This window comes from Microcebus murinus, chromosome 17 (assembly GCF_040939455.1).
Source record: "Microcebus murinus isolate Inina chromosome 17, M.murinus_Inina_mat1.0, whole genome shotgun sequence".
NCBI lineage: Eukaryota > Metazoa > Chordata > Mammalia > Primates > Cheirogaleidae > Microcebus > Microcebus murinus.
Genome location: NC_134120.1, coordinates 38,013,533 through 38,085,621, shown reverse-complemented (window position 1 = coordinate 38,085,621; position 72,089 = coordinate 38,013,533). Strand labels below are relative to the sequence as shown.

Genomic DNA, 72,089 nt, shown 5'->3' with positions numbered 1-72,089 from the left:
AAGCAGACACTCTCCATGTAGTCTCAACACTGAGCCAGGAAGAGGGGTAGTGCCACTCAGACTACATGCACAATGAATGCAGAACTAGCAGTTCTCCTAGAACATTCTGGAAAGAAAAAAATAGTATTCAATAGTCTAATTGCCTACACCATTGAATAATAATCCTTTTTAAATACACTTGATAAGATTCAAAGTAAAACATTAACTCAAGACAATCATGCCCTATTTTCCAAAGTGGTAAATGTATTCTTTTAGAAAAGAATATGTAATTTTCATTTGGGCATTTGGCCAATAATCTATTTTCAATAGCCTATTCCCCAAGGGCTTAGAATTATAAGGAGGAAATGAAATCTTATTTTTAATCATCTTTATTTGAAATAAAAACAGAGAGCAGAGATCCCTATCAAATTATTTTAATCCCAAGATGAAATATTATAAATGCAAAAACAACACAAAAACTTAGGCAGGAATTACAGAATACAGACCTTTGAGTTACTTCTTATATTTCCTATTTCAAACAGCCAATCAGGCATTGAATATTCATGAACCCTTACTGTGGGCCCTAGCCTGGCCCTTTGCTAGGCACCGGGAAAACATATGACTAGAATGCCATCTATTCTGGAAGCAGACAGATTAACAGATAATCATATAACAGAATGTGCTCGATGTTATAATAAAAATGAGTATTGGAACACTAGTTCCTCCTGGGGAGTCAGGAAAAGCTACAAAGAGAAGCCATTCGAGGTGTATCTTAAAGAATAAGAAAGAATTCATCGGGCTGAGAAAAAAGATGGGGGTCTGAAGTAAGACATTTCAAGAAGAGGAAACTCCATGAGTAAAGTCAGAGAGGAGTGAAAGGGCTTAGCCTTTGAGGATAAGAATAAGTACGTGCTAGATAGAATGAAAGCTGGAAGCTGGAAATGATGAGGCTAGGGAGGAAGCTTCAGATTCTGAAGACTAGATACCATGTTGAAGAACAATACTCTTCTAGCTAGTGATCTTCCCCTCTTCACTACTTTATAGAAATGCAACCTCATTGGGTACCACACTAATAATCAAGATCCACAGTTCTCATTTTCAATTTATTTTTGCTCAAGATGAAATGGGAGGATGACACAAAAAGGATGTTTTGGTGCAACTTCCAGCACTAGCTCTGAGTTCCATAGAGACCCTATAGATATTTGCATAGAGTTGTCTTTCTCAGCCATCCTATATATTCCTTCTTCTAAGAGAGGCGTGTGTGGTATTTTGTGACATACAGAACACATTTGAATCTCATTCAACTAATTTATAATTTTAAATGTCCGATTTACTAGAGTAAAAGGTCTGAGCATCCCTGCACATGAACCTCTATTGGCTCTTATTTCTGACCTGTTACAAGAGAACCACCTACCCTTGTAGATACCTATCCTGCACCCCAGCTGAGTCTGAGAATCCCCAGGATGTCTCATGTGTGCTCATGAACTTGTCAACTCAAGCACCTATCATCTTCTTTCTTGCCTCTATCCTTCCCCAACCACCACCATAATGTTTGCTGCTGTAGGATATGGTGCTCAGAGATGAGCCACTTTAGCAGAGGTATTAGTATCTTCTGCCATGCACCACCATCTCCTCCTGGAATCCTAGAGGTGCCTACAATCTTCAAAATGTAGACGCTACAATGGGTTCTGCAAAGAGTTCTCAGACTTTTTTCCAATTGGGAACCATGTATCAGAATTGCCAGTAATCAATGTTTATAGGTCTTAGTGAAAATAAAAATCATCTCAATTTTACAATCAGCACCTCAGCACACACTGAGGTCAAAAGATGACTCTACCATTGGACAACATGGTATATTGATGATTATTTCTTCCTCTCTGGCAATCAATCTTTTGTTTTCTGGACCAAATTATTCTTCCTAATTCTTTTTCCAGGTGGGATTCTTTCCTAAGTAGCTTGTCAGTCCCTCATGCACACCTGAATTTCTAATGGCCCCATCCCACACATACTGAACCCAAAGGCACACAACTGGGGCAGAGAAGGGCAGCCTTCCCTACATTTAAATTCACACTTCCTACAAGTTGGCAGCCCTTGCATTTTAGGAGAAGCCACAAAAGGAGAGGATACAGTTTATGTCATTGTATATGTATTCACTGCAATTACTAAATACTAAAAGAGCTCTCTATGAGAAAATGTGCTTTAGAAGCTCTAAAATCAAAGAGTGTATATCATGTTATTTATTTCCCTCTAGCATCATCTGAAAAAAATTTTTTTACAATCAAGTGATGTTATTTTTTAAAAGGTTGCATTGATAATCAATATGTGGTTGCAAAAGGAGGCGGAGACTTCATCCTAAAAAGAGAGACAGGCAGACATAGCTCAGCCCAGGAACAAAGCCTTTGTTCTGGGAGAGTAAAGCACATTTGAGGACAGTTTGGTGTGTGTCATTCGCGGTTCTTCCCGGCCCGCCCATGCCTGAGATTTAGTAAGACTATGGCACAAAAATCTTCACCTCTGAAAGGTATTATAGTGCATCATTAATTTGATATTCCTCCATAGCAAAAGAGGACAACATTCTCTTTTCTTCACCCTAGATGGCCTGCATCTTGGGACCTAGTTCCGATCACGAACCCTTGGATGAAATCCCCCAAGAAATCTCAGAAATGCTTGGGGGTTGAGAAGATGATTTTCTTTGTGATTCAGGGCTGTGAATTAGCAGATGGGAGCCCTACCTGGTAAAAGATCAATCACAATTTTAAAAACCAGAACCACTTATTCACCCCTTTCCCCAAAGACTATCCTTCATGGCTTACCTACAGTTTGCTTATCAGTTTTAGTGGGTAACTATCTCCTTTGACTAGCTTCTTGGGTGGTTCAATATGTCCTAAGAACAATCCCTAAACAGTTCACCCTGAAAATCACACTCAAGTCCATTATGAACAATACATTTGGGCAAAAGGTCATCATTAGCAATAGAAACTAAACTTTGGACCTTCCTAATGCAGCAACAGCTTTTTGTTCCTCTACACCAGGAACAGTACAAACCATGAATATAGCAACATCACTTTGTTTTGTCATTGTTCAATTTAGCTCTTAATTGGCCTGAGGAGCACTAACGCATCATTTGTCAGACGGGGTCTAATGGGTCCAGATTTTGATTTCAAAGTTATGCCCTTGATCACAATCCCATGCGGCCTCCTTTGGGTCCAGATTTTATTCAATCGACTCCAATCTTTTTTTTATATATCGACGCCCCAATCTCTTTCACCATTTCCCCTGCTTCACCCCTACCATGTGTTGCAGTGTTATTCTCAGAACTGCATCCTGTGCCCTGCTAGTGCTAGTTCACACTTTAACATTTTCTCCCCCTTCTCCCAAAACTGCATCTCCTCCTTTCAAGGACCAAACAGGTCTAATCTGGGGGAAGCCTCCCCACCCCTGAGGACAGCCCAGCCCAGAGTCTAAGCACAGGTTGCTGCTTGTTCTGGGACTTCTCCACCCTGTTCTACCTCTCCGCCCGCCGCCTCTGCCCCTCGCCCAGGCGACACCCCGGGGCCATCGCCTGCTCACCCAAGCTACTTATACCATTATCTTCACTCCCCAACCCTAGAGCCAGTTCTACTGCTCATTGTTCACTAGAGAGGGAAAAAAGACTGAGGCAGCACTCAAGTAACTTGCAGGAGGCACCTGGGGAGGAATTCAGATGCTCTAGGGCAAGTCACTTTCAATCCTTTTTACCACAATTGTCACCAGGAATACCTTTTACATTCTGACCCAGTGCATGCGCGCGGGGGCACACACACACACACACACACACACACTGAAGAAAATACAATTAATGCAACACAACAGAGCAAGGAACAAAATAATGCCAACTGCATCATGTGCAAAATTAATTCACGTGAATTCAGCCTCACATTTAAAAAGTAATGGCAATTTTGATAGGATATGTGTACTCTTTATTATGTTATGCACATTTGTGTGTTATAATTATAGCAGCTAACATTTATTCAGCACTTGCTCTGTGCCTGGCACATATATTAAATCATATAATTCTCCTAACACAATGATGTGGGTGCTGGTGTTAGCCCTATTTTTAGGAATAATAAGGAAACTAAGGTGCAGAAAGGTTAAATAACTTTCCCAGGGCACATAGGTTGGAAATGATTGGACCAGGGTTTGAATCCACACTCCATGGCTACTGCCCTGCCCCTACTAACTACATCAAACACGTGCAACCTATATCACAACATAGGGTTATGTTCACGAAACAAAGTAAATTGCTATTTATGGGTAAATTAATGGTTTTCATAGGTTTTTATGATCAAGGTGATTCTGATTCCATCCATTTTATTATCTTACTTTCTGCAAGATGAAATTCACAGGAAACATTCATATTTGACAGACACATTTTTTTTAGATTTTGAAGATGGCCTGAGCTATCTTAATGCAATAAATTGATGTTAATAATTAGCATATTATTTCTAGTTGAACATAAAACACTGGAATTACACAATACAAGAAGAACCAACTGTTCAGCTTTTCTTAATGCAATTCCAAAGTTTTCTTTCTCTTAAGTTTGTATGAAAATGTACTTATTTATTTCCTTTTTTTTTTTTTTTTGGGAGGACAGAGTCTCACTTTGATCAGGCTAGATTGAGTGCTGTGGCGTTAGCCTAGCTCACAGCAACCTCAATCTCCTGGGCTCAAGGGATCCGATTGCCTCAGCCTCCCGAGTAGCTGGGACTACAGGCATGGGCCACCATGCCCAGCTAATTTTTTCTATATGTATTAGTTGGCCAATTAATTTCTTTCTATTTATAGTAAAGACAGGGTCTCCCTCTTGCTCAGGCTGGTCTCGAACTCCTGACCTCAAGCAATCCACCCACCTCAGCCTCCCAGAGTGTTAGGATTACAGGCGCGAGCCTCCACGCCCAGCCAAAAATATTTATTTCCTTGAATCGCAAACTATTAGAGCTAGAAACAATCTCATTTCATCTAACATACCATTTCTACTTTGTGGAAAAGAACTCTGAGATCCAGAGACATGGAAACTCTGCTAAAGGTACAATTTACTTAAGAACAAATGGAAGACTTTGTAAAAATTAACCACAACTTTCTTGAAAAAGTTTCAAGAAAAACTCATTTGTAATATCACAGATGCATTTCTCTTAAAGCTTTTGTGTCTTTGAAGTATTGAAAATGCTTTGTCTTCAGAACTAAGTTCTACTGGAAAAATTTAAGTTGGTCCAGGGAAATAACAAATACGAGATTGAAGTTAAACTAATTGGACACACCTACTCAGAAAAAAAAAAAAAACTAGTTTAACAAGTTCTTGGTGAGAACATACATTTATTGGACCTATTAATTTAGCAAAATTATAGTAATATTGACATAAAGCTACTGTGGCAGCTAGCAGGGTAATAACATAGCAGTGGACATAAGATAATGGTCAAATCCTTTCCAAGCTTCACAAGGTTTATTTCAATTCAACGTGTATGTGCATTGTAAGCTCAGAATGAGGTAGCTTTGTTGATTACATCCGGAAGGTATCTCTAAAGGAACAAATATACAGTTAGGCAGTAAAAGACAGTTCATTTAGCTTCTAGTAATATCTCTAATTTCAAAATCATTTGGAAATTAAGGGCTTACTGTTTAGAACAAATATCCATCCCAACTTAGAGGATTTGGCAACCACATATCACCATTTTGTCCTGATACTGCTTTCAGATGGAGGTCTGGAAAACTCCTGTGTGCATCACCTTCGCCATTCATCAACTGTCCCACCTTCAGGAAGGTCACTACCTGGCTAGAATCTGCAAATACAATCTTGATGTGTTAATAGCCCCCAGTAACCAACAGGTCCTTAAGTATATAAGCAGTTAGATTGAGAAGACAGATAAGACTGTCACCATCTACTCATTTATTCATTGCTATAAAGTATTGGCTGGTTTTCTATACATGACCCAGAACACCAAGGCATCCAGTTACATTTTTTTTCCATGTTCCAATAAAACTTTATTTATAAACACTGAAATTTGAAATTCATACAATTTTCATGTATAACAAAGTGATATTTTTTCAACCATGTGAAACTGTAAAATCCATTCTTTTCTTTTGGTTGTTGTAATCTTTAGTTTTAAGTGCCACAGCTTTCTGAAATTCAAGGACAATTATTAAATCAACCATATATTGCCATCCTTAAAAATAAAGATGTTTCAAAGTATGGTTTCATTTAAAAAGGAGTGCAAAAGAAGTGAATATTTCATATAAAATATACTTTAAATTTAGTTAAGGAGGTTTTCAACTACTTTCATTAAATTTGAAAATCTTTTAAACTGCTACCTCTATTGTAGTAAAATGCACATGGCAGATAATCACACCAACAGAATTTCTCACTTTATATCACATTTTCACTTTCAGTACTCATATTCCTTTACTTATTTAAATATAAATCAATATTATAAGGGATTATTTCAACACATTTACTTATTTTTAAACTTTAGAAAGTTTAATAACTTTTTCACAACTTCCCATCAAACATGATTAAAAAGAGCAATTTAAGCATTAAGTCATGGAGCAGATTAGAGGAAATCTAAGTCTTTTCCAATTTTTATAATTAAAAATCTTTGTGCTTTACCAATTTTTTCCCTGTATTCATACTTGAAGACCATATTATTTTGCAACATCAATAACTTTTTATTTGAAACATTAATAACTTATATACAAATTAATGAGAAAAGTAGACTCATTGCAGAGAAATTAATGTATCCATACATCTTGTTAAATTGTTAATTGAAAACATATTTATCAAGTTTACATTCAATATTCTGTGCTAGGTACAGCATCTAGTTGTAGACACTCAATACTAGTTGAATAAATGAAAGAATAGTATTAAATATTAAAAACTTTAAAAATTCTTTTTGGGTAAAAAACAATATTAATGATTTACTCATTATTTGTTTTAAAAACTGTGTCTTAGGCTCATTTATTTTAGAAGCTTAAATGGTCAGTGGTTCTTTGGTGGTTTCTACTTTCAGATTACGAGATTCTAATTCTTTTAAATTATTATATAGCTCATATTTATATAAAAGCTTTTTACTGGATTATAATATTACTGCTAATATACATTGAGAAAAATGACCAAAGTTACAATTAATTTAATTTATATTTTATATAAATATAATTTTGATTTTATTATATTTTACAAATGACATAATTTTTATAAATATTTGAAAATTTGTATAAGTATTTGGGCATATTACTAATTGTTTACTTGAAATAATGAATGGGAGATACATAAGTTTGGATCTATCAATTATTTAGTGTATAGAAAATGAAGAGTCAATATAAGATTTTAAAGGCTCCTTGCAGTAATTTCATCCCTCCAAGTTCCTGGCTTAACAGTTGGGCTCCTCTGACTTGACTTGAGAAAAATAAATAATGTGCATATAAATCTAAAATAATGATTGAATTTTCTCCATAAGGACATCATGCTCTCTGGACTGTGACCTCCTTATTGGTGTCCCTAGCACCCAGTATAGCACCTGACACAATAAGAACTCAATCCAAGTTTATTGCATGAATAAATAAATTACTAAATTTCACTAACTGACAGGTCTCTATAAATTTATTATCTATCACTTTCTCAAATTATTCCACTACAAGGATCTTTTTTCTGTTTTAATAATTGATGGATATTCTTTTACCAAGTGAGTGTTAATTGAATCTGAGTATAGGTGGAAGGCAGGGCATTTTGAGAAACGGGTGGAAATCCTGCTGGCACTTAGACCATACTATACCTTAGGGGTGTGACCCTATTTATACCACCTGCCTCGCAACAAAGAAGGCCTCTGGGAAATGCTCTCTTTAAAGAGGAAGTAACTCATGAAGGCCAAACTGCTTCTTATCAAGGATCCTGGCATGAAGGAACCCTGGCTCAAGCAGAGATTTATTGGGCCTTAGGCCTCATCCAATGCCAAAAAGTTTCTATTTCTAAAATTAGGGAGAAAGATGTGGATATTTCACAATAGGATATCTAACCCAATAAGACATTTTTCAAAATCCAAAAATCTTAGCAATAAACAAAAAGCAATCATAGAAGGAAAATTTCTAGTAAGTCATGAGGAGTTTGCAGCAACACACAAAAAATAACACACACATATGCACCAACACACACATACACAGTGAACACACACACATACACACACAAGCTGAAAACATCCTCTGAAAAAAGGATACATAATAGATAAGTAACAATAATAAATTGTTAAGCAAATGTTTGGAGAGGAATACCTAGCATTTAAAAGTGATGATTTGGATTCTGGTTGCATAAATTAAATGGATATGAAACTTTCTAATCAGGACTGTCATCCTCAATTTGTGCTGAGGAGAAAAAGCTTATCACAGGGCCTCCTAAGATACATCCCAGATGAGTAACATAAACCCAATTGTTAAACAAGCACCAGGAAAGTAGCACTTGGCCTTCAGAAAAGTCATTCTGTTGTGGGCTGATGTGAGCAAGCCAGAGATGATTGCAAAGCTACCTGCCAGGGTGTGCCCTGGTGCGGAAATGGTAGAAGGAAGAGGATGATAACCCACACGACATGCCATCCCTGTGAGGCCCCTTGCAACCCACTCCACAGCTGGAGAAGGAAGATCACCTGTGACTCTTACTGGAATAAAATAAGGCTGGGCTGGGTTACAGCAATGCTAACACCAAGAACAATCACTTGCCATGTCCAGTCTCTTTCAACTCTCCAGGCTTTGGCACAAATGGTTCTTCTAGGCTGATGCACTTTCCCATATCTTTCATCTGCACACATCCTCCCCATCTCATTGAAGTCCATCTCAAATGTTAGCACCTCTACAAAGATATCTCTCACTCTTTAAAACAAATTAGTTTTTTCTCTTTGTTTTCTCCTACAGAATTTTGCACAAACTTCCATTATAGAAGTCATCATGTAACATTCTAATTCATTTGTGCATGCACCTATTCCCCCAGCAGACTCTGTTAGGTAGTCCACATACCTCACTTTATATTCATATCCTCAAATCCCAGCACAGAGTGTGCTCAGTAAATAGCTGATGCATGCTGCTTCAGTGAGTATAACTCTCTCTCTCTCACTCCCACTGGGAGTGCTCGAGTTGTCACTGGCAACCCTTCTTGCTGGCAGGAAGATTAGCACAACCTTTTCTCCATCGTGTTTCCAAAGCAATGTTCCAATCATCTTCTTCAGGATTCTTAGGTAGTGAGGTTTGAGTTAAATGAGGCTGAGATTATTCAAGGAGACAGCAGAAAAACTCTTCAGATATCTCTAATAAAATAAATACCATGAGACAATGTTCTGGGATTTGGAAAACTGATCTCATCAGGCTCAGATGACTCCTGCTGATGATAAGAGCATTCATAACCATATCTCAGGGTCTATCGCTCACCACTTCCCTTCACATTTCGTTTCATCTTGATCAAACCACCTGGGGTTATACAAACACCAGGATTTCTCATTCCCCTCATTTAATTCCTATAAACCCTGGCTTGCCTAGTCAACATATTATCTTCATTTTTCAAATGAGTCTTTAATACCAAAGACTCATGGACATTAATGGATTTGGCCATGGTCACACAGTAGAAGACCCAGGATTTGATCTCAACTTTGTCTGACTCCAAAGCTTGTCTTCTTTCCCTCTTTGTCAAGCAATTTCCTCTCATTAAGAGCAACATTCAGATTGTTTTCCATTGCTGAGAATGTCATAAACTGGCAATAACAGCTTAAATAATAGAATACTCCCAGAATCACTGTTTCTCTACTCATTTATGTAACAGTTGTAATATATTCACCAGGACAACTTTGGGTATAAAATCTTATTAACCAAGTTTTTATGTCAGAGGTTCTCAAACTTTAAGATACATCCAATCCACCTTGGATATTTACTAAAAATATAGTTTCCTGGGCCCCACTTACTAGAAACATGGACTTAACAATGTAAAATATGGCCTATGAAGCAACATTTTAAGCCAACTTTGAGAAATAATTTTCTATGTACTCTATTATGCTAAGCATGTATTACCATCAAATTTAATACCTCTGGATGGAAGTAAATATTTTCAATGGTAAAAGACTTGTTAAGATCCTTCAGTTACTCCTTGATATGATTAGTATGAGTTAGAGTTGATGATATAACAGTGAATCAAGATTGCTGATAGAATTGGGCGTTGCTATTAGACTTACTTCTCCATCAATATCTCTGAATGTATGCAGATTTTCCTGGGTGTTCTCGCTGACTATTAACCCACAATTCTGTGACTCACAGAATACAAGTTTGACTGCTTGCATGTGCATTTCCAGAGGTTAGTCATCAGCATCTCACAGTACCTGGCTGATTAAATCATGGAATTTTGATGATGTTTGCAGTTGCTCCAGTTGAAAAACCCTCCCAAGAGCCAGAAACATGTTTTAAAAACCTGTTCCCAGATTTCTTGTTATAACTCTTGTCATAATTGCAAAAATATATATTCGCTGCTCACTGACTGCAAATGCAACTTAATTCTTGAAGTCTTCAAGAGTAGAAAAAATGCCATATATATCCTTAGATATATATGGCATTTCCTCATCCCTTGGTTCTACTGCTTGGGATCAAGGGATGAGGAAATGGTTGCATTAACAAATATTAATTATTCGCTCAAGAAGTCGTGATGAAGTAGAGTTTATATGGTGGTGATTGTGACACAGTCTGTAGAGAGATGCTATAAGAACTAAAGTGAGAGAATTTTTGAAAAATACGGCATTATTTCAATTTAACTTAAAATATTTATTGCACATATGCTGGGTCTCAGGCAATGCTAAGGAAGCAGACAGAAGGAGACATTATCCCCAACTTTGAGGACATTTTAACTTCTCTGGGAACAGGTACACCACTTCTGGAGTACAATTCTTACCATCATAAACACCAGTTCCCGTGACCATACCTAAACCTTATAAAACCATTCCACCGCTAAGCATTTAAACTCTCAAACGAAAGTTTTAGGACCACAATCTACTTATCCTTTTGGAAATCTCATTCCTTTGCTTCTAATATGTATGTCCTCCTTGAGACCCCAGACTCTGCATTTCTTCGGAATTAATTTCACAGGAGATCCATTCCTCACTTCCCTCCCTTTTTAAAACATACCCTAAAATCTATCTGCTTGGATATTCTTATCAATACTCACCTTCACATAATTCTAAGTGCTTCTGGAATTCTCTAAATATCAACTATTTTCAAATTTGTTGGCTTCTTTAGTATTTCCTGTCATCCTCTAAGATCTCTCAACAGAGTTTAAAACACACACCCTATCTTCTTGAAACTCCACTTTGCTTTCATTCATTTATCCATTCATTCAAAAATATTTATTGAACAATATCATATGCTCGATTCCAAGAATACGGTTTTGATCAAAACAACCTTGTTCCTATTCCCATGAACATAACAGTCCAGTGGTGTAAAGAGTGACAATCCCACACGTGCATGTAAATGTGCAACTGTGATGGCTGCAAAGGTGGAAGTGGACAAGAGCCCTGAGAGCTCCTTAGACACAGGATGTGGTACAAGGTGATGCCGGGGAGTAGGCAAGCGATAGAGAGTTCAGAACATTGCAGTTCAGATGAAGGACTTTTGGTCCCCTTTATTCTAAAAATGTCATTGAAAATTTTCTAAAGAAATTGCTACACTCAGATTTGCTCTTCGAAATACTTTTTCCACCACTAGCATAGTAAACATATTGGAGCTTGGCCACAATGGATGCAGACCTGCTGGAAAGTCACAGCAGCAATCCTGGGGACGAACAATAACCGGTTGGCTAAGGCAGTGGCAGTCAAGATGGAGAAAAGGGAATGAACTTGAGAGATATTTTGGATGTAAAATCAGTAGACTTTGGAAATAGGTTGGAAATGGAAGGGTAAGAAGAAAAAGGTGCTGATAATATCACTTGGGCTTCTGTCTTGCCCAACTAGATAGATGGTGGTCTTATTCCCTGGGAAGTGAATGCTGATAAAGGTGAGAACATGAGTTTTCAACACGTTGAGTTTGAATTGTGTTTGAAACTTCTAAGAGAAATGTCAAGTAAGCATTTGGGTGTGTAGGTTTGGAGTTCAGGGGAAAAAAAGGCCTGAACCAGATAGATCTATCTATAAGTTGTTATTGCATGAAATCCCTTATGGGAGAGACTATAGACAGGGAAGAAGGGCATAGAACCAAGTTTCATGGTACAACACCTGGACTGGGTGGTTAGGGAAGAATATGCAGGCAAAGAAACAGCAAAGTAACAGCCAGAGAGCTGAAAAGAACATCAAAGACTATTAGTGTTCTTCCTATTTTTCTTCTACTAGTGTTCTTCCTATTTTTCTTCCATCTTCAGAAGCCCTGCCTTTGATTTAAATTACATTGGACTGAACTGATTTTACCACTTCTTTGAAGCATCTTTTCTGTCTCCTTTGCTGACTCCTCTTCCCCTTTTACCAAAGCAAATGTAAACATGTCAGTTTGCTCTTCAGATGTTTTCATGTCTTTCTCTTCCTGTTCTCCCCTAAGTGATTTCACTACTTATGCGATTTCATGAACACCCTTAAACTGACAACTTTGATATATGAGCGCTGTCTGAAAAGTATCCAGCCACTGTTGGCATAACAATAAAACGCAACGTGGCTGGATACATTCCGGACAGCCCTCATATATATCTTTAATCGTTATCACTCTGCCTTCAGATGGACACTTACCATCATCTCGCCTAATTGCTACTGCACCAGTACTATATATATATATATATGTATATATATATATATATATACACACACACACACACCAGAAGGCAGAAGGTCAATTGCAAAGCTTAAAATATTTTCACTTTTTATTATAAGACAAAGGCCTGCTCATGCTAAACTATAGGAATGGATCAGAAGGATATAAAATTAAGCACACAATTCCTACTTCAGTAAACACATTTTCATAAATAATTTCAGAAAATTTTTATGCATATGTAGAAATATGTGCATGGGAAAGTGTTCATGTTGTGCACATGATCCTACATCTTGGATTTTACACTTATGGTAACTTGAACATCTTTCCACATCAGTAAATAGAGATCTGTCTCATTTTTTTATTCTACTATACAAACGTATGCTAATTTACTGAACAAATTTTATTCTGATAGATATTGGGGTTGTTGCCAAATTTTCATTATCACAACAATAACGGAATGAATATCCTTGTATGTAATTTTTAATCAGTTACACCAGTGTATTTAGGGCAAAATTCGGAGACTAGAAATTGTTGCATTAAAGTGTATTAAACTTTTGTCATCTGCTGTCAAATTGCTGTCCCAAAACATTATACCAACTTATACTATCACTTTCAGTCAAGGAGCTCATTTCCTGTCTCTCTACTTCCTCCTCAGCAATAGGTATTATCTAACGTTTGTGCTAAAAAATTCCAATCTGATCAGTAAAACATTTTTTGCTTATTTTGTTGTCTTTGTTGTTGTTATTTATAGATCTACTTTTGACTGAGGGTATTTTTTTTCTATTAACCATTTTATGCCCTTTTAAGCGAAAGATCTATTTGTGTTCATTTACTTGAAAGATCTATTTATGTTTTGCCTATTCTTCTTTTGAGTCATTAACTTCTTACAGTTTTGCAAGAGCTAGTTACATATATTTTAGAAACTGAATTTTTGTAAAAAAAAATCTTAGAGTACCTAGCTTGTTCAGTTGGTAGATCATGAGACTTTTAAAGATCTAGGCCATTTTTAAAATAGAATGTTCCAAAATTGAGATTTTTCTGATTATTTTCTCATCTGAAGATTCAGGTTAAACATTTCAGGCAAAAATACTACCTGTGTGACATTGTATGGTTTTCATTGCATCATTAAAGGAGGTGCATATTGTCAGTTGGTCTCAGTCTTGACAATGTTAAATTTTATTAATTGGTAAGATGGTGTGATACTTTGCAATCACATAAACTCTTGGGTTCCTGACAAACTTTCACTACATGGTATTAACACCCATTGATGATGATCTTTACCTGAATCAGTTATTTATATTGCTGGGTGCAATATTAAAGTTTTCTAATTCTATTAATTTTTTTCTATATTTTTTGGCTGTCAATCTTCTCTAAAGAAGAGCTTACTCTTCACCACCACCACACTTTTGGGAAACATTATGGGCTCATGTATTCTTTTTCATTCAGCCTGTCATAGCTCATTAGCATCCTTTATCTTTTTGATACTTTTTGCATCAGAGACACAAACTATGATTTACAGCATAAATGCAGTATATATCTTCTTTGTTATTAGAAGATATACACTGGAGTAATGAAATCACAGGATATCTGCAACTTACCTTCAAATTACTCAACAAAAAAAAAATATGTAGAGAGAGTGTGTGTGCTAATGTGGCAAAATGTTAATATATTGTAAATCTGAACAAAGATTTTTAATTTTTTAATTTAAAAAGGAGAACAAAACACAAATGAAATGTTAAAACTGATGAGTTTTTCCATGCAGACCTCAGATAGATTCCTATTTCCTTGTTAACAGAATCAATATCTTCCTCTTGCACCAAATTTCAGAAGAAGGGAAGTGAGGTATGATGATGCCACTGCACTCTAGCCCAGGCAACAGAGTCTCAAATAACTGAAATACATCTCTGAAAAATATTCTGGAATATTTTTCTGATACCAGGAGTCAGATTTGAATTATTCTTGTTGTTTAAATATATGTTAAAGCCACCAATTTTTTATTCAGGTCTCTCTTTTTTACTATTCCCATAGTTTTATAGAATATGTGCATAACATTTAATGACTTTAATGTTTTCTTCCCTTCCTCCAACCCTCCCTCCCCCAATTGGGGTCTTCCATCACCCTCTCCCACCAACCCCTTTGAATCTGTCATCTGCTACTGTCTATTTTAACTTCATCAAGCTTCTATCTCCCTTCCCAGTCCCACTGAAACCACACTATTTCAAGTTTGTTACCTAAACTATTATGGTAGCCTTCAAATTCATCTTTCTCCCTCCAGTGTCTCTTGCCTACCCATTCAGTACACAGTTTCCAGGACAAACTCCAAAAGCACAACTTTGATGAGGTCAATGCCTTGCTCAAACGCCCATAGGGGTTCTCTGTCTGCCATAGAATGTCATCCAAATTTCTCAGCAGGGCACTCAAAGCCCTTCATAGTCCGTCTTCATTCTATTCTCTTAACTCATCTGCCCTGCTACCTCAGGCCCAATATGACTCCTTCTGTACCTGAAAAATTTGCATTCCTTTCTGCCTTCTTTCCCATCTGCATCTTTATTAATAGTTGTTGCAAATGTAGTCCTCCTGAAAATTTCAAAATCTATTTCTTCCATGAAGTGATCTCCCATTTCTTTAATGGGAAAATTATTTCCCTTTTACAGGGGCTCATAAAACACCATAGGTCTTTCCCATAGCACATATATCAATGTGCCTTATGATAGAGACAAGCCTCATCAGATCCAGTCAAGATTGACCCTTGAGATCCAGTCAAGATTATAGCCTTCTTAAATTGGGGGATTTCTATTATCTGTTTTTTATTTCTCCTGGAGACTAGCACAGTCCCTTGCAGGCCTTAACAAAGTTGGTGGAATTGAATCTTAAAAACCAAAGGCAAAACAGTCTCTGTAAATGAAATAACTGTTTACTTGCTCATGGACTATACCTTGAGAATGGAAAGTATGCTGGACAAACATCAACCAGCACTGTTACCTTGAAACATATTGGTATCATCACCCCTAAAAAGAGGATCTTCAAAAATGAAAGACAATGGTAGAACATCTGAAGACTGTGGAAGCTGATGGCACTTTGTTCCCACGAGATACAGTAAATAACCTGGAGATATAAATTTGCCGCCAAGGGGTTACAATATAAAGACATCTTGATCTGGGAGGAAACATGGAACTCTTGCACTTTCTTGAGAAGAGGCATGACATAAAACAAGCAATGCTTCAGAAACACTATGCTGGAAGGTGAATACAAACCGGATTAAAAGGAAGAGTTTGGATGCAGAAGGAACAATTAGCAGAATGCACAGCAATGTAAGGCGAAGGGGATCCGGAAAGGATCTACAACAGAAATGAAGACAGAAAGACAAAGTTGAGACAAAAAGACATTAAAATTAAAATATAAAATGAAGGATTTAGGTAAGCTAGAAAGAAAGAAAGAAGAAAGAAAGAAGAAAGAAAGAAAGAAAGAAAGAAAGAAAGAAAGAAAGAAAGAAAGAAAGAAAGAAAGAAAGAAAGAAAGAAAGAAAGAAAGAAAGAAAGAAAGAAAGAGAGAGAGGCCGGGCGCGGTGGCTCACGCCTGTAATCCTAGCTCTCTGGGAGGCCGAGGCGGGCGGATTGCTCGAGGTCAGGAGTTCGAAACCAGCCTGAGCAAGAGCGAGACCCCGTCTCTACTATAAATAGAAAGAAATTAATTGGCCAACTAATATATATATACAAAAAATTAGCCGGGCATGGTGGCGAATGCCTGTAGTCCCAGCTACTTGGGAGGCTGAGGCAGGAGGATTGCTTGAGCCCAGGAGATTGAGGTTGCTGTGAGCTAGGCTGACGCCATGGCACTCACTCTAGCCTGGGCAACAAAGCGAGACTCTGTCTCAAAAAAAAAAATAAAAATAAAAAAAAAATAAGAAAGAAAGAAAGAAAGAAAGAAAGAAAGAAAGAAAGAAAGAAAGAAAGAAAGAAAGAAAGAAAGAAAGAAAGAAAGAAAGAAAGAGAGAGAAAGAAAGAATTTTACCAATCACTTCTATTACGTCACAAATGCGTAACCTTTAACAATATAAAATTTCTCTGATGTTACCTCCAACAAAACTGGGCTCAGAGTTCCCAAACCATCTTATGTATGTTTCTATTCAGCACATTGGAAAAAAATCTGTTCTTTTTCCCATTCCAGCTAGCCAGGAGCCCCTTGAGGGCAAGCACCATGCTGTATCTTTCTTTGTAATCCTAGTCCTTAGTATGGCACAATGCACATAGTAGGCCAAAGAAATAAAGGTTGTAGAACTAAACTGATGATAATTTATTATAAGTAAAACGATGGACTGAACTTGCACATGAAGTGCAAACACCGCACTGGGGTAGTAGCTAATACACAGGTGTGTGAGTAAGACAGTCTTCCAGAAGAGACTAGTAATACTTCTCAGTATGTGTGTAACTACAGTATAACCTCCTTAAGGGCAGAGTTCAAATTTATTTATTTATCTATTTAGAGACAGAGTCTCACTCTGATGCCCAGGCTAGAGTGCCATGACATCAGCCTAGTTCACAGCAACCTCAAACTCCTGGGCTCAAGCGATCCTCCTGCCTCAGCCTCCCAAGTAGCTGGGATTACAGGCATGCGCCCCCATGCCCGGCTAATTTTTTTTCTATATATTTTTAGTTGTCCAGCTCATTTCTTTCTATTTTTAATAGAGATGAGTCCTGCTCAGGCTGGTCTCGAACTCTTGAGCTCAAATGATCCTCCCACCTTGGCCTCCCAGAGTGCTAGGATTACAGGTGTGAGCCACCTCACCCAGCCCAAAATTGTTTTGAACACAGTGCCTAGCACAATGATGAACATGCACTGGAGGTTCAATTAGAATTATTGTTTTCAAATTTTCTTAAACACAAGCAATAATAGCTTAGTCTCTTTTACCACTCTTATTTTATTATAAAATAATTAAATATTAGATAGGGTCCAGGGTTCTCAAAATCATTTGAGATCTTCCCCTGTACATAAACCTTCCTTCTATATGGAGAAAATATGTAAAGATGTGATGCTGTCGAATTCTCTTTCTAGCATTTTAACTAGAAAAAAAGAAAATCAAGGTATTCCTTAGATCTGGTTTAAAAGAAAGGAAGAAGAGTTATGCTGTAGATTACTCTAGTGAATTACAAAAAGTCTTTCTAAAAGTATAAAACTAAAAATACTATTTTATTATAAAGATATATCATTTCTTCAGTGATATCTACTCATTAGATCAATTTTGTGGATTCTTCTAAAATCAACTAATTTACTAATAAATCATATTTTGTACTTCAAGCTATTCATGCGGTCCAGGCATCAGCAAAGTTTTTTTTGTAAAGGGCCAGATAAGTAATTATTTTAGGCTGTCCAAGTCACATGGTCTCTGGCATAACTTCTTAGCTCTGATGTTTCGGAGTGAAAGTAGCCACAGACAATATATAAGCAAATGACTGGCTGTGTTCAATGAAAAAAAAAATTACTCAGTGGGCTCGATTTGGCCAATGGCTATAATTGGCTAATGCCTACTGGCCTACTTTAGTTCATTATTTTTACTTTTATTATGAAAGCTTTCAAATAACACAAAACAGAGAGGATGCCATATATTATCACTTAGATTTAATGACTGTCAATATTTTGTCCTATTTATTTTTTCTATTTTATTGCTGAAACACAGTAAAGTAAATTTGTCATCATGAAATTTCACTCCTATGTAATTAACCACACATCGGTACAAACACATAATACTACATAACTTGATAAAATATATAACTCCCTAACAGTTCATATTTAAACTTCTCCAACTATCCCCAAAATTGCTTCTATAGCAGTTTTGTTCAAGCCAGGAATCCAGTTAAGTAACAGATTTTGCATTTGATTGTTATATAGGAAAAGAAAAGTCTCTTTTAATCAAAAACCACAGCCCCCATCCCTCAGACATTTTTATGTGTGTGACTCACTGAGGAATAGTCTAATTTAAAATAATGTGAACAAGATCTGGAACCAATGATCATGTAGGAATGTTAATACAGGATAGAAGCAAATACAAAAATTTTTGTTTATGTTATCCTTGACATATTTACCTCAATTTCTTCTCCATTTTTAAGATTTATTTTTATTGTTCACCTCTTTTTAAAATAATTTGTACAGCTGATTAGAGTAATTTAGACACACATATAAAATAAGATGTTCACGCATAACATAAAAGCATAATTAATAATAACTTATTGTATATTTCAAAATAACTAGAAGAGAAGAATTTTCATGTTTCCAAACAAAGAATAGATAAATGTTTGAAGTGATAGAGATATCCATGACCCTGATTTGAGGATTACACATTGTGTACAGGTAGCAAAATATCACAGGGACCAAAAAAAAATATGTACAGCTATTAAATTAAAGCTATCAATTAAAAATACTTTATTGCTAAAAGAGAAAAAAACATATCCCAAAGGATTTCTCTGAAATAGGAGTTCATGCTATGGAGGCTGTATAAAAGAAGGTGGGTAAAACAGTTACAAATTCCAGGTCAATAAGATTTATCCCTTAAGGATGCTGATTATTTTGCCTTTCAAGAAGGCACTACATTATCCCAAGCTGTGAACAAATAAAAAAATGCAGACATTTGGGATGATGTTCTGGAATTTACAATGCCTTACAAAAAAGAGGAAAATCTTCTTTGGTACATTTTTTTTGTACCAAAAAAAATCTTCTTTGGTACATTTTTTGTTCTTTGGTACAAATCTTCTTTGGTACATTTCTGTGTGGGAAACTTTGTCAGCTCACCAGGGAAATTCCAGACAGGAAAATCACCCCAAATTTCACAAAATTTCCATGAAATGATAACTGTTGGTATGTATGCGGAAGTACACATACCAACGTTCAGAGTAGAAACAGGGTGCATTGAGACCAGATAGAAGAAGCCAGTCTGGTATGAGGTTACAGATGAGGTTAATGGAAGAAAGAATTGAAAAAGTATAAATACTCAAGTAAGAGGGATTTGTATTGCCTTGTGATGATTTAAAGTATCTTAACTCATTGGCATTAGGAAAGAAGATCAGGAGTCAGGAGAAGAGACTGGACCAACTGAGATAATAGTACACAAAGGAAAGGATATTAAAAGATGCTCATTGGAAACTGAAACAAAGATAGAGTTCCCCCAGTTAAGAAAAGACATAAGGTAGATTTAATTAATGGGAGTTGAGTTGATAAAGATCAGAAGGAGTTAAGGCTTGGAGTAAGATAGAAGATAGACAATGAAAGCAATGATGTTCTAACCCCTGTGCACTGTCCAATATGGTAGCCACCAGCCACATATGGTTATTTAAATGTAATGTAACTTAAATTAAAAAGTTAAAAATTCAGTTCCTTAGTCATCATAGTCACATTTTAAATTCTCAATAGCCACCTGTAGTAAGTGGCTACAGTGTCGGATAGCACAGATAGAGAACATTTTTGCATTGCAGAAAGTTCCATTGGACAGTACTGGTATAAGGACATTAAAATGAGTAAGAAAGAGAAAAAGGCAGGAAGGAGGCAAAGGCACAGAGGGAGAGTGATTCATAAACTCCCCCTCCCACTACGCTTAACATCACTAGCTCTCATGGGAATGTCAAGACAGACGCTACTCTAAAACATGGGATTTCGACCACACCTCCTCTCCGGAAAGCTGCCCGAGAGAGGTTGCCGCCTTGCCAAGCCTCTAATTGGGATCGCTGGAGCAGGGCATTGAATTAGGGGTGGAGCCAGGGCTGGGCTTAGTGAAGGGCAATTCAATGGATGAAAGGGGCCTGTGCCCGCCAGAGCATCACGCCCAGAATCCAAGGTGGATTCAACATTGGCCTGCCAGTGGAAAGCTGAAAGAGTAGGTTCTTTCATCTCTGGTGCCCAGTGAGTTCTGTCATTCATGGTCAGACAATCCTACCACTAATATATTGCTCAGACTAAGTCATAGGTCGACACTCACACTCTTATTTTTCTGGACTAATGAGAAATTTGATCTGTCTGTCACCTTTGATTTTGTTGAGTCACAGTTCCAATCATAAACATTCTTATTCACTGTGAGTAAATACGGGCAGACCTATCTCCCTTCTGCATTCTATGATGAATAACATGAAACTTCAAGCCACTGTTGAGTAACCTTCTTTGCCACACATGTATAGTGAAATGATAGCATTCTCCAGACCCTCTGATCCTCAGAGATATTCCTCCTTTTAGGAACATTTCTTAGTATCACTTTGACCATAATCAATATCTTATCCGATGGGTCTCTTGTTCAAGACGGCCATTTCAAATTCTGAAGGGATTCAGCATCTATAGGCGTCCTTCCACTCACAATATTTATACTAGACATTGCCAGGTGGAGAGAAGATATCCCAAGAATATGTTCAGACACTGCCTTGTGAAGGTCACTGTTTATTTTCACAAACCTCAGGGCTGCATTCAGTTTCCCATTTGCATGTGTGGGCAACCATTTCTTCAGCGTATTCCCTATGTTCTAATTGGCTCGCTGTACAGAGTCTTGGCTCTGGGCTTGGGAATCGTCATTGACTTTTAACCCACCTCACCTGAAGGGCGGCTTTCTGTGTTTCCATTAGTATGTCAGGCAGTGAATCGAATTTTTAAAACTATGAACAAGATTTTAATTGGTGGTTCTCATTGTTTACTTTTAATCAAGCTCGGTAATATTTTAAATTGTATTTTCTTTCACTAAAAAAAGAAAAGAATCTTAAAGAGAGAACAATAATTAGGGAGAGAAAATATTCATTTAGAAAGAAAAAGGATTTCCTGGACTTGGGCTGGTCACTTAAAGGGAAGTGTGACTTACGGAGAGTATCTAATAATTGTAAGTATCATAGTTTTACTTGTTTGGATTAATAATACTTAAAAAAAATCCTCACTATCAACATTAGCAAATTTTCTTTCTCTTAACAACTGAAAATAACTGAATCTTTCCTAACATCTACTGAAATGGAAAGTTTATAATTTTCCACTGTGACCCGAGGGTTTGGCTACGAACATGGGCTGATAATCCTTTGAATAATATCAGCACCCGAACTATACTTGCCTTTTTAATGTGGGAAGAAACAAAACAACCTGCAAATAAAGCATAGGGTGAGAAGCCTCTATCCAATGTATAACCTTCCATATTTTGAGTAACTTTAAGTGCCTGCCACCGAAAACCTTCAGTAAAGGAGTGAATCTTCCTTGCCCGATGGAGAGTTGCTTTTCAGCGAGAAGAAGGGTGTGTCCCTGAGCTTTTACCTGGGAGCAATGATGATCTTGTCAAGCATTTGAGTGAGACCAGCCCAAGTTTTTAGGGTGGGGATACAGACTGGTTATACGTACCTTCAGTCCTTCTCCCAGAGAAAGGCAGAAACACCTCAAAGCCTGCATGTAAGAACATCTACTGAGAAATTATTTTAATCAGACACCAGCTGAGTGGGGGAAAAGAAAAAGAACAGAGAAGAACAAACAAAACTCCCTTGGTCTTGGATGTAAGAGAACCCAGCAGCGATGGACTGGAGCTTCTTCAGAACAGCTGCTGTGTTGTTCATCTTTCTGGTAAGTGGATTCTGTTAAAAATCCTTCATGATCATCGTCATTGTAAACAAGTGAGGACTTTTTGGAAAATGTTAGCTGGTGTTATTTCTAACCTAAACCCATTAAAAGTTTATGTTAATGACAAGGTGATTTTATGAACTAGATTTTTAAATAGTGTTTCTCTCTTTAATTGAAGACTCAATCATATTAATGCATCAGTGTCAACTCATCATATCACATCTCTGACATTTAAGTCATTGCTAAGTCATGCCGGGAAAACACTGAATTTAGGAAATTCACATCACTACTTAGTAGCACTTTGTTGTTCCAATTCTCATTTGCAGGTGGGCTTGTGAACTAAATAATCACAGGTGTGTCTTCTTTTTTAACCTAAATATTTTTCCGTTCTTTTGATATCTTTGTTGGGCGAGTCACTATAATTTTTAAAACAAAAAAAAAAAATAGTATCCATATGAATTAAAATCATAGCAGTTCGTAACTGACCTCACTATGCAGTTCTGTGTAGTTAGCACCTAAACTACAACTATGGGAAGCCCCGCACTGTTTAGCTATAATTTTATTTAAAACAACACTTTTAGTTTCAAAAAATGGCAGTAAAGGAGGTTTATAAATGACATATGAGGTGAAGGAATGGCTGTAATTAAAGAGCCAGTATAATTATTACTATACTTGTTCTTACTACTGGAATGTCAGTAATGACTGTGATATAAAAGTTCTACATTTGATGGTCAGACACATGTAATGAAATGCTTTCTCATTGTTCCTCTTACATGTTATTAGTTTTCTCTTTGTAGAGATAACGCTAAGTGCAACACTACCATAGTACGTCAATTTCACTTTCGGTGAAAATTTGAAAATCACAATTTCTCTCACAGTAAGGTTAGTGTAAGCTGGAAAAGGCAGGTGCCAGATAAATTGCCCTCTAGCTTGGCAAGATGCAGCGCTGTGGTTCACATGTGTTTCTACTTGCTTAATTTTTGAGCTGGAATGTTGGGTTGGTAGAATAACAAGTCAGATCTTTGATTGAAGGAATGTTGGACAGTTTGAATTCAGTTTATTAATGAGGATGGATCATAATCAGTGGGTTTATTTAAAGATGAGCATCCATAAGCTGGTGGCTTTAGTGCCAAGTTGTTCTTCAAACATTAGCCTTGTTCCATGGATTTTTAATGGATTTTTAGGATCAGTAGATATCATAACTTAGTAGGTAGGAGGGATCAATGAACATTACACCGTATATCATTTGAACATAGGAGCATTTGTGTATTGCCAATAATCTAATACTTTTATTCTTAATTTTATATAAATGTGATCCATTAAGGCCCATTATAATTTCAATGGATTTATTTGTTCACACACTTATGTACTAACTTTCATGGAATCTATAAGATGTGCTTTATATTTTGATTTATATGATTACTTCTGATTAATTACATCTAGTAAAATTTTAACTAGCCACTTCTTATTTAGTCATTCTTCATTAAAATTTATCCTTATCAAAATCATATATCTTTATTGAACTTTCTCTGGAGTGAGGTTTCTGGTCACTTGTATTTTATTTTCTGAGCCTGGATAGTTATTTGATTGGTTTTGGAGTTGGTTTCCTTGGGCAGGGGAGGGGGAGGCCACCATATTTTATATTGGAATCCATCACAATTTTCTCATCTGCCTTATGAAAATTATTTCTCAAAGAACTTACACTATAATGAATTAAAATGTTTCATTTTCACATGACATCATAACTTTTTTTGGTAAAACACTTCACTTTCTAATGTTTGGAAATCATAATTTACCTACAAATATTACCAGGTGATTTTGATAATTGTCCTTTGGAGTTAGCTAATCTGGTTTTTGGGGGTTTTTTTGGTTTTTTTTGCTTTAAAATACTTTTTGTTCCTCCAAAAACAACCATCACTACAGGCAAACTCTTCTAATTACCTTTCTGCTAGTCTCACTATAAAATCTTGCTTTTACCAAAAAAAGAAAAAAAAATCTATATAAATTCTTTATGTTCATCTCTGCTCCAAATCAATAAATGCCAATCATGTTAGGAAGCACATTTGTACGACTGTTAAGACCTTTACAAGATTTAAGCTGATAGTAACTTTAAAACAAATTTGTTTGAGAGCCCGGAAACTCTCTGTTTATGAGCCTATTGTGTGATCTGCTTAATATAGGTAAAGGTTTTAGATCTTGTTCGAATGAGTGAATTAAATCAGAGAGAACAAAGGTGGAGGAGCTGCTCTTATAGTGACCCGGATTGCTCCATGGCTACTCCATTACCCAGACAAGTCTCCTGGACAGACAAGACCTTGCACTTGCTATAACACACTGCAAGCCAAATACATTTCGTTAACTCTGCATTTGTTTTTCTTTTCTTGTTTTTCTTCTTCTCTATAATCAATGTATGGAGTGAAGGGAGGAGTTGGAAAATACTTTCTGTAGGCCAGAAAATAGTATTACCTGGGCACCAAATATAAGAAATCTGTATGGACGGTTGGGACAAAGGTAAAAAGTACAGCATGGTTACAGCAAAGAAACAAAAAGAGAGCCAGAGGAATTTCTATGGATTTAATGATTTCTGAAAATTACTTGCAACTCTACCAGGTTCAATTAATCAAATTCAAATCAATACAAATCTGAAGATGTCTTTTTCTATAAAGGCAAACTTCTGCAGCTCAAGCTCAAAGGGCAGAGAAAACTATTTTTATCAATTACCACAAATGATGTGATGTCCTCAGTTTATCATACTAACCGACCTTCCCCTCTTTCTACGAGTTAATATTTCATTTAAAAAAAACCATCTGACCACCTGATATACTAACTCCACAATTTGAACTTAGCTGAAATTCTTTAGGATGTGAGCAGGTGTTTTTCAGAGTACTTCTCAGCACTCAGGCTGAAAATACACAGAAAATAATAAAATACACAGAAAATAATACACATTTGATTCCGTAGTTCATGAACTTATTTGAACCGGACATCTTAGCTTCCCATCATTGTGTTCACTGATGCCTAAAGCAAGAGCAGCACTAGCAAACCACTACAGGCCAATAGAAGACAAGCAAAGAGAAGACTCTTTATGCTTTCTTGTGTACATATTATAGTGATTATTTCAGTAAAATATTTTATAGAAAATGGAAGGAGTGTGTCTATTCACCTGTTCAATGAAACTAACAAATTGGATGTAAGCATAGTCATTTCCATTTATACAGTGTTTGTCAAAGCCGTATTATTCATTATTTCACTCCAGATTTAGGATCAACGTCTTCTTTCACCTTTACAAAAATAAAGAGTATAAATTTGTCATCGCTCGATTGGTTTGAGTTGCCACAGAGTAAACGCGTTTTGCCATCCCTGTTTTAGGCAATAGGGAAACATAAAGCGCTGTCTTAAATCTGAAGGCCTGGCCTTACGGGACAAGATTCACCTATTTAACAATGCTCATGAATCTAGAAAAATGACACTCTTAATCTATAGCCAGAGTACGTCGTTCCTGATAATTTTTCTCCACTATATACATTCATCAAAGGCATTTTTGCTGATTATCCCTGTGTCCTCACAGAAGTTGCCAAATGCATCAGCAGGAAGCTTGCTCTGCTTGGCTTTGCAATTAGGCTTATTAGTCTCCTTCCATTGAGGGAACACCCTTGCAGAGTGCTGGGTCATGCCACCCTTGCTGGTTATGCTTGGCATGCAAATTCTTTTAATGGACTTAATCAGGCCAATTTTTTTTTAATGTCATGGGCTGCTAACTCCTGCTCTTACTTGGCCTATGAGAATAGAGTGCAGTCTTTGACGCTTGTCTAATGAGAAACCATATCTCCACAAATTAATGGCTGCCTATTGCTCATAAAACTACTTGACTGTAAGTTATTTGAAGGCAGATTCTGTGGCAGATTCACCTCTGTATCCCTCATACTGCCTTGCTCCAGTGCACAATTGCACAATAGGCCTCTAATCACTCACAGCAGAAGTACCAGAAGGAAATTTTTGGATAGTTTGTTTCTCTTGCTCCACACACTCCAACAAATTATCAAAGTATCAAACATAGAAATAATCATGTATGTTGGAGTTCCCTAATATTTTTATGGTATAGTATTACATTTACTTTGCATTTCATCTGAAACTTACTATAATATTTTTAGGACTTCAGCCCTTTAAAAGTCCTATTCTAGCCGTGGACCCACATTATACTCATTCAGTATGTACTTGTCAAATAAATAAATAGACTAATGAATAAAGAAGAGAAGTCAACCCATTGAAGTGTTGCCAACCCCAGATTGATACCTTTTGTCAGAACAGTGCAAAGGAAAGACAAGAGAGGAGGTTTTTAAAAAGAAGTAAATTATTATATTTTGGTTTGGTTTCAAGTTCATCCTTGTGATATATATAACAGTTAACAAATACATTACAATTTAATGCTGAACAAAAACTACCAAGTGACTGTGGAAGAGCATCTCACTATTATTAACTGCAAGAGATTTTTCTGATAAAACTTACTTACTATTCTCATTTTTATAATATGCGAAGTCTAAATTTCAGTATTAAAAAACACTGAAACTGATTGTAATTAGGGAATCATTAAAAGTTGCATGCAATTTTGCACCCTATGGCTTTTTTAAAAAATGAATTGGTTCCTAAAACAGAGAGGAAGGGAAGACTCAGCAAGGATGCACTTTAGATGAATTATTACTGCTTTCATAGAATTTTAGGATTAGAAGGGGCTTTTACAGATGAGGAAACTGAGGCATGGTTTAGTGACTTTCCCCTAACACCCACATCCACTGGGCAAGAGAGCTGAGATATGCTCAGCCAGTTTGACAATCCCTGTGTTCATTTCCAAGTGAATCTTCATCACGGTCTTCACGGCACACCTTCCAGATTTATTTCTGAATCCAACTACTCCCTAAGTGCCAGAAAATAACCTCACCCTTAGATCAGGGACAAGGTCTAGGTCATTTAGGACAACGTCCTTCAATTTCCCTTTCCTAGTTGGTTGATGTTAATCTCCAGCCTTCCTCTCTTCCTTATTGCTATTCCCTCCTGTGTATCTTCTTTCTGCATCTCTCTTCTTTTAAATAAAAATCTTGTACTCTCCTCTTAACTGTCAAAAATCCACAAGTATCCCTCTCCTCACTAAAATGTCATTGGATGCTATATCTAATTCTACTATCTTGTCTTTCTGTTTTTTTTTTTTTTTAAATAAACAAATTTCTTGAAAAAGTAACCATCTTTATGGTCTTCCTCCTCCATCTTACTCCTTAATCCCTTTATGCCAGACAAGTAATTGTTACAGCTAACAGAAAATATGCACTCGAAGGTCAGTCAAAACCTCAGGATTCACTCTGCTCAACTTTTTTTCTATATCCTCTGACACTCTTTCAACCCCACCTGTTTTTCCATTTCCCCTTCTTCTGACATCCATTATAAAGCATTATATTTTCCTACTGTTTCTTTGGCCAATCCTTCTCTCCATTTTTCTTTGTTTCTTATTTTTGTCTTTGTTCTTACGCATACAAATGTAAGCATCCCCCTAATTTTATCCTCAGCCATAGTCTGTTTCTTCGCTGTATCCTCTACCTTAGGAATTTCAAATTCTCCCATAATTTCAACCAGGGGTCCTCAAACTTTTTAAACAGGGGACCAGTTCAGTGTCCCTCAGACACATATCTTATTTTGAAGTAAAAAAACAAACGGCCATAGTCTGAGGACGCCTGAACTATCCTGCCTGAGCAGGAGTGTCTCAAATCTGCATATCCAACTTGAACTTTTGCTCAAAGTGCCAATGCATATTTCAAAGTGCTGATCGTCCTTACCTGGGCATTTCTCTGGTATCTCAAACTCACTGTGTTCCAATCTGCTAAATTTTGTTATTGCCCCGTTCCCAGTCCCACAGTTTAAAACTGCCATCCCCTGAAATTCTTTCCTCTCTTGACTCCCCCATCCCATCTGCTCTCAAGCCTGCCGATCCTATCCGTGTAGTATCCCTTCTCCATCCTTCCTGTCTGTTCCCACTCCTCTGCTCCTTTACTTCCCCTCACCTCTAGTAAGACCCTCCACTACCCACAGCCAGTAATCACCTCCCCCTCCCACCTCTCCCACCAACTGTCAGGGTAATTTTTGAATGCCTCCCACCTCTAGAAATCCAATGCGCTATCCATTGCACCACGGAGCCACCTTAGGGTAATTTTTAAAAGCTAAAAAGTTAATAAATTCTGATTGATCCATACAGAAAAAAAAAAAAAAACCCTAAAATCTTATCATGCCTTTCCCATGACCAAAATACTTCAACACAGGGATTTGGTGTTAGAACTGGAAAGTTACCTATATAATTAAGTCTATTCCCATCATTTTACAAATGAGAAAACTTAAAGCTCAGAGAATTTAGAAAATACATTGAAGGTTTTCTGGCTCTATCAAGTGTCCTTTTTATTTCACTATTTTTGCCTTTGAAAGGCTAAGAGTGCTTTCGTTTCAGAGTTTATTCTAGACTCTGAGCAAAAGAAAATTAGCTTAGGTCAACCCACCAAATTTTTAAGCAGACTTGGCAGTTTCTTAATTACCAATCCAACTGAGAGTCTGACACTATGGTGAAACCTACTTGGTCTTCTGCCTAAGTTGCCTCTCATGGGAAAAAGAATGACCCAGCTTCATAAAGTTGGAAAGATTTCTTAGTCATCTGGTGTAGTTATCCAAAACAAACAGCAGGCGCTGACACTTCACCCGCAGTAAGGGAAGTGCAACAACAGACAACAGATGCATACACAATTCTGTAGCTATGAAGAAATGATTTCCAAACAGACAAAGTATCCTCATCTCCCCAGGCCACACTCATAAATGAGAGGCAAAAGTGCTCATAAATTCGCAGGCAGCAGGAATTATGCATTTGCATTAATATTTCCGTTCTGCACCCAAGATGGACTCTACAGATAACATTTCAGTTTCAGGTCCTAACTATTTGGGCTATTTCCTTTTTTTTTTTCACTTTGTACTGTATTAATACCATTGTACATAAAAATTACTAGTCAGGAGGATTATACAAGATTAGATTAAAATCTGAATTTTTTGAGTTCTCAGAGTTATAATGTCAATTCTTTGTAGTATGTTTTACTTAGTAATTTACTTTATTGTAAAACCCACAATTCAAGCACAAATTTATGCTGAATTATTGGATTATATTTAGCCATAAGTTAATATCTAAGCTTCACTTTCCTTATCTGTAAAATGGAGATAGTAATAGTGGTGACCATATATATTTATTGTGAAGATTAAATGCATGAATTTCTCTAAAGACATTGCCTAGTACCTAATTATCATTCGATACATTGTAAGAGTGATAATCATAATGATGAATATTAAATATATATCATAAGTATTTAATTACTATAATATAAAAACATCTTTTTATACTACTCATATTAATCATAAATACATATTTTTTAAATTATCAATTATGATTGTTTTAAGCTATGTACTTGGAAACTAAAATTTTATATTTCCTTTAATGGTGAAATTGAAATCAACTATAAAAAGAAATTTGCTATATTTTTTAATTACTGTTATTAGTATTTTTAAATGCAAACTATTATTTTCTTATATCAGTGATACAGAAAAAGTCTAATTGTGATAATGTTTTTCATACTTTGTAATTCTGAAAAACTTCAATTAGAAGTTGAAAATTTCTTACTGAGGGAGAAATAAAAACTAAGGGTTTATACCATTTTTAAGTTCTAAGGGTTTATACCATTTTTGGTTCTAAGTGCAATTTAAAATTCAATAAATGCAAACTAGTCTTCAAATCTGCACCTCATTTTTTAGATATTTTATGACATCTTAAACAATTATATGATACATTAAATTCAATATATAAATGTCTGTGTTCTTAGAAATGCCTGTGGTCTTTAGAGAAAATAATTTAAATTATCTTGATTTTGCACTAAAAATCATGTGTAAAGACCAAAGCCAGAGCTGTAACTAGGCTGAGCTCTACTTGATTGGCATACTTGTTTGATAGGGAAATTGTTTAATGCAGGAGAAAAAAATTAAGGAAGTTGCATACCCAGCAACTTTTTCCTACACTTCTGTATTTTCCTCTTCTTACTATAGAAGGATACATTTACATCATGTATTTTTTTATTGCTAACTATAAAACATCAAATATGAGTTCATTTTTACATAAAGAAAATTGTTTTTCTTTTAGAAATTTTAGTTCTCATATTTCAAAGCAGTTGAAAAAATTACCATAAAATTTTCACGAATACAAGAAAATCTTCCATCTAGAATTGGAATATGAAGGAGCAAAAATTCTGAAGATTTCTAGATATCTTTATACTTCATATCTTTTCTTCACTTCAAACTTTTTTCTATTTCTGCCTGTGGCCAGTCAGATCATGAAACTATAGTTGAATGTCTTGATATTATAACTTATTGTCAATTGTCACTGAACAGCATCAAAATCTCTCCAGCTCTTCTGACACAAGGTTTACTAAGAGAGCCTGAGTTTTCCAACCTCATTCCTTCTGGGTTCTAGCTTAAATATCCAACCCAAGTGACTCCAAGTATCTGCATAAGCTAAAAAAGAAAACAGAAAAGGTAAAAAAGAAAACAGAAAAGGTTAAAAAGAAGAGCAAAATTGAAAAGTAAAAACAAAAATTCTTAGCATCATCATCAGAAACCTAAGGGTAAATAAGATCCACCTGCTATCCAGACCAATAAAATAATTCTAATGGCTCACAAGACTTTTGTTTGAAATTTTTGAAATGATTGGATATCATGAATTTTACAGCATTCAGTTAAAAATTAACTATTGTGATCATCTCATTTTTTTGTAGGTGGTGGTAGAAGTTAACACTGAATTCCGAATCCAGGTAATACATAGCAAATCCTTGTTTTTCAAAAAATTTTTTTTAAAAAGAAAACGGTTGGGAGGAATGATATAGTTTCCAAAAAGAAATTCATTCTTTCAAGTAAAGTTAATGTAATGTTAATGTTAATGTAATGCTAAAATCAATTACCAATTACCAATTTTTCCATTAAACATCTTCTCTTTCTGACATTCCAAGTACTCCTTCTTCCGAAAATCTTGGTGGAGTATGCATTGTGAACAAAGCTAATAGATATTATTACTTTATTCTACTCATTCAAGGTAAGAGATTATAATGCAAAGAATGGCACCGTGAAGTGGCACTCGATCAGGAGGCAAAAGCGTGAATGGATCAAGTTCGCTGCCGCCTGTCGTGAGGGTGAAGACAACTCAAAGAGGAACCCAATCGCCAAAGTAAGAATCAACTCCAAAGCGTAAAATTGAAAATCAGAATGGATAGGGCTAAAGTTCTCTTTTAAATATTTTATGAACATATCTCACTGAGAAGTTATGGAACAAAACAGAACTACAGTCACTCAGATGACGAAAATCGAAGCTCCTAGAAGGATAAATTCAGCAATATAGGCACTCAGACAAACAGTTACTGACTCACCTCACTGATGAGATCAAAACACATGTGCTTTTATCATGTCCCAAACTCTGCATGAAAAAAATATGTAGTTATTTAAATAATGAATTTAGCTCTCATTCGGATGAACTATTTCAACATGTGCCCCCTTTGCCTCACAATCTATTAGAATTGAATTCCTAATTTTTTGCTTGTTTATTAACATTCACAATGTGCCCTCTGTCATACTCTTTTTCCTTTCCTTTTCCCTTATTTTCCTTTAAACACACACACATACACACATTCAGAAATACATCCGCACACAAATCCACACACGTACAGATATATACATACACAGCTATACACACAGTCACCCAGATTCTCACAGAGACTCCCCAGTAAGATTTGCTTGCAGTCATACCATATTTTATTTCATAAAAAAAGGTATGGTTTCTATATCCATTTATTTGGGTGGTCTCCTTTCTTTTCTACTAATTCATTCTCACCTTTTTCAGAATGAAGAGCTTCTACACAGCATCAGATAACTCTTATCACCTACATAAATCTACTTAAAACTGGCTTCCAAAACTTCACATTTCTTAAAAAATTTTTAATGTGAAGATCAAACCTGTGCAATGACATTGATAAACTCCCTAGAAGGCAAGGTGTTCCCTATTCTAGCCCCAGTGCTTTCACGGAGTCTGAAAATAATACAAGATCAAATTATAACTGTTGAATGAATGGATGCATGAACAATGACTGCATAGATCTAGATATAGTACAGTGATATTTTACATTTTACTTGTGTGATAAAAATAGATATTGATAAAAATAGAAATTGAATTTTTTAAATTATGTTGTCAGTAACCATGGAAAATACTAGAGCTGTAATTATTACACTTATCTGGAAAAAAATAATTCTCTATTTCAACCTTTTTCAAATGATAGCAGGGTCATCACAGGCAACAATTCTCAAGAAAGCTGTCATATTATCAAACAGAGATCTCTTTATGTGTTCCCTATAATATTTGCACCTGTGTTCTTTTTGCAGATTCACTCAGATTGTGCTGCAAACCAGAAAGTTACATACCGCATCTCTGGAGTAGGAATCGATCAACCACCCTACGGAATCTTCGTTGTTAATTCAAAAACTGGTGAAATTAATATAACATCCGTAGTGGATCGGGAGGTCACCCCTTATTTCATTGTAAGTGTGCTTCATGTCAATATATAAATTCAACCCTAAATTATTCTTGAAATCCTAACCTCAGATCATACTTCATTTGATTTCAAGAGTCACAATATAAGGCACTTTTGGTTATTTCTTAATTCATGAGCATGCCATGACCCAAAACAAATGCAGAGGAGATTAAGAGACAAAGAAGTATTCCACTTAAGTGCCAGCAAAAATGTTAACCTCTAATCTGTCCTCCTTGGCAAACTACCAAAAAATAGAAAGAAGTTAATTGGATGGCTAAAATATATATATATAAAAAATTAGCCCGGCATGGTGGTATGTGCCTGTAGTCCCAGCTACTCGGGAGGCTGAGGCAGAAGGATTGCTTGAGCCCAGGAGTTTGAGATTGCTGTGAGCTAGGCTGAAGCCATGGCACTCTAGCCCAGGCAACAGAGTGAGACTCTGTCTCAAAAAAGAAAAAAAAAATGACAGTTCTTTTTAACTCCAATGCTAAGTAACCATTCTGGAGCTACTGGGGGACTCTTTTCTAATCAAACAACTTTATTGTAAATTCGCATTGCTCAGGCTCACCTGAGCTCTCTGAATGTGCCTTGGGAATTCATTCAGCCTTAACTGACTCCCATTCCACCCTTTACAGGAGCTGTCACATAGCTTATGTTTCCTTTCTCTTCAAACCCTCAACCTCACTGTCCCTTTAAACATTTGGCCTCATGACCAACTTCGCCCAAAAGGCTGAGGCCATCCATCACAAACTCCCACAGTTAATTCTCCCTCCTCCAGCTCAGAAATGTTCTTCATTAAATCCAAAAGCAGGACCAATTTTCTGCTTTTCCCTTACAACTTACTCCAAGACATTTCCATTGTCCCATGATTACCTATTTCTTCAAGAACCTTATCCCACCAACTCTGTTTTTTAATCTCCCTTCAGCTTGTTCCATTGGCTGCTTCCATTTCCATCTATAATCCTGGTCAACATTTCTTAATACTTAACATAAAATATACAAGTAAAGAAACCCTACTTTGCTCGTATAACCTCTTCCATTAAAAACCCATCAATCCATATACAAAAACATCTTTGGATAATGATCTACACTTGCAGTTTTCACTCATGCTGCTGGTGTGTATTCTTCAGAAAATTGTAATTCCTTAGGCTTCAATTCGAAAGCCATATTCCTGCCTTCCCTCCCACCATGTTCCTCCACAAACTTTAAATCATCATGATAGCCTATTAGCTTTTCTTGAAGCACAATGCATTTTTATATGAATATAAAATAACACACAAATGTAAAATAGTACACATATGTAAAATAGTACACATTACACTTATACACACTTCAAATATGAATAATAATAATACAAAACCTCCATGCTACTTAGCTTAAGAATGCTACATTTCTTTAAAGCCCCCTTGTGATTCTCCTTTACTGCATTCTCAAATCCATCCCCCAAAGCCCCTCTTTCTAATTTCAAATGCTACATCATTCTATTTCCTTTCTCATATGAATCTCTTTGCATGGAAAACCCTGGCAGTTCCCAGTTCCACCTGTTGAAATTCTCTGTCAAGATCTATCTCAATCATTACATCCTTCTATGAAGTCATAGTATTTGTGTTCTTCCTCAATAACAAATTAACTTGTTCATATGCATTTCACCGTATAATTATTTCTCTTTTCTGTCCTAGATCTACTGCCAAGCTCTGAATTCACTGGGCCAAGATTTAGAGAGGCCTCTAGAGCTCCGAGTCAGGGTTTTGGATATAAATGACAATCCTCCAGTATTTTCAATGTCTGAATTTATAGGACAAATAGAAGAAAATTCCAATGCAAGTAAGTAAAATATTGGCTTCCAGATCACTCTTAACAGCCAGGTACATAACTAAAGGCTCAAGTACGTCAAGGCACGCATCACGAATGTAAGTAATAAGCTAGAGAGAAGATGCAAAACAGAAAGTTTTTCCTTTCCACTATGGAAGCTGCTCAGCTCTGTCATACACAAGGAGCAACTCCAAAGCCATGAGGATTTTCGCACGTAACTCACACACTAGTTCTGTAGGAGATTCCTAACAGGACACTCCAAAAGTACTTTGCACAATGGTGGCAGGGGAATTGGGATGAGAATTTAGACTGCCAGCCTGACTGCACTGAAGGGCAATCCCACCCGCTTCTGTTCATACTGACTTTTTAAAAAGTCAATAACTTTACAGTCACTCATAGAAATCACTTTCACACAAAACTTCAATTTACCATAGTGACTTTTAAGTGGTATAATTTCTTGTAAATTCCAAAAGTCCTTACATTTTACTTTTATTCATTGAGGTACTATACCTATACTTTCAACTTCTAAAAATACTATTATAAAAATGCTCACAAAAATCTGTGCAAGGCCGGGCGCTGTGGCTCACGCCTGTAATCCTAGCTCTTGGGAGGCCGAGGCGGGCGGATTGCTCAAGGTCAGGAGTTCAAAACCAGCCTGAGCGAGACCCCGTCTCTACTATAAATAGAAACAAATTAATTGGCCAACTGATATATATATATAAAAATTAGCCGGGCATGGTGGTGCATGCCTGTAGTCCCAGCTACCCGGGAGGCTGAGGCAGAAGGATCACTCGAGCCCAGGAGTTTGAGGTTGCTGTGAGCTAGGCTGACGCCACGGCACTCACTCTAGCCCGGGCAACAAAGCGAGACTCTGTCTCAAAAAAAAAAAAAAAAAAAAAAAAAATCTGTGCAATATGGAAAGTAAAAAGGGAATGGAAATCCATTTTTTGATCCCCTTAGTACCATTCTTCAGAGGCAAGCAGACAATCATTCTGTAATTATGTGAACATAAATAACATGGTTTGGGGCATATATGGGATCATCTTTTACATACTAATCCACAACATGACTTTTTATGTAGGTATATTTTGAACATATTTCCATATCAGGACATGTAGATTTCTTCACTCCTTTTAATAGTTGCATTGCATTTAATTATATAAATGTCCCATGATTACCTAATTGCCTAGTGAAAACATAAATGATGCTAAAATGAAGAGAGACAGAGACTCTGGGGTATTTGTAAGAAAATTGTGTTTGAAATGGAATTAAAGAGTAAAAAAGAATTCTAGTTTGTGAATGAGCAATGGCAGCTTTTTACATATTCTAGTATTCTTCATCAGAACTACTTATAAGATTAACGAAAAAAGATAAGGGACAGGAAAATGTGTGTAGTTAAATGAGCATTTCCTTAGATCTACTAGTTACCTAGTACTTAACAAAGAACCATCCAAAATGAAATAATAATATATATTTATTAAATGTGCATTATTCAATAGGAACTTTATATCATTTTCTTTTATTGGCTATTTAATTCTCACATGAACTCAATGAGGATGGTACTAATACCATCCTTATTTCTAGATGTGGAAACTGAGACCAAGATCATATAGCTAGAAAGTGTTAAAATTGGGAAAAAGTTGATCTGGTCTTAGTATCATTTTGTTTTGTCATAGCCTCCTAAAAAGCAAAAAAAGAAGAAATTATATTAGACTAAGAAATGGAAAACCAGAATAACACATTTCCTTTGTTTTCCAACTATCAGTGATGTCTAGGTTCCTACTAAAAAGTGAACTTTCTGTTAGGGCAAAGGTATAGAAAGGAGCTAAGATATTCATATGTTGAAGAAGTAGAAAGGGAAGATAGTGAAGTGTACATTATATGGACCAACCAATTCTAACACCTTGTTTGTAAGGTGATATACTGTACTTTAACAAAACATGTAAATTGTCCATTTGCAATCAATTTTCCTTGATTTCTAGATACACTGGTGATGAGACTCAATGCCACTGATGCAGATGAACCAAATAATTTGAACTCAAAAATAGCCTTCAAGATCATACGACAGGAACCTTCAGATTCACCAATGTTTATTATCAACAGAAATACTGGAGAAATTCGAACAATGAATAATTTTCTAGACAGAGAGGTAATTCTTTTTCTTTAAGTGTGTTTTTAGTCTAAAAGCAAGGGTACTTGCTTAAGAGAGAAAAAGAAAAAGGAAATAATGTTTTACAATTTTAATTATATAACTTTTTTACACCATGGTAATGACATAAGAAATATCTTGAAAATGAAAAAAAAATGTAGATCCCTCAATTACATTTTATATTGACATTTTTCATTTAATCAATTAATTAAAACTTGCCTGCATTTAAGAAAACTATCTTGTGAAAGTACATAAAAATATACATAAGGTAAAGGCAAATCTCCATTTAAAAAAAAATACATTCTGTAATGAAATAAGAAACAGTCACAATTATGTTCATATCTTGGGAAGTTATAATCCATGTGAACATGGTAGAGGTTCCAAGACTAAGAAACTTACATATCGTTCTTCAAACCAGCATATCCTAAGCTCCTTTGAAAAGAGAACTTTTTTTTCTTTCTATATAACACTTATTGATACCCCACCTATTTATTTATTTTGGGAAATGAATCACAGGATCAGAATGATGGGACAGTAGAAATTAAATAGCATCCAGACCAATCTTTTCATTTACAAATAAGAAAATAACTAATCATTGTTAACAGATTAGAATCAGAATTATGTAATTTCTATCATGTCATGTAATACCATGATATAATTTAAAGATATCTACTTTTTCATTATTTTTTAAAAATATTATCTTTCAATAGAATGTAGCTGACCTGTTTGTACATTAGAGGTATAAGTGAGAAAGCTGTATTTTCTAATCAATACTCAATTAAATTTATTTTAATTATTATAGTTGCTTAAAAATGGCAATGTCCTTGCTGATGACTTTTAGGTTTAGGATGAATCAGATTATTTTTACACTCCTTCATGATCTAAATGTTATCAGTTCCTAAGTTACCTAAATTTCCCTTTGTACCTGTCTGAAAATTACCATTAGAAGAAATTGACTATTTAGCTGTTTCTCTCTCAAACTTTCTTGAATAGCCCAATGGGATTTCTTAAATGTGAAAAGAATTTTAGTGGTAAAATGCTGTAAGAAAAGAATGTCAAGGCCGGGCGCGGTGGCTCACGCCTGTAATCCTAGCACTCTGGGAGGCCGAGGCAGGCGGATTGCTCGAGGTCAGGAGTTCGAAACCAGCCTGAGCCTGAGCGAGACCCCGTCTCTACTATAAATAGAAAGAAATTAATTGGCCAACTAATATATATATAGAAAAAATTAGCCGGGCATGGTGGCGCATGCCTGTAGTCCCAGCTACTTGGGAGGCTGAGGCAGAAGGATCGCTTGAGCCCAGAAGATTGAGGTTGCTGTGAGCTAGGCTGATGTCACTCTAGCCTGGGCAACAAAAGCGAGACTCTGTCTCAAAAAAAAAAAAAAAAAAAAGAATGTCAAAAGCAAAGGAACTCTGCAGCCATTGGGAAGCCATCGGAGCAGGAGGTATTCTTAATCTGGGGTCCATGGAGAGACCTCAAAATGTCTCTAACTATAAATCCCATAAAATTAGACCCATAATTTTGAATGAGTATGCATTTATGCACAAGTCTAGGAAAGCCTCCATAGTTTTTAACAGCTTCTAAAAATGTAAGCACCATTGAACAGAATCAAGAATAGATAAATCATCGATAACTCCATTGCCACAACCCACTGCCTCCCAAAACTACGAACCATTTTGTCATCTCTTCATTCTTCTTGCACAGTCAGGGGCTGATTATTTAGGGTATGGACTTTTCATACCATAAATCTTTGGTAAACCTTAATCTGTCTCCTATTGATCATTCTGGTTTGTTTCACCCTTTATAAACTTTTTAACCCCTGCAAATACTATGATCAATAAGGAAGGAAGCCTTTGAGAAAGTATTGCTCCTCTTAAATACTGCTGGATTAAGTGTTGTTGGGAATTGTACATGTGAGATTTGTAGATTTTCAACATTCTGTGTTACCCCTACCTCTATCATAGATTTAAGTAAATGTTGAGTCAACATTTAAAAGAGCTTTATATAAGAGCGAAGACTGCTGGGATCAAGGGTGATATTGCTTGTAATCTGTATTTTTAGCAATACAGCCAGTACTCTCTTGCTGTAAGAGGCTCAGACCGAGACGGTGGGGCAGACGGCTTGTCAGCAGAGTGTGAATGCAACATCAAAATCCTTGATGTCAATGATAACATCCCACGCTTGGTACTGAATCGAGTAAGTATTTGTCCTTGAAATTAATAACTTTAAATTCATCACATTCTAAGATTTGTACAAACAGTTCTTTTTACAGATGTACATGTTATATTTAGGGACATACAACCCAAATGTAGATACACACCTTTTTCTTATGTTTGTTTATAATAGGAAATAAATGGATTAAGACAATGAAAAGTGAGATTATAAACAAAGATATCTTTTCTAAACAATGAATGACAATCAACATGCCAGTCTAAACCTAGCATAGTTCTTCTCTCGTTCACAAAGTTTGTGTTAAGTTTTTTACTTTTTGTTTCAGGATTCTGTACTTATCGATGAAAACACTCTAAATTCAAACATGCTCGAATTTACAGTAATTGATTTGGATGAGGAGTTCTCAGCTAACTGGATAGGAGTGCCTTTCTTTATCTCTGGAAACGAGGGAAATTGGTTTGAAATAGAAATGAATGAAAGAACAAATATGGGAATTTTAAAGCTTGTTAAGGTATGGTGTAATTATCCTAAATATTTTGTTTTCTTACTCTCTGTTCAAAATGTCAAGCTTAAAATTAAATGATGCTAACAATTCAAAAACCTGAATCAGTGAAAGAATAAAAATGACTGTGTTTTAAAATTATATATGACAGAGTTTTTTTTAATCTAGAGCCTTTCTACTTATATCATTTCAGGAAAACACGCATTCAACTTTAACTTGAAACATTTTAGTAATACAGTATTCCCCAAGAGATCATATAAATTGAAAGCATTTTTAAACAAGAATCTTATGATTAATCCTCAAAGTTAATGTTTTAAGAATAATTTTTAAAGCAGATTCAACATGGACTTAAAAAAATGTGCCCATGTCAACATTGTAAGTCAAGTATTAGGCACCAAGAATATTTATTATGTAAATTAAAATGTGTTTATTCCTCCAACGAATTTTCATAAAGTCAAATTACTGTAACTGTAGAATTATCATACTCCCATCTCACTGGCTACTGACCAAGGCTTATTAGGAACACAGATACACTGGAGATTTGGTCCAAGTCAACAATGTTGGCCTCTGTCCTCCACATGTTAAGGGTCTACCGAACTTACCTGCACTTACAATTTCATCTGAGAAAAAATTTCCGCCTTCTAGGGTGCTGATAGTGAAAGTTTCTCCTTGAGCTACAAGACTTACAGAGTCAATTTTTTTAAATCCATGGTAGCCGTACAGGGATTATATGTGACGCATGCAATATGTTTTCTTCGTGGTAAAACGTAATCTCTTTTCAACTATTTCTTTAAGAATAGCCTTGGGAAACAGATTCCTAAGGAACTCTGTCCATATACGAATGATGGTTTTTTGCCTCCTATGTCTTCATAAAGTGTTACGATGCCTATAGTTTCTATTTAACTTGAAACTGTGTGCAGTTGCTTTAGTTTACCCCCCTCACAGCATCCCTGCTAATTAGGGGATAGTGGACCCATACTGCAAATAAAGACATTGAGGCAGAGAGCATATAATCTGCACAAGTTCTCGTTACTAGTGAGTGGTACAGCCAACATTCAAAACTAGTTTTCTCTACTTGTAAAGTTCACATTCTTTCCACGATACTATCTAGGATTCAATACTGGGGAAACTGGATCCTAATGTATTTCACCTCAAGCTATTATATTACTTCAGAAAATTATTCAGCCTATCTATCCTTAATATATCTATTTGTAAAATGGAGATGATGATTTTTTTCCAGAAAGGACACCATATATTAAATCCTTTGCTATAATTATAAACATGTATGTTATGTATATAATATATATGAATATATGATTTTATAGCCATCCTTTGAACTGCAAATAAAATCAACATTAGAATTAAGATTCAAAATGTTAGCTAAATAGTAGAGTTTAATGTGTGAATCTCTATAGTTATCTAAATTACTCTCATGAAAATTTAGAAAAATATACTTGGTATGTATGGGTATGATGGCATAGTTGTTTGTGGATTTCATGTGCTGTGAATATTGACATAATTTTTCACAATGAAAATCACTACTTGATTATTTTATAAGAAATACACTTTTTCTAGAATATATTGAAGAAGATAAGGATTCTTTGTATTATGTTTATATTATGTTCTATCACCTGACTTACCCAAAGAGTCACAATTACAGAAGTAAAATTTCTTCTAAATAGTTCTTTATGGATAGAACCAGTAAAATGATTGAACCTCTAATATATTTGACATATACCTTGTAATAAATAGAGCTACTTTCCATTCTGAGAAATATGAAATTATTGAAGGTAACATAAGTTGTCTTTGCACTAAAAAATACATCACTTTTGACCATCTGTATTATTTTAAGATTTTAATTTGGTGAACAATTAGAGCTCATGTTACAGGTTTCCAACTTTTCAACAATGGATCTAGGACAATCAGATTTTTTCATTATTTGTGCACATTTACATTGAATTAAAGATAAAAAAAAGTAAGAATAGACTGTATATTTGTATGTATTTATGTTTAATTCAAGAAAGAAATGTAAGAACTTTTTTTTTTACTATTCTCAAAGGACTCTTCTTTTATCTAGAATGTTTTCTCTTCTTATAGTAAAACTATTTTACTCTATTTTCTAGCCCTTAGATTATGAAGCTATGAAGAGCCTGCAACTTAGTATTGGTGTTAGAAACAAAGCCGAGTTTCATCAGTCGATTATGTCTCAATATAAACTCACAGCAACTGCAATCTCTGTGATTGTGAACAATGTAATTGAAGGCTCAGTGTTTCGTCCAGGTTCGAAGACATATGTCATAAATCCTGGTATGGGAGTAAATCACAAAGTGGGAGATTTCATAGCTACTGATCTGGACACAGGTGCAGCTTCAACAACTGTTAGGTAAGAATGACATTTTCCAACTAATTTTCGCCACATATTAAACATATGTTCTTCTTAGAAATGCTTAGTGTCTGAATTTAAATATTTTTCATTATTTTTGAAACCATCATTCAATTGTAAAAAGTACTAACTACTAAATGGTTATTTACAGTGTTTAACTTAAGGGAATATAAAAATTGGTGCAAAATGTAAGATGTTAAACTGTAAAGACATAGTATGTAAAAATAATATGAATATATCGTGAACGTTTTGCCACTCCTGTGTTTATATCTCTCATTGATCAATTAGCTGATTACCACAGGTCGTGGTTAGTCCCTCAGAAGATTTTAAGGGATCTGATTTTCCCATTGCAAGTCTTCCCAGCTTGAAATCAATTAGATTTAGTTAGCTCATTTCAATTACATTCTTCACTTTATTTTTTTTTTTTTTTTTTTTTTTTTTTTTTTTGAGACAGAGTCTCACTTTGTTGCCCAGGCTAGAGTGAGTGCCGTGGCGTCAGCCTAGCTCACAGCAACCTCAAACTCCTGGGCTCAAGCAATCCTGCTGCCTCAGCCTCCCCAGTAGCTGGGACTACAGGCATGAGCCACCATGTCCGGCTAATTTTTTTTTTATATATATATCAGTTGGCCAATTAATTTCTTTCTATTTATAGTAGAGACGGGGTCTCGCTCTTGCTCAGGCTGGTTTTGAACTCCTGACCTTGAGCAATCCGCCCGCCTCGGCCTCCCAAGAGCTAGGATTACAGGCGTGAGCCACCGCGCCCGGCCACATTCTTCACTTTAATCAGTACTTAGCATTGATCAGTAACTCTGGTATGAAAAATTAGTTACAGTAAGGAAAAACTATGCTACACCATCTTTAAAAACTCTATATTTCCAACTATTTCTACTTGATCATGGAAAATGTATGTGTACATGGTATTTGCACATGTGACTGTGATCGAGAAGAGTTGTGGAAGAAAGACCTCACAGATGCATCTTAAAAGTTCTTTCTCTGTGCTCTCTTCACATGATGTGAGTGGTTCTGGTATAGGTCTGACTGCATCATAGCTGATGATTGCTCTTGTACCCCACAGCAGTGGGTTCATTGAGGGCAGACTCCCCCCTTTCCAAAAATCTGTTCCCTGAGCTTAGCAAAATACCTGAGAGAGAGAGTTATCTGCCCACTGTGTGTTTCACAAAATATGTAAATGAGAAGGAAAATGTTGAGGTCAAAGGTGAGGAGAGAAAGAGAATAGGATAGAGGCCCAAATTCAGAAGTCTTATGAAGTCATCCATCATGCACGTGGGAAGGCGGAGTGAAAAGAGGGGAAAAGTTCAGGCTGATGAAGGAGAAGGAACTTCTTTGGTATGAGAATAGTTTAGAAATTGGAGAAACCCAGGAAATCCCATGAAATGAGAAGGATTATTCTGACATCCAAAAGGGCATAAAAAGATCTTCCATAAGTAATGGCTGCTTGATAATTTCTTTTTTTAAAATTTAAGTCTTTGTCTACTTCTGAATGGCCCCAACACAGCTGAGATGGCCCTGAAAAAAAAAACCGAAGTTTCTAATAATTGTAACTATGTCCAGGGGTTATAACTACTGCCTGGAAAAATACATTTTATAATTAAAATGTCTCCTTTAGTAAGATAACTAACTTTAATTTCTATCATTTTCTTTCAAATACAGATATGTAATGGGAAACAATCCATTTGATATGCTATCTATTGACTCAAAAACAGGCATAATCACTTTGAGAAATAAAATTACCATGGAACAATATAATATGCTTGGGGGAAAATACCAAGGAACAATTCTATCTATAGATGGTAAGAACTCAATTTAACTTTTTATCTCTTATAGAGGAAGCTATATATACCCTCAGATATTAAAATTTTAAGTATTATATTTTAAAGTAATCCCTTTTCTATAAAAAGTTGTCAAGTTGGGCATTATAGACTCAAATCTTTGATGTACAGTATAATTTCGTGGCTAAGACCATGAGCTCTGATGTAAGACTAAATTAATATCTTGTACTATCACTTACAAGCTATGGGAGCATAGAGAAGTTATTTAGCCTATCTATACCTCAGTCTTCTCTTCTTTAAAATGGGACAATAACAATATGGATCTAGAAAAACGTGATGATAATGATAAAAATAACAAAAGCAATTAACAATAGAATTAACATAGTTGAGCTGAAAGGGCATGGGCTTTGGTATCAGACTAGATTTAAATCTCTTTCTGTTATATAGGTCCAGAAATGTTTTACTTATTTATTTATAAAGTATATATAACTGCTAGTCATTGTGCCAGGTTCTAGGGTTACATCAATGAACAAAGTAAGATAACTGAGCTTACATATATAAAATAGAGATAACATAAAATCACCTCAAAAAAATTATTTCTTTATTTTTACCCAATAATTTCACTTTCAATAATCTTAGGAAAAGTTCTAAATGTAAAAGGCTGAATACACAGATGTTAATTATAGCATATTTTTAATAATTAAATATTGAGAGCAATATCAATAATAGGCAACTGGGTAGGTAAAGCACAATCTTCTTGATACAAAATTATGTAGCCATCAGGAACTACATTAATGAAAGTTTATTAAAACATGAAAGAATGCCTATAGTTTAAAGTAAAAATAAATAAAATAGAATGAACCATATGATCATCTCAATGTAACATAAATAATAAGCAACTTCTAGGCATTATAATTAAAGACAAAAGATCATTAAAAAATATATCAACAGGGGTTGACCTTGAGTACTGCCACTATGAGTTTGTTTTGGTGGGTTTTGGTTTTGCTTCTTTCAATAACTGTATACTTTTCAAATTACATATAATATCTAACTATTTATAATATAAAGAAATAATCCAATAAATAGTATTGCTAGTAACAATAAGGTTAATTATAAAAATAATATTATAGTAATTTAATTGATTTAAAAACCACGTCACAGACCAAATATTTGGGAAATGACTAAATTGATGGGAATGAAGACATAGAAATAAGTATTGATGTAAAAAGAAAATAGTTCTGTATTGTTCAACAATTATTATACCAAATGTATAAACTATTTCTCCCATTTTGAACCTTATTATAGATGCTCTTCAAAGAACTTGCACTGGTACCATTAATATTGACCTTGATGGCTGGGACCGTGGTAATAATGACAATACAGGTACCAGTAGTACAGGTACCACTGATACCAGTAGTACTGGAAATGATTTAAATGGAGGTAGTACCAGTGTCAGCACAGGAGAATATGGAACTGGGTCTGAAGACGTTACTACCAGTGAATTTGACATTACCCCAACACGTTCTTTTGACCAATCTGACTATCAAAATCATTTGTCAGATAATGTACATTTTGGTCCTGCTGGCATTGGACTGCTCATCATGGGATTCTTGGTCTTAGGATGTAAGTACTTTAACAATCCTATTTATATGTGCTCCCCTAAAAAAATGGCAGCCGGGAGATAAGTTTTCTGATTCTTTGATAAAATATATTTTACAAATTCTCATTTTGTGCAATTATCAAGAAATTTCTATGCTTGGTGCTGGGTTTATAAGATGAAAATATTAAACTTTTTGACCCCTATGGGACTGTGGAGGACAAAAACTTGTTTGCAGTCAGTCTCAGTGTAATGGGAAAGTGCCATAACAAGCAGGCTCAAATGGCTAGTTGGGTGGCAAAGATAATCAGAAAAGGCTACACAGAGTAAGTAAACTCTGAGTGGGGTTTTAACAAATGAATAGGAGTTAGCCTGATGGACAAGAGAAAGGGAACACAATAAAGGAGAAAAAAAAATCTATGTCCCAAAACCCACAAGAATGAAAATGTAAAGTACTGAAATAAAGAATTCCAACGTGGGAGACTTAAAAGGATGTGTGTGACAGCACAGTGACAGTCTGCAAAGATAGGCAGTGCCTAGACATTGAAGGGATTTTATGTTATGTGAATGCTGCATAGCATAATAAAAGGAGAGTCAAATAGACCTAGGATTAAACTCAGGTTTCTAACTTTAATTGCCTGGATCTTTCAAAGATTACCTAACCTTTTTGAGCCTTGCTTTTGTCATCTGTTAAATAATAATACTTACTTCACAACATTGCTTTGATGATGAAAAAGAAGTGCCATACAGAAAGCATTTAGCGCATTCTATGGCCACTAGAGTAGCACTAGTCAAGGATCCAGCTGTAAGGGTAGACTCCACTGGATTGTCCAGGCGACCTTTAACCTTACCTTGGATGATGATACATATTAGAGTAGAGATGAGAGACACACTAAAGTCTCTGAGAAATGAGAAGGGAAGCTCTGAGCTAAGGAAGTTGAAATCTGCACATTATAATTAAATTAATGCAAACATTGCCATTTTCAAGTGTAGAATCATAAAATCTTACTGTCAGAAGACACCTCGAATATTTAATTTAAAATACATACACAAAATGTAAAATCACACATTTACATACAAAACATCGTTTCTACCTTCATTTCTCTTAATACATGTACATTCATCAATGGATACTTTTTATGGCATTTATTTGTAAACTGGATTTTCTCTAATTCTAAATAACTCACCCTTTTGAACTTTTTAATCACCATTGGGTTCATCTAAACCAGGGGTCCCCCAACTTTTTAAACAGGGGGCCAGTTCACTGTCCCTCAGACAGTTGGAGGGCCAGACTATAAAAAAACTATGAACAAATTCCTATGTACATTGCACATATCTTATTTTAACGTAAAAAAACAAACGGGCAAAAACACCCACATGTGGCCTGTGGGCCATAGTTTGAGGACGCCTGAATTCTAAGCCATAATGAGTTTGGACATGCTAATAACACAGCTTGGAGTTGAGGCTCTTTCTCCATAATTTGAAATATATTTCCACCCAAAATGAAATTTCTACTTTAAAAATTAGGAGTTCATTCTCATTGGCTCATAAACATAATAAATTGAAGTAAGAACCAGAAAAGTTCTATGAAAGAGGGAGCAAGTTTTAGAAAAGAAAGCATTTTCATCAAAATAAGCCAAGGCAAAAAAAAAAAAAGCAAAAATGCTAGCAAATTTACAGAATATAACATAAAATATATATGAGAGAATTCTCTAATTTTTCAGTCATATTGATTATCAGCCAACTTTATAAAACTTTAAAATTCAATACATTATAAGAGTAACTTAATTATGTAGGTGCTGATTTGTTTCATTTTGGTGACTACCTTTGGGTAGTGTAGTAAATAAAAGATTTACAAATTATATATAGGCCTTAGTGTCATTACCTCTAAATTCCAAGTTTTCTCTCAGGCTAGTAGATTTTCAAAAAAGAACACATAGCATTCTTTTCCTCTTTTCCCCCTTCTTTCTTCTCGCTCCCTTATTTTTATCTTTACCGTCTTCCTTCCTCTCTACTTTCCCTCTTTCTTATATCCTTCCTTCCTTCCTCACGATTTTATTTACAAATTTTTCCTTACATCCATTCATTCAAAACCCTTTATCAAGATTACATTATATAAAGGCTGATAATAAATAGAGGAATGAGAAAACCCCAATTAATTAACAGCAAGAGATGTTGTTAAGCAATGTGATTGGTGTTCTCTATTTCTGCAAGAGTAGTTTAACGAAAAGCCATCTGGGCAGGGGGAAATAATACTGTCATAGAGAATAACTGCTGGACACATAAATAAGATTTTACTGATGAAATAAAGAAAGGCGAGCACATGTGAGAGGAGGAAAATGAATAAAGATATGGAAGCAAGAACACAAAGAATCAAACATATTGCCTGACCTCTCTACCTTTCCTTATTCTCTCCTTTAATATTTTCCTGAGTAATGACATGGAAAAGACTCATCAGTTTTAGTAGTATAATATTGTTTGTCATTTTAATACAATGAAATAAATTAAAATTGATTGCAGTCTAGTACACTGAAGTTCACATTTATATTCGGTGTCTGACCATTATTCAGTCTGTTTTCTCAAACTTGCATAATAATTTCAGAGTCAAATGGAAGTTATGTGAGGAACTCAAATTTAAGCATAAAAAAGCAGCTTGTTTTGTTTTCATATGGGCCCACTGCTAACTCCAGTATTCCTACCTTTCTCTTATCAGTGGTCCCATTTTTGTTGCTCTGTTGTGATTGTGGAGGCGCCCCAGGAGTTGGAGCTGGCTTTGAGCCTGTTCCTGACTGTTCAGATGGAGCAATTCATTCATGGGCAGTAGAAGGACCACAGCCTGAACCCACAGTAAGTGCTAATCTGTAAGAAATGGCCTTTGGTAGTCACCTAAATTCAATCTTTACACATAACCAAGATGGCGGTGATCACTCACAGCCTGTGCTATTCTTTGTCCTGGGAAAGCTAATGGGGAAAATGAAGAGGAACCCAAAGTACATCGAAATTAGATAGAAAGTAACTAGGAAGTCTTTCTAAATGAGGTTCAAGTTCTAAATGAATTTCAAAAGTTTCCTAGATAGTATTCTTTTTGGAAATCCGAGGTGATTTGAGAATAAAGTAAATATATGACTATAAGAAGACAAGTCATTACAAATGCAAAAATGTCAATTCTTGTCTTTTAGGGTTTGATCCCTGTAACACAAATACCACCTGATAATGCAAATATAATTGAATGCATTGACAACTCAGGTAAGAAAAAAAAAATTTTAACAATTCAAATGACTAAGAAGGAACTCTGTTTTCTCTCTTTGCGTATTTTACTATTTTTCAATGATTCTTATTTTTCTTTAAAAGTGTTTCTATCATTTCTTTTAAAATAACTAATCTGTAAATTAAATGGTAAGTAAAACCTACTGTAATTATTATTCTCATATGCCGTATTTTTAAAATCTTCCTCAATCATCAAAGAGTACTTAGGAAATGATCTAATTAGGACCTCTATAAACAGAAGTAATGAATTGTAGCCATGAGTCAATTTTGGTCAAGATTTTTTATCTACTAAAGCAAATGCCCTTTACCCAAAAACCATACATACATACATATATATTAAAATTAAAGTATGACCCAATTAAAATACACCTATGGCCATTTATTGAGGCAAAAATCTTCTTCCGTAATTGGTTTAATGATTCATAATTGCTCTGATTTGGATGCTTATTATGACAAAGAAAATAACGACATCCATTCTCAGCATCAGCATAAATGTTATGTAAAAAATTTGATCCATTTCTTAACTTGAAAGTAGATGAAACTCTCAAAATTTTTCAAGGCTCTTGTGTGAGGTAGTATGCATGTTGTGGAGTTTCTTTTTGAACATGGGTAAGACTGTGTCAATACAACTTGCCTTAAAACAGGAGTCTAGATCAGTTCACAGGCAGAAACCAGGGAACCATTAGAATTTCATAGAAAGTAGATAACTACCACTCTAATAAATAGAACAATTAAAATAACTTGTCATATCTATGAAAATAGTTGTACTATTATGCCATTTTCAAGGTAAATAAATGTTATTGATGAGTTTATTTTTCTCTTAGTCTTTTCTAAACAGTAATCATTTTTTTCTACTTTGAACTCTTTAAAATATAACAAGCATAGGAATTGCGTAACTTGTAGAACTGGACTTTATTCAAAGAACTCCTCTTTAAACCTACTTCTCCATCTGATTTGTCAGTTACATAACCTGATTTGTCTATTTTCATTAATAACAACAATGTGTCCCCATCTCAAAAGTGGAAACTCATTGTTGACCCTTATGTCCCTATTGATACCCAATCAGTTCTCAAGACTTATCAAATCATCAAATCTATTTGTTCCTTCATTAAGTCTACAAACTTTGCACAAATCATGTCAACATTGTCCCTTCCATCACAGTTCCATAGTCCAGGACATCATTTTATCTCTCCTACCTCAAATATTGTAACAGGCTTCTACTCACGACCTCATATCCAAGGGCAAACTCAAGATTCTCCATGAAAACCCTTCTTCTCACCATAACCATGGCCTCCTCTCTAAAAGCCAGTGGTTCTCATGCCTTTTTCTGGATGCCCTGTGCTTCTAATAATTCATTGGGGTATTCTTATACTATTTTTTAACTTTTTGAATTTGAATATTTGAATATTTTCCTCCAATTTCCCTCAAGTTGAAATCAAATTCTAGGTTTTTATAACTTCTGTGCAGCCCCCTCTTCTAGCACAGTAGATAGTAGTCTCTCAACAGATACGTACCAAATTAACAAATTAATAACATTATTTTTATCTCAATATCATGTTTATATCTTCTATCTTTACGTCTCGTCTTTTTTTATTTCTTTGCTCACAAATGCGTACCTAAATGAAGAAACCATACGTTGTAGTAAATTGTTAATTTTCAGTTTACAATACACTACAGAAAGTAAACTTAATTACATTGACACTTTTAGGAGTTTACACAAATGAGTATTGTGGCAGAGAAATGCAAGATCTGGGAGGAGGAGAAAGAACAACAGGATTCGAACTAACAGATGGAGTTAAAATGCCAGGAATGCCTGAGATATGTCAAGACTATTCTGGAACATTAAGAAGAAATTCTATGAGGGAATGTAGAGATGGAGGTCTGAATATGAATTTCATGGAAAGTTATTTCTGTCAGGTAAGCTCTTTAACCGCATACCTTCGTTACCACCCATGTGCCCGCTGGTCTACTCCAAGCTTTCCCTAATTCCCAAAGGGGCTTTGGCAGGAGTCTCCTAACTAGCTTCTCAGCCTTTAGTCTTTACGCCCAACAATCCCTATTGTTGCTAACTAATATATCTAAAGCTCTTACTTTACTTCCCCATTGAAAAATGGCCATTGGCTCCCAGATCTATTTTGTCTGTGGCACGAAATCCAAAGTCCCTAATATGGCAATAAGATTGTTCATAAAATGGTGCCCTCCCTCACATGTCCAGTGAATCCTTGCATTGACTCCACCTGCTGAGCACCTTTGCCTCATTCACAGCAGACTCCTCACCTCCATGCCTTTGCTTATGCCATGTTCTTCCTGGAGTGCCTGTATCCCACCACATCTCTTACAAACTTCCATCCATCTTTTAAGACCAAATTCAAATATCACTGCCCCTCTGACATTTTTCCAGTTAACCCCCTCATCCCAAATAGGATTAATGCTTCTTCAACTGTATTTCTGTTTACATATTGTAGAAACTGTCATTGCTAAAATCTGTCAGTTTATATGTCTATGACCATTTTTTAGTGTCTCATCCTTACATTCTCTACATGATATTGTCAGTACCTAGCTCAGTTCCAGGCACATAGTAAACATTCAGTAAGAGTAGGTTCAAGAGCCGTAGTACACTTCCAGAATATTCTAAGAACCAGCTGCAGGTAATGGGAAGACTATGAAGCCTGGAGAAGCAGCAGAAGGAGAATTAACTTGGCCGTTCCCAGGCAGAGACACAATTGCCCATGGTTACACCCTGGGGGATACTAAACCTTCAGAAAGTCCCCATCTCTGATACTAACTGGAAATACATTTCTTTCCTTCTACATTCTGGTCTAAAATGCCTTCATTAACTCCCCTAATGGTTTAGAGGGTGGCTGATATTTTAAAATAAAATGTTAGTAAAAGCCTTTCAAATAACAATGGATAATAATAGGGTTGTTGAAATGCATAGGAATCCTTCCTATTCATATCCCTACATATGAATATTGGTCTCATGAAAAGTAAAATTCTGTCTCAAAATTTTGCAATTACAGCTCCCTCTGCCCAGAACACTCTACCTACTTCACTCACTCTGTCACTGCCTTCCAATCTCTGATCAAACACCCCTTTATCAGAGATCCTTTCCTTGGCCACCTGATCTGGAAGGACAACCCTACCACCTTCTATCCCTCTACCCTGCACTTACCACCACCTAAGATAGGTTTATGTACTGTCGGTCTCACCCTACTAAAACATAAGCCCTACAACAGAAGGACTTCATCTGGTATCATTTATTACTGCGTAGTTCTGAACAGAATGTCTGGCAAATAACAAGGACTCAGTAAATATTTTTTTAAATGAAATGACACAGTGAGCTGGTTTCCTCCAAGGTATTTCTGACACTTAACCTGAAAATTTGCAGTCCAGTTTTATGAACAGCAAAGATGAAATAAAAGTGCACACATCTCTGGGCTTTTAAATTGAGAGAGATTAAATTGAGAGAGATTCTATTTTTAAAAATTGTCTTTGATCACCTTCAATTTTGAATCCAAAAGTGGCACAGACCCAGAGTCAAATGTTCCTGTTGCTGCGCTGAAAAAGCCACATTGCAATAAACTGTCACGGAACCATCATATTCACTCCATCTGAAGGAAAGAAAACACTACCTTGAATGAGCTCAAATTAACTATGAATTACCTTTTTTAGACAAAAAATACACATTTCTGTGTATTTCAAGTTCAGCATTTTTAAGAAATGCTGAACTGGCTATAATTTCTAAACCTGGCTATAAAATAATTCATGTGGGGGATTTTTGTGATTTTTGTGTCCAAAGTGCACAATTATAAGCAAGTCTATGTAAGTAAATTTTAAAAATCCAAATGTATCATTGGAATTATAGTTAAAATAATTTCCAACTAAATTCTTCCGAGAAGTTATAAAATGATTTTTAAAGCATCTCTAGTAGATGTTACAATGTGTTTTATACATTCCTCTTTGGTAATGCTCTGGAAGGAAAACTAATGGTAAGAATTGTTCTATTATTGTTAAATACATATTCATAGTTGCATTTTCTCTTTCCTCTACAAATTCAGAAAGCATATGCTTATGCAGATGAAGATGAAGGACGCCCATCCAATGATTGTTTGCTCATATATGACATTGAAGGTGTGGGTTCCCCCGCTGGCTCCGTGGGTTGCTGTAGCTTCATTGGAGAAGATTTGGATGACAGCTTCTTGGATACACTAGGGCCTAAATTTAAGAAGTTGGCGGATATCAGCCTGGGAAAAGACACTGAACCCTATCCAGACCCTGATCCTTCCTGGCCACCTCAGAGCACTGAACCAGTATGCCTTCATCAGGAAACAGAGGCCATTGCTAGAGGACACCCACCGATCTCCCCACATTTCGGTACGACCACAGTAATTTCTGAGAGTGCCCATCCCTCGGGACCTGGTGTACAGCATCCTATGCCTATTCCTGATCCTCTGGGCTATGGCAATGTCACTATGACCGAGTCTTACACTACCTCTGGCACGCTGAAGCCTTCTGTCCACATTCACGATAACCGACAGGCATCAAATGTGGTGGTGACAGAGAGGGTGGTCGGCCCAATCTCTGGCGCTGATTTGCACGGAATGTTAGAGATGCCTGACCTGAGAGACGGGTCGAATGTTATAGTGACAGAAAGGGTAATAGCGCCAAGCTCAAGTCTACCCACCTCTCTGACCATCCCGAGTCCTAGAGAGTCCTCCAACGTGGTAGTGACAGAAAGAGTAATCCAACCAGCTTCTGGCATGATAGGCAACCTGAGCATGCACCCCGAGCTAGCCAATGCCCACAATGTGATCGTGACGGAGAGGGTAGTTTCTGGTGCTGGTGTAACTGGCACAGTTGGAGTAAGTGGGGGTGGTGGCATAGGCAGCTTGGGGGCCGGGGGCCTGAGTGGAGCTGGAGTAAGTGGTGGTGGCATCGGGCTGAGCAGCATGGCTGGCGCAGCCACCATCGGCCACATGAGGAGCTCCTCTGACCATCACTTTAGCCAGACCCTTGGAGCTGCCTCCCCCAGCACAGCTCGAAGTCGAATCACAAAGTACAGTACAGTGCAGTACACCAAGTAGTTCAGAGCCCAGCACACTCGTTCATGATCATTGTGATTTCGATCTAACTCCCACCACCAAAAAAACTAACCATACGATTAGTGACGCACAACTCGGTGCTCAAATCATTGTGGAGCAAGGTGAGAAACCACAATGAGAAAAATAAATGGAAATATTCCTGTGGAGGAAGAGCTCTCCTTAGCATTTGTAAACTTTTTTCCTTACATATCAGGACTAATGAAATCATGGCAGTGAACTAAAACTTGAGGCAGGGTCTTATTTGCATCTGCGTGGCCTATAGTATATTTCAAGCATGTAGATAAATAATTATTCGGTCATGCATGTAAAAACACTGTCTTTAAGATGGCAATTGGCATAATTCTCCTTGCTCTGTTTTGATTTGCCATGTAGCTCAGACAAAATACAAAAAGAACAAAAAATATGCAATATGTGCTCATGTATGGGGGTAAAATCTAAAATATGTGCCAAATATCGTGTCAATTTCACAGACAATGTAAATAAAAATGGAAAGATCAAGGTTAGCCACTAAAAAACAATTTGACTACATAGTCAAGTCCACAAGCCACCAAGCACACCTACCTTAATAATTGCACTAGATAAAATAAACTTCAGGCCGGGAGCGATGGCTCATGCTCATTATCCTAGCACTCTGGGATGCCGAGGCGGGAGGATCGCTCAAGTTCAGAAGTTCGAAACCAGCCTGAGCAAGAGCAAGACCCCATCTCTACTAAAAATAGAAAGAAATTAATTGACCGACTAAAAATATATAGAAAAAATGAGCTGGGCATGGTGGTGCGTGCCGTAGTCCCAGCTACTGGGAATGCTGAGGCAGGAGGATCACTTGAGCCCAGGAGTTTGAGGTTGCTGTGAGTTAGGCTGACGCCACGGCACTCTAGCCCGGGCAACAGAGTGAGACTCTGTCTCAAATAAATAATAAATAAATAAACTTCAAATTAGAAAATGTTTCCTAGGAGAGAAATTCCATTAGAGAGTGGCAACAGGCTAAGATTTATTCAAAGTAAACTGACAATGTCTAAGCCTGAATCTCAAGATGGGGCCTCAGTTAAATTTCCAGTGGAGTCAAGGACTTTTCTCGTACTAGTTTGTGCTTAGTGGTAGATGTAACTTGACAAATATCACTTACTGGGAAGGTTGAGGAATATCACACTCATTTTTCTCTTTACCACTGTGTTTCTGCCTGAATAAAGGAAAACTTGCCAAGTCTACATCTCAGATTGAAGCAAGTGACACTTAACATGGTTGTCGTCACTAGTGGTAAATTCCCTTCCAAGTCAGCAGATGGGAACTGTATTGTGTTTTCAGATTTTGTTTTTAGTATGTATTATTCATTCATATTCAGTTCTTCATTACATAGCTCCTAAGTTAAAATTATTTACTTAAGCTGAGCTATGGAGGAAAAAAAAAAAGAAGAAGAAGCTTGCAGTATGGTTAAGCTTTGGGGAGATTTTTTTAAGGGGATCTAAAAAAATGTTTCTAGAACATGTGAAATGTTTAATGGGGAGCATTAGAAAAGAATTATTTTATTAAGTAATACTGTACTAATTATTAGCTTTGAGTTCAGTACTTTCTTTTAACAACCCTCGGCTGACATTTTGAAGAGTTCAACCAGGAACCTTTAACAGAGTTGATGATATTGTGCTGACAGGAATGAAATAGTACCAGATAAACCTATTTCCTTAGTGTATTCTACCCCTAACTAAATTTTCCCACTAGCATATTTGATTTGTCAATATGCCCTTGGCTTATATATACTCTGATTTATAGATGGTTTCCAAATTATATAGTATCTTTTTTTAGCTCCAAAATTTAGTAATGTCCTATTTATGATTTACCATTTCTGTGTGTTTGCTATACAGTATTACCTGATTTAAAATCTCTAAAAATGAATCAAAGCATTCCAAGGAAAAGGTAAATTTACTATTGCATGGTAGAGAAATTTTTTTCTCTTTTTAAAATCCAGTGTTACTATAAGCTTACTAAAGTGAAACTGGGTATAACAAAATAAAACTAGAAAAAAACATTTTTGCCCTGGAGTTGTGAATTATATACAACTTTTAAATATTTTTCCTTAATCACTCAATTTTCCCAGGGTGTTACAAGATCAAAGCATAGTTATTCAACTTCCCACTTGTCAAAGGAGGATAGGAGTGAATTATTTCTCCCAGAGCTATTTTACTTTATATAATAGAAGATGAGGTTAATATTTTAAAGCCACAATATACATCTTATTTTAACTCTGTAGAATATGTAAAATTTTCATAGTCTGTAGCATGACAAAATGCAGAGGTGTAAATAAAGTAATTCAAAGGGAGTCTTTCTTTTATTTCTTTCTGCTGTTTAAGGGGCTACATTAAGGATGGGTAATCTTTCCAGAAATAAAGTCAAAAGGAATTTATTGAAATATACTTGAGTATGCCTGGGTCCAGGAGTTTGAAGGAATAGAAATAATTATTAATTAATTAGCTAATTAATTAATTAAAGGGAATGTTACCTGAGCACAGGAAGGCTACTGGTTTTTTTGATATGTCATATCATCATAAATCTTTTCTTAATATACTTACTACCTTCAAGAGATATTCTTTAGGTTGTCTAACAAGAAACAGTGATCATCTTTAATAACTGTTCTTGTTAAGATCCATTAGTTATACAAAACTATGAAAGATACAAGGAAAAAATGGCAGTATTAGTCATCTATCTTTCTAGGAAGATAGTTTCCAATCAAATTTTTTTTTCAGGATTGCACATTGATGTTCTAATTGTTTAGTCCTAAATTTTAAAATTAACTTTTTAAGACATCAACCATTCTAACAGTTATTTAAAGGCATGTTACTTTTTAATAAACAGCCTTTCAGCAGAATTTCATTCTTCTCTTTAGATGCTTTGCTTTAATTCACATGCATCATTTCATAGACCAAGAAGAGATATGGAAATCATTTTATAAGTGACTAGCTATAATTCAGATCCAAGATGGATCTCAGATCAACTTGCTATTAACAAAAGGGAGAAGGCAGAGATAGTAATTTAATGCTGTGTATATATGGTTTGAAAACAAATCATAATGTCTGTAAAACATCTGACTTTCTAAAGAAGTTGTCCTTAGGGGCAAAAACTAGTGTATCATAAATACTCCAACATTCAATACCAACCAAAATACCATCTTGAGCTAATTTTGGCATTGAATTCCAGATATATCTACTACATATTATTTACCTCTATGCATGTTGCCTGATGTAACTGTATTTGCACTGAAAAATTTACCAAAAAAGTATCTATTTAGGGTTATTTATATACTTTCATTTGGACATCTGTTCTACATTTGTATATAAGGTTTTTAGCATAATCTTTATTCAAGGTAATGTTCTGACAAAATTGTAAGTATATATCTTCAAAAATTACATTTTTTTCTCTATTAAGTGGATATCTTTAGTTATCTACACAATTTATTTCTAAATTTATGCCAAGGTTTGATTGTCAGCAAAAGTATAACATATGTGACACTTTTTTACTTTAGTGGGAATTTAAAGGTGTTATAATCACTAGCAAAAATGGCCACGGCTATTTTGGAAAGACATTTAAACCCAAAACAAACTTTTAAAAGTATTTGATACATTTTCCCCTACCTATTTTATCAAATCCAACCTTTTGGTGGATTTCTGATATATTTTAAGACCTATTTCACATTGTACTAGAATACACCAGTCTACAGTAGATTGCTCGTACCCAGGAAATTGAATCTGTCTTCCAGTTCCAGAGTGTTCAATTTACTCTAGGACAGAGCTTAAATAGATCAACCTATTATCCATTAAATAATTTTAAAATAAGGAATAAATTTATTTAATTATCTACATTCTCCCCCATTTAGTTAAGATATTTGAATTACTTTATCATCCAACTGTACCTATAACTTGTTTTTCTTTGGCTGTCTATTTTATAAGCATTTTTTTAACTCTAACAGTCATCTCTGGTGATGTTTAAAACAAGGTACTTTTCTTCGAGTTTTAATATAAAAGCTTTTGAATTATTTGGGTGCTAGTTCCTTGCTTGGTCGTCTGTTGGCTGTTTAAAGTTGGTTTGTAATTTCCAAAGAGTTATGTTTACAGCAATAAAATGATTGACATGCCTCCATTATCTTTTCTGAATTGTAAGGGGGGGAGAGCTTTTAGACTGTAAGGAATGATGCGAAGTTATGATTTTCATCTCATATTGGAGGGTAGATAATTATTTTATCCTCACAATGTTAAGATTTTATTCTCCGTTTCCTAGCTTTCTTTTTCTGAATGTATACTGAGAAGCCTATTTTATGGAGTAGCAGGCAGTTAGCCTGCACCAATGCAAATTAACAGATGGTAAAAAGGTTGCATTTTAAATTTATTTGATACCTTTACCATCTTTATGCTTTTATCTTTCTCTCATTCATACTTGACTTTTTGATTTTTGTTTACACCAGCATTTTATTTCTTTTAGAATGGCTTTTCTTCTTGTTTGCTTGTAAAATCATAACTTTTCATTTTTACTGGGGCAAATCTCCTTTTTGCACTCCGATGCCACCTCCACACTGTTATCATCTTCATCTTGCACAAAATCTTACCCCTTTCAGAATCATGTGACCCCTCTCCTTGTTCCCTCATAATAATGTCTCAGTTTTTAATGAAAATTCTTATTATATACTGGCCTACAGTCTTCTGTGACTTCTCTAACTTCTGAAGGCATTCACAGTAACTTAAAGGTACACATGGTTGGATGAACCACTTGATTTCGGATTCTCATTTCTAGACTTCCATTTTCCCCACTCCACTCAGCTGCCATTCCCTTCTCATAACCCAGCATGTCAGTACCACAAATGCCTCAGTTTCATTCTTCACAGCCGCTGACCACTTCCCCCTTATCCTTCCAGCTCACTCGCTCCCCTATTCCAGTGGTGGTCGTGGCCCCACTTCATCAAAGCTTCTTCCAGGCTATTGACGTCCACCACCTTCCCACTGTCTGTCGGTTTCACCTCTCTCCTTGGCTAATCTAGCTCCATAAATCCAACTAGAGTCACCCACTTGTGAACACCTCCAACCTCCTTGCCTTGCTCTCTCTCACGCTCATCCCAAACCTTTTACCCTCCATCTCTTGTCTGCACACAAACAGCTAAACAAATGATTCAAGTGAGCCGGTTTTTTTCATTTTAAACACTCGATCTCAAATCTCAGATTTACATCAAATGTTTCCCTGCAATCCTACTGCTTCTCTAATAGATTTCCCAGCTCATCACGCTAGATGGCTACTCCACATCGTCTCTGCCCTCGAACCTGCCACACTTCCTCTTCCCTTCTCATTCTTTGTGGGTGATCTAATCCTATTGTTCACCGAGAAAACAAAAGTCATCCATAACAAATCCATGCATCTTCCTCTACCAGACTTATATATCCACCTGCACTTGCACCCCATCTCTTCCTACTTCTCACTGACTTATTCCATTCCTGCTCAAGAACTTGGCTCCTTCCTAATAGTCTTTTATCTCTTATCTATATTCTCTCCTTCCTTCCTTCCTTCCTTCCTTCCTTCCTTCCTTCCTTCCTTCCTTCCTTCCTTCCTTCCTTCCTTCCTTCCTTCCTTTCTTTCTTTCTTTCTTTCTTTCTTTCTTTCTTTCTTTCTTTTTCTTCTTTTCTTCTTCTTCATCTTCTTCTTCCTTTTCTCCTCCTCCTCCTTCTTCTTCTTTCTTCTTCCTCTTCTCCTCCTCCTTCTTCCTCTTCTCCTCCTCCTCCTCGTTGTCGTCGTCCTCCTCCTCCTCCTCCTCCTCCTCTCCCTCCTCCTCCTCCTCCTCCTCCTCCTCCTCCTCCTCCTCCTCCTCCTCCTCCTCCTCCTTCTTCTTCTTCTTCTTCTTCTTCTTCTTCTTCCTCTTCCTCTCCTCCTTCTTCTCCTTCCTCTTCTCCTCCTCCTCCTCCTTCCTTGAAACACTTTTCTCTCTTGGCTCTTATAATGCCATCCTCTCCTGATCGCCCTTGTATTTCACTGGCCCATCTCACTTATTCCCTTTTGCTTGTTCCATATCTATGCAACCTTTAAATGGTGATGTTTCCCCAAAGTTTGGCCCCAAGACCTCTCCTCTTCACTCTACACTGTCTCTGTGAAGCCTCATCCAGACCTCTTTTTAAATGCTCAAATTAAACTTATAATTTTTCCTCCAGAACACCTCCATCCCAATAATTATTACCACATCTACCCATTACTCAAGCCAGAAACTAATTGCTCTTCCCTGATCACATCCTTTCTCTCACCCCTACATTCTATCCATTAGAAAGTCCTCTTGGTTCTATAACCAAAATGTATCTTGAGCCATCTAATAGGTTTAAGCCCCATCTGCCACCATCTGAATGCAGCTGCCTCTTAAGTAGTTTCTCTGCTTCCACATTGGCTTTCTTCAAATAATTCTCTACAAATGAACCTATTGACTTTCTAAAGTATGAATTAGATTGATTCAACCCTCTATTTTAAGAATTCCAATGGATTTCCACTGTGTATCCAAAATAAATAAATAAATAAAGCCTACAGGGACCTGCCTAATAAAGCATTAGCCCACAATAGAAGACAGTAGTTTGGACTAGGACAATTATAATAGAAAAGGTGAGAAACAAATGATTTGAAATGTTTTGGCCTCTGCAAATGGTATTCACTCTGCATGAAACATTTTCCTCCTCATCCTTCCATCCTTCAGGTAGCAATTTAAATATCATTCCTCTAGATATTCTTTCCTTGACCAAATTTTTCATTCATTCATTCATTCATTCATTCATTCCACAGTATTTATTGAATTCTTAATAGTTATGTCAAGCAGCGATGATATAACAGTGAACAAAACAGATAAAGTCCTTCTCCTGATGGAGTTTATGATCAGATAGGATGAGAATGGGGGATTCTGACAATAAACAAGTAAATATATAGTGTGGTAGATGGCAGCAAATGGTCAAGGACAAAATAAAGTAGGGTAACATAGGAGAGAGAGTGCAGGATGAGAGGAAGGTCCTTTTATAGAGGGTAATTGAGGCAGGACTCTGTTATAGGTAATATTTGAATGGAGACCTGAAGATCATTAAGAAACAAGCTGTCTGGACACAGGACACTTCAGAGGGGTCTTCAAGAAAGAACAAGGAGACCTGTGTTCCTGGAAAGAGTGAAAGAATGAAAGCTGTAGGAGATGAGGTCTGAGAGGTAGTGGGGTGAGATTGAGTTTGATTTTCCAGGCCATGGCAAGGACTCTGACTTATTCCAAGTGTAATAGAAGCCACTGGGAAGGCTGGGCTGAGGAGTGCTCTGCTCAGATTTGTATTTTTAAAAGATCACTTTAACTATAGTGTTGACATTTTTGAAAGGAAGTCACAGAATCAAGGAGATTGGTTAAAAGGCTACTGGAATAATTTAAGTGAGTGGTTCCATTTTAACACCTTGGTAGCAAAACAAATGACAAAAACAAAACAAAAATCCTGGACTCATCGATAAAGCCACATGCAGAAAGAAATTAGGAAAAAAGATCACTACTGAGCAACAGATTCAATTTAAATCTCATTATAAATTGCCTTAAAAAAAACTCAAGCATCACAAGTACAAATGAGGAATATTAAATTGGTCAAAATGCTTGGAAATGATGCCAGTGTCTAGCCATGTACTTGGTGACTGAGTTCAAATAAGACAAATTCCAATTGTCCTCAGAAACTTGTTTTTCCTAGTTTTACAAAGAAAGCTTATGAACTTGGTCTATCCCATTTCATGGCTGTTTCCCACTCATATCCCTCTTTAAGCTTTTATGTAAAACCTACGGAGAAGAGCTTCTGCCTCCAGAACTTTTCTCAGAACTACTCAGAATATCAGGCTCTGATTCTTACCCAAGTTTACATCGGGCTTATTTATTTTCCCTAGGAAAATATTTTGCTCCATTGAATTTATTAGACATCTCTTTCAAAATGTATACCAGTTTCAGCTTGATAAATTACAGACCTGTGCTTGTTTTGATCACTGCTTATATTGGGTTCACCCAGAAACAGAAAGACCCTGAGACAGAATTAGAGTGCAATTTTGGAAGGAGGTAAAGGAACCACTGGTAGGGAATAGGGAAATGAAACAGGGAAAGGAACACAGCCAATAAAAAGTGAACTACCGAGCCATTTACAATCACTGGCAATTGAACTCAGTCCTCTGGGGGGAAACATTGGAAGCCAATACAGTGCATGCACCACAGAGATGAGGGGATAGTGTATTTTATACAGCAACTATCATTAGTTAATAATTAAGGGCCCACCTCTGAAGACAGTTAATTCTCTGTACCTGTTGCACAGGTGGGCAAAATGGCTTTGCATCAGTGAAACGAAGAAATGCAAGAAATGGCAGTTTGGGTGGGTGGGCACCACCAAAATAATAGAGGCAAAATATGGAGCATGCCCCATAAAAGTCTGTTACAGCCATTGGTGTACTATGCAATACGCAGGTGAAACATGCTATGAGAAAACTCAGGATTATCTGATTTGACAGGCCTTATTTGAACATCCCCCTGTAAACAAGAATGGGTCATAAGCTAATACATTGATAGATTAGGTAACAAAACTCAAAGGTGTGAAATAGGAAAGTCTTCAGGTTCTCCTTGTCATTAATTTGTACCTTCATGATTTTATATTATTTATGTTAATTATGCCCCCCCCATAGAGTGCATACATGTACAATCATTCTTCTACAATACATGATTTGGCTTTACTGTTACAAATTTGGAAATGACCTAATAGATCATTGGTTTTGATATCTATTTACTTCCAGAAAGAAAAGCTATGAATGCATTAAAGCTATCATTTTGTGTAGACATAGCCCCAACATTTTAATAACTTATTGTTAATGACATCGTGCCAATTCACTCAGTCTCTGAGGCCTGGTCTTACACCTAGCTTATTTAAAAAGGCACAACAAAAATTATATTGTCATAATTGGATATGCAAGTAGTTAAATAATAAATTTTGAATTAAAGTGTGATGCACAGAGGTCAGCCCAGCAACAAACAGAAATTCAATAATTATCTGCTGAACACATGAATAATGCAATCCATACTCTATTCACATTGTCATAAAGTCCATCCTTGCATTGACAGTCTAGATGAGAACTGAGCCCGTAGATTGCTTCACAATGCTTGTCAAATTCCTACCATTCCAAATAGAACTACTTGTTCTGAATTGCTCATTTAACTGAGAAACAACATGATTTACTTTTGTTGGATTGTAAAATGTGTCTTGGCCAATTGTCTTATATAGGTTTCAGGAAAAGATGAGATATGTAAAAATTTAGACGTAACTGGTGTTTACTTAGAACTATAGGGTAAACTAAAGGAAAAAATAGTTTATTTTTTAAATAAGTAAACATTTTTCCAAATATTTGAAAAATAGAATTAAAAAAAAATCTAAAATTGGGACAAGAATGTGGCTTTCTTCACATAAGAAGATCATAGTACCAATAGATATGAGCTCCCAGAGCTCTGTGAGATTGATAAGTAAAAACAATGTACTGATCAACACCTAAGTGGACATTTAGGAATAACATTTATCGGTGTCGGGCAGGTGGGAGGAGGGAGGAGGGGATGGGTATATACATACATAAGGAGTGCGGTGCGCACCATCTAAAGGATGGACACGCTTGAAGCTCTAACTCGAGGGGGGAGAGGTGACAAAGGCAATATAAATAACCTTAACATTTGTACCCCGATAACATGCTGAAATTAAAAAAAAAAGAAATAAGAGATACCTAGTGTTGGTAAGTATGTACAGAAAAGGGAGCCCTTATACACTGTTGGTGGAAATGTAAATTAGTACAGCCATTCTGGGAAACAGTACGGAGATTCCTCAAAAAATTAGAACTACAATATGACCCAGCAATTCCAGTTCTGAGTATATACCTAAGGGAAATGAAATCAACATGTTGAGATAACTGCACTCTCATATTCACTGCTGTATTATTCACAATGGCCAAGATATGGAATCAACCTAAGTGTCCTCCAATGGATGAATGGATAAAGAAAGTACAATATATTTACATAATGGAATACTATTCAGCCTTGAAAAAGAAGGAACTCCAGGCATTTGTGACAATATGGGTAAACTTGGAGAACATTATGCTAATTGAAATAAGCCAGGTACTGAAAGACAAATACCACATGATCTCACTTTTATATGGAATCTAAAAATGTTGAACACATAGAAACAGAGAGTAGAATTATGGTTACCAAGAACTGATGGTAGTAGGAAGGTGGGGTTTGAGGAGATGTTAGTCAGAGGATACAAAATGTTAGTTAGACAAGTGGAATAAGTTCAGGAGAAACATTGTGTATGATGGTGACTATAGTTAATAACAATGTATTGTATACTTGATTAAAAGAGCCAATTTTAAATGTTCTTGCCACAACAAGAACTATAAGTATATGAGATAACGGATATGTTAATTGTATTACCTTAGTCATTCCACAGTGTACACATATATCAAAACATCTGGTATACTATAAATACATACAATTATATCTGTTAATTAAAAAAAGAAAATTAAATAAAAAATTTAAAAAAACAATGTATAAAAGATCACCTAATAGATAAAATCAAATATATAGAAAGGTTCTGAACTTTTCTACATGCTGTTCCCTGGGAGAATAAATAGAATTGTTCTCTCTCATGGGGCAAAAGTATTTTACTACATACTCCTGCAGCTTAGATGCAGTATGTCAAAATATCTATTCATCTTTGCTCTCTGTTCATGACCAATAAATAATTTTTGGACAGCTACCTTGATTGCTAGGACAAATAGAGGACATTCTTTGCAGAGAGAATGAACTTTATAGTTATCCCCCATGGAAAGAGTTATTAATCACTGCAAATTAATAGATTAATATTTTGCTTCATATATCATCTTATATAAACTTGACTGTTGAGAATTCATCACCAAGAAAACTAATCTGCTTTCAACATAATGACAAAAATAAATGTGGGCCTGGAAAACTGGAATGTAAACTTTATGTGGGGAAACTCAAGACACTTGAGGTGATTAATAAGTCCTGTAATTAATTGAGCTCAGTCCTTCTTGGGAAAACCTTGAAAGCCTTCTGGCTGGACTTCTTTTAGTAACACGCTTATCAACAGACTAAACGCCTTCCTTCTACAACAACATTATTCTTTGTGTCTGTTTGCTAACAAACTAGATTTTTTTTAAAGGTGAAATACATTATAATGTATTTCAAAAGTCATTAAAACCACAGTAAAGATTAAAAATCAATAAAATGAAATGAAATTTCAAGTACAGGTAGAAAATTGTCAGAAATTATGTGTTATGAACTAGAGTAGCAAACCAAAAAGAGAAGTCATACTTAATGACTATCACTAAAAATTAGATAATAATATATATAAAAAAACTTAGGCCGGGCGCTGTGGTTCACGCCTGTAATCCTAGCTCTTGGGAGGCCGAGGCGGGCGGATTGCTCAAGGTCAGGAGTTCAAAACCAGCCTGAGCAAGAGCGAGACCCCGTCTCTACTATAAATAGAAAGAAATTAATTGGCCAACTGATATATATATAAAAAATTAGCCGGGCATGGTGGCGCATGCCTGTAGTCCCAGCTACTCGGGAGGCTGAGGCAAGAGGATCGCTTGAGCCCAGGAGTTTGAGGTTGCTGTGAGCTAGGCTGACGCCACGGCACTCACTCTAGCCTGGACAACAAAGCGAGACTCTGTCTCAAAAAAAAAAAAAAAAAAAAAACTTAGATTAATACCTCATACCATAAGTTTTAATAAATAAAAAATACTTTAAAGGTATAAACATTCTAGAAATTTTGAAAGGCAGAATACCACTCAAAGAGAATACATTGTGTTAGTTTCCCTATATAAACGTATCTAATTTAATCTCCCAAAGTCCACCAGGGAAGGAAATAGATGAGAAAATTATAAATTAGAGAGCTAAATTAACTCACTCACAAAAACAAACCAAGTTAGTGGAACTCCTGGAATTTGAAGCAGATCTAAATCTTCATATGTTTCCACATACCACACTGGCATATCACATTTACGTTAACTATAAAGTAGGACATAGTTATATGACTATTGACAAACTAGAAGCCATAATTAGGAGAACATTCAAAAATAAAGATATATTGTAACTTCTACACAATACAAACAGACAGAGATGATAAAAATGAAGACATTGAGAGTTTTCAGCAAATGATGGCACAGTCAAGATATTTTCACTCTACTCAGCTCTATGAAACCAAATAAAAACAATAAATAGAATAAAAATTGAAAATAAACCATCTTCAAAAAAACTTAAAAATTGATCCCCTCTCCTCTGCCTCAAACATACACATAACACAAAGAATATCTGCTAAACACAGTAAAATTTGTATCAAAACTAAAAAGGTTTAGAACTAGTAAATATTTATCCAGATCTCTTTCAGAGTTGCTATTGTCTGGATGTTGTGTTCCCCCAAAATTCACATGTTGAAATCCTAACCCCCAAGGTGATGGCATTAGCAGGTGGGAACTTTAGGAGATGATTAGTTCATGAAGACAGGGCCCTCATGAATGGGATTGGTACCTTTATAAAATAGGCGCCAAGGGAGCTCCATTGTCCCTCCCACCATTTGAGGTCACTTAAAGATCGCACCATCTATGAACCAGGAAACCCGGCCTCACTAGACAGCCAGTCTGCTGGTGCCTTGATCTTGGACTTCTCAGCCTCCAGAACTGTGAGAAATAAATTTTTGTTATTAAAAAGCTACTTGGCCCCTGGTGTTTTGTTATAGCAATCCACATGGATGAAGACAAGAGTGGCAATTTCTCTAAAATTTGTTGACATGATCCTTCAGAATCTAGGGGTATATACAAACTGTGAAATTATAGGAGAACATTCTTATGGGACCCAGTTCTACCCCACTGATTAGTAAGTAGGGGAGGAAAAGATGAAGGCAACACTCCCTAAAAATGTCATCTTCATTTTCCATAACTAAGCCCCATAGAAATATTTGGATAGGGGGCAAGACTTATGAGCATGAGGAAAAGAATACAACAACATGATCCATCTACCCCAAGGACCAATCCAGCTAGACTTCGTGAACAAAACCAGCAAAAACAACAGAAAACAGAAACAGACCTAAAAATATATGGATATTGAAATGATCAGGCATATATTTAAAAAACTAAAAATCTAACAAAAGTCACATAGTTAATGAGACTGATCAATGCAAAAACCAAAAGCATAAATTAAAAAATAGCAGATATTGACAGGGCACAGTAGCCCATGCCTGTAATCCTAACACTCTGGGAGGTCGAGGTGGGAGGATCGCTTGAGCTTGGGAGTTCAAGACCAGCCTGAGCAAGGGCAAGACCCCATCTCTACTAAAAATAGAAAAATTAGCCAGGTGTGGTGTTGCATGCATATAGTCTCAGTTCCTCGGGAGGCTGAGGCAGGAGGATCTCCTGAGCCCAGGAGTTTGAGGTTGCTGTGAGCTAGGCTGGCACCATGGCACTCTAGCTTGCCTGAGCAATAGAGTGAGACTCTGTCTCAAAAAAAAAAAAAAATTGCAGGTATTTAAAAAATAGTTTTAGATTTCACAGATATTAAAAAATAATAAGAGAATAAGAGAATATGAAAGACAGCTTGTTGTCAACCAATTAGAAGATTTAGATGAAATGAACATATTTATAGGAAAAAATATAACTTACCAAAACTATCTCAAAAACCAACTTTCAAGGAAAAATAATTTAAATCTTACACAACTCTTCTAGATAAGAGAATAAGACAGTAATATTTCCAACTCATTTTATAAAGCTAGTGGTAACCTTGATAACAAAATCCAATAAAATTGGTTTAAAAAAGGAAAATAACATACTAATTTTAGTCATGAACATGGACAGAAAATTTCTGAATAGAAAAGTCATAAACTGAATCCAGACATATATCAAAAATAATGGTGACCAAATTTGGGTTTATTACCAAAAATGCAAGATTGTGTTAAAATTAGAAAAATCAATCCATGTAACATACACAGTAACAGAATAAATGAGAAAAGTCATATAATCTTCTCAATATCGACATGTGGTCATGATAAACATTCTTAGCAAGATATGAGTAGAAGGAAATTTTTCTAACCTTATACAAAATACATAAAAAAATCCAAAAACTCATACTTAGTACAATATTGAAAGCTTTCTGTTTGAAATAAAGAAATAAAACAATGATGTTCACTATACAGCTTCATTTAACATAGTATTGATGGTGCAAAAACTAGGGGAGAAAGGTCATATGGACTGAAAAAAAGGAAATAAAACTACCATTATTATCAGATTAAATGACTGTGTGTTTAAAAATCCAAAAGAATCCTTAGATATATCATTGGAATTGAAAATATGGGTTTAACAAAATTACTGGATACCAAAATAAAAGGCCAAAATCAGTTATATTCCTATTCGCAAGAAAATGGAATTAAAGAAAATACGTCATTTATACTAGCATCAAAGAAATCTCAAGTAAGCAATAAGCATTAAAAAGGTCTCCATAAGACCTTAACAGTGAAAAATAATAAAATGGCATTTAGTAAAACCTTTAAAAATAAACAGATATTGCTTGTTTATATATTCCAGTACATGAGTTGAAATTGAAAATTTGACAATTCTTTCCAATTTATTTAAACATATTACATTAATCCTAATTAAAATCCCACTTTGTGAAACAGCTGGCTGATTCTAAAATGTATAGGAGGCCGGGCACAGTGGTTCACGCCTGCAATCCTAGCACTCTCCGAGGCCGAGGCAGGAGGATCGCTCGAGGTCAGGAGCTCAAAACCAACCTGAGCAAGAGCAGGGCGCCGTCTCTACTAAAAATAAAAAGAAATTATCTGGACAACTAAAAATATATAGAAAAAATTAACTGGGCATGGTGGTGCATGTCTGTAGTTCCAGCTACTCGGGAGGCTGAGGCAGAAGGATCGCTTAAGCCCAGGAGTTTGAGGTTGCTGTGAGCTAGGCTGATGCCACGGCACTCCAGCCTGAGCAACAGAGCGAGACTCTGTCTCCCAATAAATAAATAAATAAATAAATAAGTATAGGAAATGCAATTGGCCAAGAATAGCTAAAACACTTTCAAACTGAAAAGTATAACAACTCCCTCTATCAGATGTTAAGATCTACCAAAAGGCATGAAATTCAAATGACTTAGCACTGAAATAAGAATAAACAAATAGGTGAAAGGAAAAAAGAGAAATCATAAATGCATCTATTAATAAAAGAGACACACTTTTATGAACACTTATTTTTATTTAAATTTCTAATATTTTATTTGTATATGATTTATTTATTTTTTTGCATGCAAATATTCATAGCAGCTTTATTCATAATTGCCTGAAACTGGGAGCAACCAAGAATTACTTCAAAAGGTGAATGGATAAACAAATGTTTTTGTTTGTTTGTTTGTTTGTTTAATTTTTAATGTTTTTTTTGTATTTATTTCATCATATTATGGAGGTACAAATATTGTTAGGGTTACAAATATTGCCCCTGCTCCCCCTCCCTCCCCCCATGTGTCCAATCCCCCGATGGTGTGCATCACACACGTTATGTATATGATTTATTTTATGCACACATTTAGATGTATTGTATTTGGTACTGTAAGCAGTGTAGAAAGCACACTGTTTTCAATGAATGTGCTGTGACAGTAAGGTGTCCATATGAAAACAAAGGTGAAATTGATCCTGTACCATTTACAAAAGTCATCTTCAAATGGTTTAGAGATTTCAATCTGTGAGGCAATGTATTATAGATGTGTGAAAAGCTTTCTGAAATAAGACATAAATGCTTAACTATAAAAGAAGAAAATGATAAATGAGAATTGAAAAATAAAAATAAGTAGGCCAGGTGTAGTGGCTCATGTGTGCAATTCTAGCACTCTGGGAGGCCAAGAGTTTCAGAAAACCTGAGCAAGAGAGAGACCCTGTCTCAACAAAAAATAGAAAAATTTAGCTGGACATGGTGGCACACCCCTATAGTCCCAGTTGCTCAGAGGCTGAGGCAATAGGATCACTTGAGCCCAGGACTTTGAGATTGCAGTGAGCTATGATGATTCCACTGCACTCTAGCCCAGGTAATAGAGCAAGACCTTGTCTCAAAATAAAATAAAATAAAATAAAATAAAATAAAATAAAATAAAATAAAATAAAATAAAATAAAATAAAATAAGACGAGGCATGGTAACTCACGTCTATAATCCTAGCACTCTCAGAGGCCTAGGCAGGAGAATCCTTTGAGCTCAGGAGTTGGAAACCAGCCTGAGCAAGACCCCATCTCTACTAGAAATAGAAAGAAATTAGCTGGACAACTAAAAAAAAATATGTAGAAGAAATTAGCCGGGCATACTGGCGCATGCCTGTAGTCCCAGCTACTCGGAAGGATGAGACAAAAGGATCGCTTGAGCCCAGGAGTTTGAGGTTGCTGTGAGTTAGGCTAATGCCATGGCACTCTAGACTGAGCAACAGAGTGAGACTCTGTCTCAAAACAAACAAACAAACAAACAAAATATATATATATATATTTTTGATACCTTATACTCTTTATAAGCTATGATTAAAAATTTTTAAAGGTAAGCCACAAAATAACTTAAAAATATTTGTAATCCATGTAACTTAGAAATGACACATAGATACGTACAACGTAGAGAACTAAAAATTGTTTAACAAAGAGAAGACTATAATTAAAAATGGGAGGAAAGACTTTAATATGTGTTTAACAGAAGAAAAAATCCAAATCGTCTATAAACCTATTCAGAGATGCTCAACTCAACAGTAATCAGGGAAATGTAAATGAAATATAATTCCCATCCTACAAATTGGCTAAAATTTAAAAGTCTGTCTATGTTTTGGGTATTGGTGTTGGTGAGCAAAGGAAACTCTCTTCAACTGCTAGGGAGAGCTCAAATTGGTATAGCCACCTGGAAAACAAGTTAAAGAAATGTTAACTTATGACCCAGAAATTCACTCCTTGTATACAACCTAGAGAAGTCACACACATATGCTGCTAAAGCAGACACAAGGAGGGGAGCAGAGATGATGCTTGAAGAGGTATATGGGTCAAAGAATGAAAGCAGCCTCCTCAAGCTGGAAAAGGAAAGAAAATTGATTCTTTCCTAAAAGCCTCTAGTAGGAACATACGCTGAGTAAGACTCATTTCAGATTTCAGACCTCCAGAGCAGTAAGATAATAAATTTGTGTTGTTTTAAGTTACTAAGTTTGTGATAACCTTGTTACAACAAGAAATTAATACAGAAAGAAGAATTATTTGTAACAGCCTGTCCTGTATCCCCCAAAAAACATCGTTATCAATTGCAAAAAGTATCCAAAGCAAATTTAAAAGCAAAATAAACCAATGAAGTGAAAAATAATTGCAATACATACGACAGGTGGTAAGTTCTTTTATATATGAGGAGTGATTATAAATCAGTATTAAAGACATCAGCACAATGGAAAAAAGGAGAAAGGAAGTAAACATTTCAATAAAAAGAAATAAATATGGCCAACACCATCCCCCTCCCCCTCTGACCCCATGAAGAGATGCTAACCTTACTCACATTTTTAAAAATGTCCTTGTTTATCTGGTGCCATTTCTCTCTAAGCAACCCATAGGACCAGGTAATTACCCTGACTCAGTAGTGCTTGAAGTTCAGCCTGTGGCCCTACAATTACCTGGAGAGCATGTTGAGAATGAGTATTGCCAACTCTCATCCCCAGAGATTCTGATTCAGTAAATCTGGGGCCAAAATATCTGCATTTTCTATATACAGGACCAAGAAATATATTTCAAAAGGTGCTGCCTATCTTTTGCCTTCCTATTCTGAGATTTCTTCTCCAAACATCTTGAGCTACCCAGATGCCATATCCAAGGATGCCAGATGAACAACAGCATCAAGGAGTAAGCACACTTTCCAACTTCTCCAAAGTGGGCCACTGCCAGTGTCGTTGAAGAAGCCAGAGTGACATCTAAGTAATTATCATTATGGAACAGCTGCCACTATCATGACCAGGAGTCAGGAAGTGGACTAAGATGACATTTCCAGAATAAGTGTGTAGCAAGTATGTAAAAGTATGTGAGTGATACACTTTGATTAACACACACCTAGAAGCCACACTATTCTGTCTCCACTTATTTGGAATACATCGCACGGTTGTGAAGTCATAGAAAGAATCAACAAAGCACTTCTGTCAGGGTGTAAGTATGGTTTTAGGGTGTAAACTAACATCATCCTTATGGAATTAACATAACACTTTAGGAAACTGCCATTTAATCTCCATGATTTCTAACACCCACTAAATAACCTGGTTGGCTGGCC

At 35.9% G+C, this 72,089-nt stretch overlaps 1 protein-coding gene across 1 annotated transcript; it reads left to right on the top strand.

The window, feature by feature from the left end:
- Positions 1–22,070: 22,070 nt before the first annotated feature.
- On the top strand, positions 22,071–56,039 carry DSG1 (desmoglein 1). Its single transcript, XM_012782557.2, has 15 exons — positions 22,071–22,317; positions 31,152–31,187; positions 31,466–31,597; positions 32,803–32,958; positions 34,631–34,775; positions 36,746–36,912; positions 38,974–39,108; positions 39,410–39,595; positions 41,710–41,969; positions 43,641–43,780; positions 45,065–45,382; positions 48,070–48,203; positions 48,536–48,602; positions 50,332–50,540; positions 52,682–56,039. Exons 1-15 carry the CDS (start codon positions 22,270–22,272, stop codon positions 53,705–53,707), a joined length of 3,159 nt encoding a protein of 1,052 aa, XP_012638011.1. The 5' UTR covers positions 22,071–22,269; the 3' UTR covers positions 53,708–56,039.
- Positions 56,040–72,089: the final 16,050 nt, after the last annotated feature.

Excerpts from the sequence above, each read along its gene's own strand:
- DSG1 (XM_012782557.2), top strand. The coding sequence starts at position 22,270 with ATGGACTGGAGCTTCTTCAGAACAGCTGCTGTGTTGTTCATCTTTCTG. Across the intron at positions 36,913-38,973 it reads ATAATTTTCTAGACAGAGAG|CAATACAGCCAGTACTCTCT; the intron begins GTAATTCTTTTT and ends CTGTATTTTTAG. Across the intron at positions 48,603-50,331 it reads TGAATGCATTGACAACTCAG|GAGTTTACACAAATGAGTAT; the intron begins GTAAGAAAAAAA and ends TGACACTTTTAG.